The following is a 71638-nucleotide window of genomic DNA, read 5'->3' as shown; positions in this document are numbered from 1 at the left end:
CAGCAATGTACTGGGCCTCGGTTGTGGAATCTGCACTAAACCCCTGTTTACTACTCTTCCAGTTAACTGCACAAGACCCCATCATAAATATGTAACCAGATGTAGACTTTTTATCATCGGGATCTAACTAAAAATCGGCATCGGTATACCCTAGGATCTGTAGTGAACTACCACCGAATACTAGACAAAACTCTTTTGTCCTTTGAAGGTATATGAGTATGTTCTTTACATCAGTCTAGTGCTCTTGTCTTGGGTTAGACTGGTATCTTCTTACCACACTCACGGCCTGAGCAATGTCTAGCCGAGTGCACAACATGGCATACATGATGCTCCCTACGGCTGAGGCATAGGGAACCTCTTTCATGCTCTCAATCTCCTCGGGAGTTTTGAGAAACATACCCTTGGAGAGAGTGACTCCGTGCCTGAAAAGAACATTTCCTTTCTTTGAGTACTCCATGCTGTATCTTTTGACAATCTTATCAACGTAAAAAAATTGGGATAATCCTATTATTCTCTTTGATCTATCTCTATAGAGTCGAAGTCCCAAGATGTGAAAGGCTTTTACAAGATCTTTCATGCAGAATTGCTGTGAAAGCCATACTTTCACCGTAGCTAACATTCCTACATCATTCCCAATGAGTAGAATGTCATCTACATACAGAACCAAGAAAATAACCTTATCTCCCACTGTCTTCCTGTAAACACATGGCTCATCTAGATTCTGCTCAAAGTCAAACTATTTGACGGTAAAGTGAAATCGGATGTTCTAGCTCCTAGAAGCTTGCTTAAGTCCATATATGGATCGATTAAGTTTACACACTGATGGAGGAAAATTTGACCCGACCCCTTGGCTGTACGACACGTGGAAGCAACCAAGAGTGACCTGGCAGAAGCGCCAGCTCGGCATGATAGCGGGCCCATAGCCCGAGCTCCGAGAGGAGAAGTCCCGAGCTCCCCCAAAGGGGGAACCTACAACCCGAGCTCCGAGTTGAAGATTCCCGAGCTCCCCAAGGAGGAACCTGAGCTCTCCCTTCGAGGTCCTGAGCCTTGCAAAAAGCACAAAAGGCAAAGACCCGAACTGCCAGCCCAGAGGAAGTTTGGGCCACACTTCTATCCGAGCTCAAGACTTCACCTCGCATGCCACTTCGGCTCCAAGTGTCCTGACTGAACAACCGTACCTGATGCCCAGGAGACCCGTACACAGAGGCAGCGCACCTGACTGATTAGGGGTCCGACACATGACAACCGCCATCCAACGGCCACCTACCACCGCCATCTCAGATGGACAGAGGCGGCCCTGGCAGCTGGCAGTGGAGGTTATGACACCCGAACTGGTAATTGGCAGAAGAAATAACACCCGATCTGGCAGAGGAAATGACACCCAATCTAGCAGAGGTAATGATACCCGAACTGGCAGAGGTATGGAAGTAAGTGTACAGGTGATTATAAAAGGCCCCCATCTCACAAAGAAGAGGGTATGTGATTCTCGCGCTTTCTGGTCTTAGAATTCCTCATTTCCCTTGCCTTCTGAAGAGCACTAACTTGAGCTTTGAAGTGTTCTAACTGGGTTCTTCCCCGAAAGTCTCCATTTTCTTCCTTGTTTCAGGCACCTCCAATCTCGTCAGAAGCGAGGTGACCGACAGCTAGGACCGACCAGATTGCGCATCATCATTTGAGCTCTACCTCGGGCCCCGCCTCAGACTCACTAAGGCTGTCGGGGGCAGCAGCTCGGTTTGTACAACCAGCATCGAACCCCCCAGGAGACTACCTAAACTACCCGAGCTAGACATCGAAACAAAGAGGGCTGAGGACTCACCAGGAAAAGCTATCGGACTACGAACAAGTGATGTGAGCTGACAAGCTTGGACGCGAGCTCAAGGAACAAATGTTGAAGGATGACGGAGGAAAGTGACAAGGGGCCCCCCATTATTTATAGCCACTATACCCGCACATCAATGACCAAGATCGAAACCATCCAACAGCTCCCCGCGAAATCAGTTGTGCACTTCCCGCGGAAAAGACACTTTGGCGCGCGTTGTTTACGTTCAAAAATTTGAAATTGTTTACGCGTGTGAGCTATACACAGCCCGGGACTGACCCCTGGTCGAACCAAACCGACCCGGTTGAGCCAAGAACACAAGCAGGTCAGACCAGAGAAGTTGTAGACCGAGGCCAAAGTGTCCCGAGGCAAATCCACCTGTCATCCTGTGAACTCCCCACGCCGGGTCAAGAGCCCGAGCATGGGGAGTGGGGGCAATTGATGGAGGAAGATTTGACCCGACCCCTTGGTCGTACGACACGTGGAAGTAACCAAGAGTGACCTGGAAGAAGCGCCAGCTCAGCACGACAGCGGGCCCACAGCCCGAGCTCCGAGAGGAAAAGTCCCGAGCTCCCCCAAAGGGGGAACCTACAACCCAAGCTCCGAGTTGAAGATTCCCGAGCTCCCTAAGGAGGAACCCAAGCTCTCCCTTCGAGGTCCTGAGCCTTGCAAGAAGCACAAAAGGCAAAGACCTGAACTGCCAACCCAGAGGCAGTTTGGGCCACACTTCTATCCGAGCTCAAGACTTCACCTCGCACGCCACTTTGGCTCCAAGTGTCCTGACTGAACAACCGTACCTAACGCCCAAGAGACCCGTACACGGAGGCGGCGCACCTAACTGATTAGGGGTCCGACACATGACAGCTGCCATCCAACGGCCACCTGCTACCGCCATCTCAGACGGACAGAGGCAGCCTGGCAGCTAGCAGTGGAGGTTATGACACCCGAACTAGTAATTGGCAGAAGAAATGACACCCGATCTGGCAGAGGAAATGACACACGATCTGGCAGAGGTAATGATACCCGAACTGGCAGAGGTATGGAAGTAAGTGTACAGGTGATTATAAAAGGCCCCCATCTCACAAAGAAGAGGGTATGTGATTCTCGCGCTTTCTGATCTTAGAATTCCTCATTTCCCTTGCCTTCTGAAGAGCACTAACTTGAGCTTCGGAGTGTTCTAACCGGGTTCCTCCCCGGAAGTCTCCATTTTCTTCCTTGTTTCAGGCACCTCCAATCTCGTCAGAAGCGAGGTAACCGGCAGCTAGGACCGACTGGATTGCGCATCATCATTCTATATAAGTCATGGGATCATCCTCACTGGTCGTGGCTTCCACCAAGTAATTTTCTTGGTCATAGCCGTAACAAACTAGAGGCCTGAAAGCCCGGGTAGATATTCTAGATTGGTTATTTTCTAGAGCTGGTGGGACATCTCCCACTACCCCTGGGCTCTCCTCATCAAGAACAACTTCCTAATGATGATTATCCAGGATGTAATCTTCCTCTAGGAAGTGGGCATTATAACTGCAAAACACCTTTTGCTCTTTTGGATCATAGAACAAGTAACCTACAAAGCCTTTGGGGTAACTTACAAATAGGCAATGGCTGGTCTTGGATTCCAATTTGTCAGCACTAGTTCTTTTAACATGTGTTGAACAACCACAAATTTTCAAGTGTCTTACACTTGGTTTCTTACCGGTCCATAGCTCATATGGAGTCTTAAGAACGGATTGGTTGAAACCCAGTTTAGCACATATACCGCAATCTCTAATGCGTACCCCCAAAAGGATGTAGGTAGTTCCGAGTGTACGAGAAGTGATCGGATCATATCCAATGAATTCTGATTCCTCCTCTTGACACACCATTTAATTGTGGTGTAACAGGAGGAGCTAACTATGAAACAATCTCATTGTCCCTTAAGTAGTCCCTAAATTCGTTGGAGAGATATTCTCCTCCTTGATATGATCGAAGGGCTTTGATCTGTCTCCCCAACTGTTTCTCGACCTCTTGTCTGAACTCTTTGAACATTTCAAAGGATTCAGACTTATGTCTCATTAGGTACACGTAACGTGCTGGTTACGTGTCCTAACATTCAGGGGACCACATACATTACTATATATTAGGTCAAGCGTGCCTGTAGATCTTTCAGGCATACCTGTAAATGGCCATTTCATCATCTTACCCTAAAGGCAAGGCTTACAGGTTGGAAGATCTTCTATAGTTAGAAAATCCAAAGGACCATCCTTTACCAATCTTGTGATACGATCTATGTTAATGTGGCAAAGTCAGTAATGACACAAGCACATGGGATTAACTGTTTCACGTGTTCTCTTGGAGATTATTTCTGATGTAGTTTCGGTTAAGTTGTTTCTAGAGAATGATGGAGAATATAGAGACCATTCTCGAGTTCTCCGTAAGTGAGGAATTTGTTATTCCGTTTGATAGAAATCAAATTATTAAATAAAATAGAATAACCATCCAAACACAACTTTGACACAGAAATCAAATTTCTTCTTAAGTTCGGTACATAAAGACAATCATTAAGTAAAATATTCCTTTACTGAAAGTTAATTCTACAGTTCCTTTGGTTGTAGCTGCAACTATTGCAGAAATCCCCAAGTAGAGCGTAGCTTCTCCGTCACTTAGTCTTCTGCTTGTCTTGAACCCCTGCAATGTATTACATGCATGAGTAGAAGCCCCAGAGTCAATATACCAAAAAGCATAAGTGACCAACAAATTGATCTCTATGACAAAATATTCAAAATTACCTTATTTCTTGGTCTCCAGGTACTGAGGACAATTCCTCTTCCAATGGTCGGTCTGTTTGCAAAAGTGACTAGCATCTAATGTCTTGTCCTTTTTTCTGCTTTTTAGACTTGCTAACCTTTTTGTACGGCTTTTTCTTTGTCTTCATCTTCTTCTTGCTCGACTTGCCACCTTTAACAAGCATGGCTATGGGCTTATCTTTCTTTATTAGTTCTTCAGCCCTCTACAACATATTGTTGAATTCCTGAAGGCTAACATTTAACTTATTCATGTTATATAATTCATGATAAACTGATTGAAGGAGAAAGGTAAAGAGTTTAGTATGGCATCTACTTTGGTGACATAATCAAGCCCTGACCCGAGAGCCTCCAGTTCATTGATGTAGCCCATTATCTTTAGACAATGGTTATTAACCATCTGGCTCTCAATCATTTTAGCGGTCATAAACAACTTTAAGACCTTTTACCGAGTAGAACGATTATGTTCTTCATACATAGTTCTCAGACTATCCAAGATATCCTTGGACACTTTGATCTGATCGAATTGTCTCTGTATTGGATTGTCTAAGGAGGCTATGATATAACACCGGGCAAGAGAATTTTTCTCTTCCCATTCTTGATATTCCTTCTTACGGGCCTCAGAAGCCTTGTCACCCAGACGATCCTGAGCAGGGTTTTTAGCAACCTTGTCCAATTTCTCGGATGTTAAAACCAGCATAAGGTTACGGAACCAGTCAGCATAGTTTAGGCCCTTAAGCTTATTATCGTCCAACAATTTGACAAATCGTCCGTTCGTCAATTCTGATAAAGGGCAAAGCAAATCATTAGTCTACAACCTGATTTGATTCATGTTACCTACAAAGATATGGATTTTAATCTATGTTCCATTTCCATTTATTCATCTCTGAGATTTACCTCCCATCTCAGTGATGGAGACTGCAGTTATGTCTCTAGAAATGTGAGAAATCACTTTAGTGCATGGAGCCAACTGTTTCAGCTGCATAACCCCACCACCTTCTGTGAAAGATCATAACCACTCATCTTATGAGCTTTCCCTTTATCCTCTGCCATACAAGGTTCATTGCCATTTTAGGTTAAACCTTTCTGTCCAGTAAGTGCTTACCCATCATATTTTTGAACGCCAAGGTACTGTGAGAGAGTCTTCCATTTTAGGATAGGCCCCTCCCATTTCGGTTTATGACGTCCCTATCATCTTAAAAAACATTCCAACAGACTTAGCAGCAAATGGATTGCCCAATTTTGTGGTGCATCTCCTCATTACTGAATAGTCCATCATCATGCTAATGATGGAAGGCCTTTAGAGAGTTCATCATATAAATCTCCCTATCACATGCACTTATATTTTGCTAGAGGGACGAATAATTATGCCCTAGTTCTTATTTAGATCAAACCAAAGTGGCTCTCACTAGATTTCTCAAAGTCAGATTTAGATGGGCCCTAAATGGGCTAGGGTTCTGCACGATTCCTCTTGTGGAGGAAGCTGATGTGGGGCATATCAGGATGGGAGATCATCCAATGATCTTAAGGACATCATGGCAATGATGTGCGAAAGAGCCACTATCGAATTAACATGGGCCAAGTGCTTATGGCTCATGTACGTAGCACATCACACATCATACATCGCATGTATGAAACAAACACATAATTGATCGAATCAATTAAATCATCTGTAAAATCCTAAATTAATTAAGTTAAATCAATATCAGCCCATTAAAGCCCATAATATTATCATATAAATCTAGGTATATGGGCTGAACTGCAAAAGGCAGTTCGGTCCATATAGAAATTACATTGAAAATGGGCTAGTTCAGTTTTAACTTGTCAAAACTGGGTTTTACAGGGTTGGCCGAATTGCATCTTGTAATGGGCCATCAAACCCTTGGCCCAATTTAGAATTTGGGGCTGAGAACAGACCCCTATTGAACCACAGGTTTGGTCCAACCAGTTTGGACCAATCTTGGGTCAAACTGGCCTAGGGTTTGGTGTCTATTGCAATATCCAATTCAAGATTGTAATCTGAAATTAATTACAGGCAATTAAAAACAACCAAGACTCATCAAGAATACACATCAGAGGGTTGTACCTGTGATTTCACACCTGCAAAAAAAGGGGTTAATCGCAGATAGTGAAATCGTTATCTACAAGTCGCAGATTGCAGTTTCTCAAACTACAAAAGGTCTTCTTCTCCTCCATGCAAACCAACACTTCTTCCAATGTAAAAATAAATAAAAAGCCATAATTTTCTATTTATTATATTAGATCAAATCCTATATAGTTTGTCTAAAAATAAAAATAAAAAATTATTTATAGACCAAAATGATAGAATAGAAAAATGCAGGGTGCGCAAATCTTGGCACCATTAAAGATTTCGATCTCCATCACACATACAACCCACACATCCATGAAATAATCATAGAACCATTCCATAATTAAATCAGAATAATAAAAAAATTAATATTCAGATCATACGCCCCATTACTTAGAACCGATTTCTCAAAAGATGGTAAACTTGCGCAAATCGGGTAGAACAATTTATGCTCATTTGTGCAAGTTCAAATCTGATCCATATTTGGTTCAAGACTTGAAACTAGCTCTAATACCACTAAAGGGATGGGAGATCCATCATATGGATGTTCGAATCATGCAAGGTGGTTGGGCGAAATTTCAAAAATTTCTTTCTCCCATTCGGGAATCCTATTCCCTGATTTATAAGAACTGCATTTTTCAAGGGTCGTTCTTGAAACAAACCAGACAAAATCTGAAATTAAGATTAGGGAAAGGAATACCTGATACGAAATCTACGCAAAAAGCTCCTCCCAACATAGGTGAATAGACACAGCTTAGGGAAAAGAATACCTTATTTTGTATGTATTTATGCTGTACATATTTGCATTTATCTAATGTTTTGAATGGAGAATGGACTTTTAAGTTTTATTTGTATATGTTTTGATTTTTGTATTTAATTTCAATTTGGATTAATGAAGAGAAAATAGGTTATTTGAAGCAAACTAAAACTTTACTTAATAATCAAATATAATTACAGGTTATTTGTAACAAATTTTAGGTTATTTTGGCATGTGGAAAAAGATGATCACGATTATCATCGCTAATTCTCTCTAATCATCTTTAGTGGCAGTCAGTGCATCCCTTTAGCTAAAGATTTAACTAAGTTGTATTTAGCAACAGTTTGTTCGAGTTTTACCAACAAGCACTAGAACTGCCACTAGAAGTTTTAGTGACAATTATTTTAGCAGCAATTTTCTGGTTGCCAGTAAAACTTTTAGCAGTAGTCCTTCTTTTCTATAGTGTCTCTAAACCAAACCAAACTGGACCATAAATACCCCTACCAAGGATTTGAAACTGAATCATACCTAGTAACATATTAGGTAGCGTCAGTTCGAGGTAAGTTTCATTCACTTCTGAGTAAATGTGAGTTCATTATAAATGGATCAGGTTCAATCCAATCCAATGAATATTTTGGATCATTATACACCAATCCAATTCAATGTTTGGACTGTCCAATTTGTTTAAATTTATTTTGATTTAGATTGGTTTCAATCCAAATCTAATCCATTGACACCTATATTCTTATCTTGTATCAGTGGATAAGAAATTGGCTTAATCCAACCCAATCCAATATAAATTTATAACGGATTGACCGGGTCCAATCCAATCTAATAAATATTTTGGACCAAATTGATCCAATCTAATATGTCTTATTGGTCCGTCCAATTCGTCCAAATTGATTTTGGACTGAACAGGGTCCAATCCAAAACTAGTCCATTGACACCCTTATTCCTAATCATCTCGAGATGAGAGAATTGTTTCTCCTTTAACTCCACCATCTCTCTATTCTTTCTTACCCCTCTTCCCAAGGATAGAGGAATCTAGTGGCCTTCCCCTAATTGTCATTTTGCTATTAACCCCGTCTCCCCTACAAAAAAATTTTAGCTTGTTCCACCGAGAGTTTGTTTCTTTGTGTGGGAGATTTCTTGTGGACAGAATTTTAAGAAAAAGGAAGGGACGCTTGTATATCGCTCCTCATGTTTGTACGATGTATTTGAAGGATGGGGAATCCTATAACCATTTTCTTATTAATTGTAAGGTATCTCACGATTCACATCCTTTGGCAATATTTCCTTGATGCCCTCTTTAATAGCAGCTTCTACCCCCTCCCCCCGAATTTAGTGATTGATTTTCTTATCAATGGCTAGGGTGTAAAATGGGTAAATGAAGTTCTCTTTATGGTAAGTAGTCATCCATGCCATGTGGTGGTATATTTGGGAGCAGCATACCAAAATCTTTTTTGAAGACTAGGTCTTTAGAAGATTTAATTAGGAAAACTACTTCTTGAGTCAATTCTTGGATGTTAGCCACAAAGCAATTTTAATTTTGAGACATCTCTTTATGAGATTAAGAAAGAAACTTGGGGCAAGTTCAGAGTTCTTCAATGGCTGCTGCTAACATTGTTAACCCAGCTCAAAGTTCCCATTTGGAGAACATTCTTCAAATTGATGGTACTTGTGTTAGTTTGTCTTCTCACAGGGGTCAAGAAAGTGTTGGACTTTAATCTCTCAATAAGATTAAAATCCAAATGGGGTTTGATTGATAAAATTTATTGAAAACTGGTTTTAAAATTCCCGATAAAATTATACTTTAACTTGTTTTCTCTTCTTTCAAGCCTTGTCCCACATTGAAAGATTACTGAAACTGATTTGAGCTTTTAAGTAGGAGCTTGTATATACTCCTTCAAGTTATAGATACGAGAGTATAGAGGCTTACTACCGCACAACACACACGTGCATATGTGCGGCATTATGAGATGCACTTTGCTCTTACTCTCGCGAGAGTTGACTATATTTTTAGTGCGATGAGAAGGTTTGTGATGACACATTAGTTGTAGACTGTGATTCTGCAAAATCGCAACCTATGAGTTTTGTGAAATCACAAATTGTAGACATTGCGATTTGCAAAATGACAACTCATAGACTTTGAGATTGTAAAATCACAAGTCACGAACTTTGCGATTTGGAAAATCACAAATTGCATATTGAAGAATTTTGTGAAATTTCAAAATCACTTCTGGTTTGAACTGCACATAAGGGAGTGTTTGGTTTGAAGGATCAAACATGAGCATTGATGTTTTAGGTTAATCCAACAGTCACGACTTGATCGGGTGTGATCAAGGGACAATATTTAAACATTAATGGTCATTAACTGTTAACTAACTGAGAAGAGGCACAAAGTTTGAAATCATGATTGTGCAAAGAAACTCTTCAAACCAACACATCCCTCTTCAAGATGACTCTTCAGATTTTATTTAAAGGGTGTAAACCAAGTTGATCCACATGCAAACTTTTTCAATCACTTCTCACTCTCTCTCTCAGTCTTATTTGCTACTATCTCACAAAAAGTTTATTTGGAGATTCTTCAATTTTACTAGTTGTAGTTTCTCACCAAGGTCTTGTTGTATCTTGGGCTGTGTTTGATTGCAATGCAAATTTATTTGCACTAATACAAAATGCATGGGAGTGCAAATGTAAAAAATGAAAATTCTTGTTTAATTTTGTTTTGGATTTTACTTCATTTGGCTTCATGTCTTAATTTACTTCATTTGTACTGCAATCAAACAAAATAAGATAAAATTTGAAATAACAATAAGTTAGAATTTACACTCAAATCATTCACATTGCCATGGTTTTGCATCAGTGCAAACTTATTTATATTACAACCAGACATAGCCTTAGGAACAAATTTGCCTGTAACCCTACAACAAACTTAGTGAAACTGAGTGGGGGCAAATAACTTTCTAAAGATAGTATCTTTTGATATGCCTTAGAACTTCTCCTCCAAGTTTTTGTAACCCTAATTTCCAACAGCAAGTATTGGAGGTAAATTTCTAAAGTTCATTAGTGAGCTTGTTTGGGCCTCCAATGGTCTTCTTGGATAGGTTGGAGTAGTTGAAGCTAAGGTTCAGACTTTGTTGGAGGTTCCAAGGTAAATTGTCACTTTAGGTGGATGGCCCGTGAAGATTCACTCACCTCTCCAATGAGTTCAGGAAAATCTTGTCCCAAGTAAATTATCACTTTAGGTGGATCCCTAGTGAATTGATTAATTTGGCAAATGCTTTAGGCTCAATTTGGAAAGATTACAAATACAAATGTATTTACAATACAAATACATACAAAATAATACAGAAAACAAGGTTTTGCACTCTACATATTTGTATTTGTACTCCTTCCAAACTGAGCCTTCATAAAATCTGGGGTGGGCAGGGACTGAACTTGTATGTTGTCATTTCATATGTGCAATTAGGTAAATGTGGCCAACAATGTATTGTAAGTGAGTCTTCATAAAACAAGGTTTTGCACTCCCATAGTTTTTATTGCAATCATACATTGGGAATATTTCCTTATTTATATATTATCATTCATGGGAAGATGTCTTCAATGCACAATTGGATATGATGTGAGGAGTAGATCTGAATTAAAATTTTTACATATATTATTGGATCCTACAGGATACAACACATCTACACCCCATAAAGGACGCGCCACAAACGCCCCACTTGCACATCCCTGAAGTTGCCGGTGAGAGATGTTCTCGATACACGGTTGGAATATGTAGGCGACCTCCGTGGGGCGCAGACGTGAATTCGGATCCATATCTAATTTGATTTAGACAGATTGGACTGAATTCGAATTTTTGAATTTGAAACTGCATAATATTCGAATTTGGAACTGCATAACGGGATACCATTTATTTCAGTATTTCTATGGTTGTAAACTTGTAAAGAGGTCATTGGGATCCGAAGTCCGGTCCAAAATCCGAACTCATAAAACAGATTCGTATTTGAAGTCTGACTAATTATACCTAAAATTATAAAATACTAAAATGTTTTAAAAAATCATTTAATTTCTTATAAATATACAATAAATTTATATTAATTTAAAATATTCAATTTAATGATTGTGAATTATATATAATACTTTTTTTTTGTTAGAAAATTATATATAATATTTAATGGATCGGATTTTAAACGGATCGGATGTCAATGGATACCGGACTTTCGGAATTCGTTGAGTCGTTGACTGGCCTACCTATTTTCCTCGCTCCCAATATCCAATTTCCCTCTAACTCATAACTCAAACTCAAAACTCAAAACTCAAAACTCAAACTCTACTCTCTCTCTCTCTCTCTCTTGTTCAGAACCCTTTTCCTTGGAGAAACCAAGGAAAATCTACCAGAGATGGAGGAGTATCTCCAGAACCTGAAGATCTTTCGATCTCAAATGAACGGTATATAGTTCTGAAGTTAATTAAAACAATGTGATTTTGGAGATCTCGGCAATTTCTAACTCCAATTAGTTTCGCCGTTTCTATTTCTAAATTCGGCATCTATCTATTCGCAGAGGTGGAGGATCAAGTAACGAAGATCTCTGTTGAAGAGCAAATGCATCTAACAACGATCCGCGCCATGGAGAAAGACCTCGATCTAGGTATCGGCTTCTTTTTAATTTCCTTCTACATTTTTTTCTTCCTTTAAATTTGTTCTTGCCTCTGAAGACCCCTCTGTTTGCGGTCTCTGCATTTTCCGGTGACTTCGCCGGAAATTCTAAACGACAATGAATTTCCTAGGAAGGAATTAATATAATGTGCGCGGTGTACGCTAGCATGAGTGTTCGACGACTCCGCTCGGGGCTGTCGAGGCTCCTACTTTGTTGCTCTTCGATTGGAGATTTCTGTTCTGCTTAGTCTCCCATTCATTTGATTGGAATAGTTTTTATTGTAGGGATTGTTCTTATAGACTGGATGGACTTCACGACCTGGGATTGATTTAGCTCTCTTCAGTAGCCATTAGATTAGAATATTTTTCGTGCGGCATTTGTGCTACAAAAACCTCAGCCTGTGTGTTGAAATCTCGTGAGAACATGTTTCAATCCAACGCTCTAGTGGATCATTTATTTTTGTATAATGATATTATTAAATCATATTCCGTATTGTTACTTCGCGCCATTTTCTTTAGCCGCCAAGACTTTAAACTACTTGCCAAAACTGTGCTTCTACTGTTCGTGGATATTTTTGCAGTAAAATCTGACACAAAACGTCTCAAAGAGGAGACTGAACGAATGATTTAGCTCTCTTCAGTAGCCATTAGATTAGAATATTTTTCGTGCGGCATTTGTGCTACAAAAACCTTAGCTTGTGTGTTGAAATCTCGTGAGAACATGTTCGAATCCAACGCTCTAGTGGATCATTTATTTTTGTATAATGATATTATTAAATCATGTTCCGTATTGTTACTTCGCGCCATTTTCTTTAGCCGCCAAGACTTTAAACTACTTGCCAAAACTGTGCTTCTACTGTTCCGTGGATATTTTTGCAGTAAAATCTGACACAAAACGTCTCAAAGAGGAGACTGAACGAATGATGAAGGCAAAGGACCAAACATGCTCAAAAATTTTTGATAAGCAGAAGAAGATTGCCTCCCTACACAATGATTCCTCCACTCTTTCTCAGGTTTGCTATTAATTTCCAAATCACCCATTTGAATTAAGACGGTAGGGAGGTTAGAGCTTCTGCATTTGAAATGAATCCACATTGTATTTTTTTCTCTTTAATTTTTTCTGTATCTGTTTCTGATCACAAGGCTGGTATCCTTGCTCAAAGGGTTGCATAGAAAATAAGAATGTTGTAATTTTTTCAAGTTCTACTTTAAAGAAGCATGATTAGTGTGTGAAATTTGTAGTTTGCATGGTAACTGGTTCCAAATCGATCTTCATACTCTAACCTAATTATGTAAGTAGATATAAGAGATGCTTTGAATGTTTGGGATTGTACAGGAGGAATTTGTTGTGCACGGTATGCAAATAATTGGAGGATTTTCTTGCTTCCGATTTCCGAAGGAATGCAAGTCGGGAATAAAGTAAAATATATAAGTGGGGAATAAAAAAATATCACTTAAATTTTATTAAGTGAAACACTTCAATACTCTACAATATTTCATTTCATTTCATTTCATTTCTTTTCTTTTCTTTTCTTTTCTTCTTCTGTTTATCTTCTTCCTTTTTTTTTTGACAATGTCCTTTTCTGTTACAGACCCTGGAACTTATTATACAAGAAAGGGTCAATACCTCTGCCAAACTGCAAAAGAAGAAGTAATATCAACCTGTGAACCTTAAAGATGGACGTCAATTTAGATTATGTTTTAGAGAGCCAAATAAATTTGCTCTGCTGTATTGGTGCAGAACTTATTATGCCAAGATCATGGAGGACATGAATGCAAAGTTACAAGAACAGCAGGTTAATTAAAAAATATGTAATTTCATAGTGGCTCTGCCGATCATTTTCCTCCTTCCAATGACTTGACTAAAAGTGCATCTTTTCTATTTTGAGCAGGATTGGATCAATTCTCACAAACTCAACACTAATGCTGGAAAGCTAGGACTGGTATATCTGTAATTGATACCTTCTTTTATCTTTCTATTGCCTGGGATTTTGGTTGCTAGTGATAGGCCATCATAATTAACAAAGGCTCAGTAGTATCTGCATTTCGTTAGTCTGATTCTGTAAATAACCTGGCTTGACTCTTTCTACACAAATTTAAGCCCAATTTATTCAATTTAAAAAGCAATAAGGACAAAATGAAGGGCTCCAGAGAAATCTTTTACAGATGGTGAAACAGTCAATTATAGACCTAGTCTGACATGTGATCTGAGTCTCTTTTATTTGCAGTAGATGTTTATTGCCTAACAATTTGATCATGTTAGTCTCTTTAAACCCATTATCTTACATGTATCTGATTTTAAGCTTAGGGGATTGTACCTTCACAATACGCTGCTCATACTTCCATTTTTGTAGCTTTATGGAAATTTGCAGTGATCCTAATTGTTACAACTTTTACAGGTTGAGACAAAAACCGGTGCCCATGAAGAAGGAGATATAAGAGGTATGACCTATTAAAACATGTTTCAGTGTTTCCCGTTCTCTTTTGATGTATTTTATGCAACATGATTAAGTCTTTTTTTCTGGTCCAAATGCTTAAATATACATGTCACCTAAAATTAAAGATTAGATTCTGAATTCTGAAAGATTCAGATGTGTTTTTCAAACATGTTGCAAGGAAGGAAAGTGAAATTGCTCACATAACAACAGTTACAGGGTTTAAATATCAAGACAATTATTTTTTGTCTCCTCACACCTAGTTACAGGAGTGGATTAATAAAATGTCTTTACAATCTTTAGTTTGTGTCTGCTAGTAATCCTGTTTCCTAGATGCTTTTTCCTGCTACGATTTCTTTAATGAAAGATCTTTTATTTGGAAATAAGAAACAGTACCAGAAGCTATACAATTTGCATAGGAAAATTATATTTCACTCCTAACTAGGAAGCATGTAGAGGCTGAACTGTTGTCAAAGATTAAGCACCAAGTATGTTGTGTATGTTGAGTTATGACTATTGATATCTTCTGACCAGATTAACATATCTTAGATTGAGGAACTCATACATTGTGTGGCCCTAGGGAAGGCTTATTATTGATAAATTATGTGTAGTACAATGAGTAGGACCAGTCATCTGCAATACCAGATCTCTAAGATTCTTTGATATATATGTTTTATCAAATAAAGATCTGGCACAGATTGTCTTAACCATTCATTCTATTATACCAATTTCAGGAAACAAGTCCATACACCACTCCATTACATTCATTTCATTATAGACTTATAATTGGCATTGGTAAAACTCATTAAGGTTAGGGTTGAAAAATATGAACACAACTTCACTTCTAGTTGTGTTACCCGAACTCAAATTGTCTTTGTATTTGAATGTATAAATATCATATAAATATGTTTGCATATAATGTAAATATACATTATAATGTATACAACTATGCGTTTCATGAATATATGCATATATCATCAATTTTAAGTTAAAAAAAAAATTCTGATATCACATAAGTATAATACTTCTAATGCACCATAATTATGTTCTTGTACATGTGTTTTTTTTTTTTTTTTCTTTTTTTGAGCAAAGGTAAAGTATCATAAGTATAATACTTCTAATTATGTTCTTGTACATGTGGTAATGCCAAACTGAGTTGCTAATCCTTAGGAAATAGAAGGGTTTTAGCAACAATAACTGAAATTATTGGGCCAACCCAAACCAAAACCAACCCAAAGTCATTTTGTTGGATTTGGGTTGGGGGTTCAACAACTTGGGTCAGGTTAAGGTTGGTTCTCAACTCAACCTAACCTGGCCCGAATTGCACCCATACCCCTAAAGTGATAATCTGCATGCTGAACTGATGTGTAAGCATTAGTAGCTTAAATTTGCATTTGAAACATTTATTCTCTCCTCATATATTTACATTTTATTTGCAGTCAAAACTAGCATTGCAATGGATCCCAAAACACACAGGATGGTATAAACATTTTCAGCAATGAGCAAAGTTATTTGGTTTTCATAATTATTTTTTTGATTACCTTCAGAATGGCAGGGTCAAGAAACAAATGAGAAATACAATGACATAATGACCAAGTTGGATGGTTCAAAAGCTAAGCTTGAGGAGATAATGACAAATAAATCCAAGCTTGTTTTGGAGAATTGCAAGGTACAAGTATTATATAAAAAGCATCTGGCAGTGTTAGTAACTGTAAATTAGGGTTTTTATGTTCCTGTATATGATAGAGGAAATTGGAGTTGAATTCCTCATGAAAATGGGAAGTGCAAAGATTTTGCAGTGGACAATCCAATACTCCAAAGTCAATCATTTTGAATAGGAATAGAATACCCGCTGAAGTGAGCTTTTCCCAATGCTGAAGCTACCTTCTAGATGTCCATTGCAACTCTTGGGTTGGTTTTAAATTAAGTTAATCAACAAGAGATGGGGTCTTTTATTCTGGTCATTTAGGTGGTGTTCTGTTCATTGTTCTAAAAAAGAGCTTCACATCTGGTTTTTCTGAATCAAGATCAAAGTATTTGAGTTCATTTATTAGAGAAATTTTATATTCTACTTTGTATGGTCTTATTGTACTGTAATTACTCTCTTCATACAACTTGTGCTTCTTTTCACCAATTATTTATTTCTTTTATTTTAAAGTTTGTTTCATGAAGCCTACTTGTGTTACAGATAAAGAAATCTATTGAGCAATTGAAATGTAGGACTGCTAGCTTTCCGGTTAGTTAACCTTTCAGTTCACACTGATTGTTTTAATATTTTATCTTGTAGTTTTGAGATTATCAATATTAATGTAAGACGATACTCCTCTGAAAGCACAATTTAGAAATGTACAGCACAAATCGCACTGCCACTTCCAACCATTTATGGGGGAAAACAAGTACGTTCTAAGTTAGACATAGGCACAATACTTCTAGTATGATGACCTACTTCTCTGTGCCTTGTACTCTTCTTACAATCCAGTGAAATAATTCAGAAGATGGGGCCTAATCCTTGCAAAACCTGCCATCCATCCTTGCATCCTGGCAGTGTTCTTTCAAAAGGATTATACTAAAATTTACTGCTTTATGCTATTTTATTTTATTTAATTATAGCTTTGTTTGGATGGTTGGCACCAGCCGGCGTTGATAACAATGGACATGAAGGCATTGGAAGAGGAGCACAAGGCTTTGCTGTCTGATAATGCTGCAGAAGTAGAGTATTTTCAGTGTCTGCAGCACCGAATTGAACAAATAAAGGTGAGAATGCGTAATAGCTTCATTATTGAATTTGCGACCCTATTTTTCAGCCTAAAAGATCCTCATACAAAAGGGTTTGACTATGATACATGAAAAACTTGTAACCAAATCAACCGGTATCATAAAATTGGTAACCAATCAGGTGGTTTTTTATCAAATTCACAGGAAGGTTTTGATTGGTCAAAGCCCTTCTGCTATCATGTCTTTCTGGCAGCAATAGATTTTTTAAGCATTTTGCTTAATACAGTGGTTGTCAGTGCTAAATTCCTGATCAGATGACTGTAAAAATGTCTACTGCAGTACCATTTTGTTGATGTTTTTTCCATTTAAATCCATAGAAAATATCAATAGCTAAGAGATTCAGATGCCTTCAATTTCTTACAGGGAATTTCTCATGTGATTAAATGCCCTTGTGGAGTGGAATACAAGGTGGAGTTGGAGAATAGTGGTTAACAAACCCAAGGCTATACAAGACATAATCTTGTATTCAAAATGGGAGCAGAGATCTTGCACAAGCATGGATATTATAAATGAAACTACAGAACATGCAGATATGCAAAGAGATGAACATCCGTTAAATCCAGCGAGGTGACACATAGACAGAAGATAATGGGTGAACATCTAGAAAGTAGAAACGTATGGACGACATTTTTTTTGGTAAAAGTAAAACATAGGAAGAGCACTAACAGAATCTGGGGATAGTGCATCCCACAAATCTTCTAAACTGATCTTTTCTATGAGAAATCCTCACATTCAACATGTCCACTTGGCCATCCTGTCCCAGCTTCGCAAGGAAGTCAGCTGGCACATTAGCTTCTCTTAAGATGTGGTTGAAAGTATGGTCTTAAAAACCAACCCAAAAATGGAACTGTCTTGACCACCGGTTCCCGGGTCAAATGGTCCGATCATCTTGTTTGAAGCCCAGTCAGATGGTTTTGCACCGACCCCGTAGCCATGACTGGAGGGGGGATCACTCCATTTGTTGCATCTCCAAAGCAATTTATGGTGTTAGAACCTATAAATTTTGAAGAAACATTTAAGATCCTACCGTAAGTCCCTTGTCACCCATCTTATGGCCACAACACGCTCTTGATTAACCGAAGCATCAGATAATCTCTAAAATCTAAAGCTGCATTTTCCACCACAAATTCCAAATGATTTTAGCAACTTTCTCCTACTAAGTTACTTTGGCAAGTCATGACACTCTTTAACTGGTCAATAACATTCTCATTTATTCTAGGAATGAATTAATCGATGCAATGAAAATGGATGCAAGTACTGAGGTTCTACAATCCTCCATACCTGATTTGCTAAAGGGCGATGAATTAATAGATGGAATAGAGATTCTTCCTCTTCATCACAGATTGGACAATATGTTACGTCGAAAGTTCCTTTAGCCTTGTTTTGATTGGTAACTTGTCCAGGAAAATAAGCCACATAAGTATATTTATTTTAGGTGGGACCGGTAGAATTTTGAAGTAATTCTTTAGCGCTATACAAGGTTTGAAATATTGATTTGAACCTAAATCACCTAGCCCAAGAGCATAGTAGCACTAAGCCCAAGCCCTAAAACCACTAAGCTATCTAGCTTCTTGTGAGTGAAATAAAATAATTTTAATTAACTTTAGTATTTAAATGCAATCTAAATATATAATATATATTTATCTTTAGCAACACCGATTAAAAGTTAAAAAGAATGACATTCAAAATTAATGGAATAAATAATCTACCAAACCCACATTTATATCATAACACTATTTGAATCTCAAGAAATTTATACAAATAAAACATTAATAATAGAATAATTATTTTAGTACATAAAATTTTAAATTTTCACATGATATGTATCTTAAAATTTTTATATATTTATTAAATTATTAATTAGTATTTTAATTTGCATTAAATAACAATATATTTATTATTTATAAAAATAAAAATTGTTTACAAAATATTCAAGAATTTAATATTAAATTGAATCAATCAAATTTAATAATCTATGTTTATATATATATATATATATATATATTTAATTTTAGAATATATTCTAGAATTAAAATATTATTTTAGTAATTAAAAATTCTGAAATTGCATATGATATGTGTCTTAGAAATTTTAATATATTTGATATATTTTAAGTTTAGATTATATATTTTATAAATTATTAATTGATATTATAAACTTAAAAATTTAATATTCGGTGCCTTTTTGTTAATATAAAAATTAAAAATATTAAAATAGAAAATAATTGATATATACTTAAAATATTAGGTAAATATGTTTTGTGTCTTGGACTCTTGTTTGATGCATCATCAATAAAATTGTATGATATCTATGCATCCTACTATATTAATTGTAATATTTTTTTAGTATACACCATTAAAATATACATTTCCTTTGTATTTATACATTATTTGTGGCTCTTTGATCTTAAATTTAGTATTTTTGATGTTTTTATAGAATTTGTTTGTATTTCCCTAGTGTATCCAAGCGTATCCATATTTTTCATCCATGTCCATATTTTTCTAAAGCATATTTGTATCTGTATCTATATCTGTATTTGATTTTGCATCTTCATTATTAGTTTGCATATTTTTCATACATTATACCTGATAGCGATACTTTGATCCTTGGCATTATAATTTCTTTGTCCTCATCTTCATTATTAGTTTGCATCTAAGTTGATGAGCCAATGGTGAACTCAGTTATTTCTTGGGCCCTACAAATCTCTATCGTCTACATCTATGTCAAGAATGTAAATACTTATAACTAGGGGTGGATTTGAGCCAAGCCAAGTTGAATACTTGGCTCTTCAAGATTGGCTCGTAGAAATAGTGTTAGGCTCGAGCTCGGCTCGGTTTGGCTCGGATCAAGCTTGACTACAAGTCAAGCTTTTTCTAAAAACATAAAAATTATATTTAAAAGGAATTTTTTATTTTACATACAGAAAATTAAGAATTATAAAAAAATATTTATTTTGTACATATAAAAATAATTATAAAAATTATTTACTATTATTCATAAAAAATAAAAATATTATATAGAAAAATTATTGTTATATATAATAAAAATTATTTATTATATATATATTTATATGTATGTATGTATTATTTATTTATTATACTAGGATCGATTAGGCTCGCGAGCCTCATGAATTTAACTTCATTGGGCTTGAGCTTGGCTCGATTAGCAAACAAGCCTATATATCGGCCTCAAGCTTGGTTTGAAACTTGGTTTAAATCGAGCCAAGCCAAACTCGAATAGCTTGTGAGAAGCTTGGCTCGTTGCAACCCCTACTTCTAACATTCCATAATCCTTGGATTAAAAGAGGATAGTTTGTCAAGATCCCTCCTTTTCTTTCCTCATATGAAAACTCTTGAACATTATTGTTTAAATTTATTCTATTCAGATCCCTTTCTCCTAACACTTCATAAAGAGAAGCCTTGTTGTAGGTGTGGTGGTAAGGCGATGGGGGTTGGTCAAGTATCCGAAGGTCCGAAAAGGATGCCAGGAAAGAGAGCGTGTGAGAGGAAGTTCTGGTTGTAGAGGACAATGGGAGAAGAGCATAGAAGGGAGTGTGTGAGAGAGTGAGAGAGATGCTCTAACAGGCCTCCAAAGTTAGGGTTATGTGTTTGTGTCCCCCATGGGGGAGAGTTGATCTCCTTATATAAACAAGATAATGAGGCTATTAGAAGAAAATCCCAAAAGAGACCTTTCTGTATTAGGAAAGGGGATCTTTATCCTCATGTCAGCTATCAAGTGAACTCCACTAAGGTTTCGCCATGTGTCTAACGAGCCTCTTTAATGATAAAGTTTCCTTTTCCTAAGGATTCTTATATAGCATGTGTTGGCTACACCCCTTCATGGGTTGACGTATTCAAATGTCTCTATAAGACATCTTTGGGGCATTTCATCGCAGCTTGCTGTGACTGTGTAGAGCATGAGTTTCCTGTGAACATATATTGCCAACTTCGGCTTTGTTTATCATTCATCACGACATAAGCTGCCATTCTATGCTCATCGCAGGATGTTGGTAGTGTATTGAGTTCGCCACATAGTTGCGATGTCATTCTGAACCCATCACTGGTCTCGGATAGCACATTGTGCTCATCATAGGTCCGAGAAGGCGTTTCATGCTCATCGCAAGTGTAGGATGGCCTTCTGTGCTCATCGCAAGTGCATGAGCCTTACATCACTTTGATAAAGTGTCATTGTGCCATTACAAAGGTGTCCTGGTTGAGATTTCTCCGTGTAGCTTTCTTTTAACATCTTCGTCGTAGTCATGGTGATGGTAAATTACATGTAATTACACTTGTATATCCAGTTATCTACTCAGAAGAGAGTTTTATCACCTTTTCCAATGCTCCATCACATTCCATTTAAAACCAAGGCTTTAAAAACCAATCCAAATACAAAACCACTTTGGCTTCCAATTTTTGAGTTAGTGGTTCAACTATCTAGTTTGAGTGGGTCAAACAAGTAAGATTTAAAATATAGTATAACTTTGCATTTTGAATGTTAGATTAGGGTATAGGTTAAAGTTGACTATATATATACATTCTTATGAGAGGGTGAGTGTGAGACTTTGAGAAGAAGGCAGCTGGGAAAGAAGAAGAAGACGAAGAAGAAGAAGAAGAAGAAAAGTAAGCATCGCTTGCGGTGGTTGTTGCCATGTTCACTGTTATTTGTTACAACAACATTTTTCCCTAAGAAGAAGAAGAAGAAGAAGAAGAAGAAGAAGAAGAAGAAGAAGGAAGGAAGGAAGGAAGGAAGCACCACCGGTGGCTATCACCATGTTCATCACCACCATTGCAGCACGATTTGCCCTCTTCTTACATCTCTCTCATCTTTCTAAATCTCTCTCAAATCGCATATCGTACTTGCTTAATTAGTGTATCTCAGATTTCAAATATCACATCAATGTCTCATCTTTCATATCTTGTATTGAGTTTTCGATCTCTTCATTGGACTTGCAATTTTTTTTTTTTTTTGCTATTACAACCTAGAAAGAATCATAGAAAACTCAAAATCACAATGAAAAACCTAAAAATCCTAACTAATTTTGGCTATTGAGAATAATCAAACAAAATTATGAGATATGAAAGTTTTTGTCATTTTTTTATTTTTTTAGTTTCAATTTTAAAATAAATAAAAAAATTTGTAATTAGTTTTAAAGAAACTCGGGAACCATTAACCAAGTTGAACGATTTAATAGTTAAACCATGACCTAACCAGTTCTTGGGCTAAACGGTTCAACCATCCAATCAGGTCCGATTTTTAAAACTCTATTTAAAACAGTTCTAAGATCCCTTTCCTACTAAGAGACATGTTACTTTTGGCTCTATACATGCCATTTTCCCAAAAGAGTTGTCATCATGATTTGTCAAACTCGAGTTTGTTCTTGCAAGGGGAAGCAAGACATGAAGAAGAAAGGTAAAGCACTTACCACTGATTTAATTAGTGTGACTTTTCCTGTTTTAGAGAGTGTGTTGGTCTAATTGTAGAATCCCTCTATTTCCCTTGAAACTTTAAGAGTTTGTAGTAATACACTACATAACCCAATTTTCGAACGCATTTATCTATAAATTTTCACTCTAGCTTATCATAGGTTTTTCTCCATATCAAGCTTGCATCCCGTTCAAACCTATTTTCCATTTTTCTTTTTCATAGAATTGAAAATTTCATGCATTATTAAGATGTTTTCTACAATTTACACCTTTAAGATGAAAGTGCTTTGAAACGAAGATATGATTTTCTCGAGTAAAGGTCGATCTTACCTTGCCAGCTAGAATCGGAGCAATAATCTTGTAAGGCACATTGCATAAACTGATCAACCTATATATAGTGGTTTGCACAATCGGGATTATCAACCTTTGGTATCAGGGTAATTAGGGTCTGGTTTATTCCTTGCTCATTCTCCCACTATGTAAGAAAGCCTTCACCATCTGAGTTACACTCCCTTTAATTATGTTCTGTAACTGCTTGCAAAAAATTGCTTGTAACCCATCTGGTCCTAGAGCCTTCAGATCTGGGATGTGCTACAGAGCTTCTCTTATCTCTCCATCAATGACATCCCTTGTAAGCATGCCATTGTCTTCTTCATTTAGCCAAGGTTCAAAACCTGGGTATGTTGGGACAGTCTGAGAATTCATCTGAGTGGGTGATCATAGTAACAGGATCAACCCCTTTGTTGGACAAAGGTAATGATTGGGGATGCACTCTCTCTGATGGAAACCAAGACTATCGGCAACCGATTTCAATCGTTGAGATTTGTTTTGCAGAATATATTTTATACGAGATATAAAAGTATATACATATTATGGTTTCCAAATTGTTTGCAAAAGGTTTTAATTCCCGAGATCCATATAAGCAGAGAGTGCAACACTGTTCTTTGCAGCCGAGGGAGAGGTCCTCTCTTGTCGGGCAGTGTTTGATCATTATGGGCTGAGAGGTTGAGTGTAAGACCATTGAGGGTAATACCTGATGGGATAATCTTGCATCTGCCCACAGTCTCTGGGTGTTACAAGGTGGCTTGGCCCAAGGACCCCTTAGGGTAAGTGTTGGGCCCATAGAGCCCATGTGATGGGTTTCAGGGGGTGCACTGTCCATAACAGTGTATTCGGCCAGGCCTTGTAACAATGGCTGGGCTGAACCCATGTGGTTGATGTGTAGATCAATGTTTGGGTCCCACGCCATACAAGGAAGCCTAATTGGGCAGCAGTTAGGAAGGCTATGTGAGCACATAACCTTAATGGACCTAAAGCCCGTTTCGAACTGGGCTAATTTAAGTAGTTAAATTAAAGGGCGAACTCTGAGATTGGATTGATTGATAGGATTGGGTCTTAACCCTATCCACTCAGAGAATCTAGATCTGAATGTGATTCAGATCTGGAAACCTCCTAATGAGATTAGGAGAAGGATGATCCAATCTACAGATACGATAAGGGTTTACCCTTATCACTTAAAGGGAAGTCTGATCTAAATATGATTTGGATCAGCAACTCCTAATGGGATTAGGAGTTGATCCCTTAAAGGCTATAAAAGGAGGAGGGGGCGGCAACCTTTAGACATCACAACAACATCACTGCAAGTCTTCAGAGCTGAAATCACAATTGAGAGAATTCAACATACCTGCGAAAATTCTCTCTTGCCGCCTCCTTCCTGCCGCCGCCTCACCTGCCAGTTCGACCTCCATTTCAGTGGGAAAAATTAAGATTCAATCTTGATATTAATTCCTTGTGAAGGGACTGATAAGAAGCTGTGCTCACGTGCCATCCTACTATTTCTTGCGAAGGATTAGGTTCTAGAACACTGCTGATTCTGCTCCACCCTACACTACGCCATCATCAGTGGAAGCAGTCTTTTGATCCTTCCTTGGGCATGAACACATTCGCTGGGAGATATTAATTTCTCTGTATCAGGTATAATCCTCTTCTACTGCTTTTGTTTAGTTACAGTTCAGTTTATGGTTCAAGATTGATCATTGAAAATATGATTTTCTAAATAGGGAATGCGATTCCCAGTTGAAGGGAGAGAACTTTTTTTTGAAATTCGCCCACCTTATGCTGCTGACAACGTTGGTTTCCATCAGAGAGAGTGCATCCTCAATCATTACATTTGTCCAACAAAGGGGCTGATCCAATCACTATGATCACCCACTTAGATGAATTCTCAGACTGTCCCAACATACCCAGGTTTTGACCCCCTCTAAGGATCTCACTGATTGGCATATCAAAGACAACCCAATCTGACACTTAGTGTAGTATCATAATCGAGTCTAGGGGTCAGGTGTAACATTCCAGTTTTTTCCATCAATCTCCAAGGTCCAGGGCAATACTGAAATTCTGGTCCGGTTCAGGGTTTCAAGAAAATCCACACTACATCTACCTCAAGTCTCACCCTGGTAGCTAAGACAAGCCACCCAAACCGACTTGGCGGCACATCAGTGTCAGCCTTGGTAGGATAAATCTCCCTAGATCTATCCAACGGCTGTGAAAATTATCAACTGACACGAGTCTCATATGTGTCCAGTTTAAGGGTATTACATAGAAACACATCACAATAACATGAATCAAATATGTACCTTATTCATTTATAATAAATGTCGTAAGGTACATCATTCTGATTGGAGATAAGGGCATACACTATCTAACAGCTCCCACTTGCACTTAGGTCCAATCTGGTATAAGCCGGAGTCCCATACTTTTCACGTGTTTCTCAAACGCTTTTTGTGTCAGCGGCTTAGTCAATGGGTCTGCTACATTCTCCGCTGATGCTATCTTCTGAATCAAGACGTCCCCTCTTCCAACTATCTCCTGCAGTACATGGTACTTCCTCTCGATGTGCTTCAACTTTGAGTGGGCTTGTGGCTCCTTAGCATGAGCAATAGCTCCAGTGTTGTCACACAACAGTGGAATGGGTGATGTATTGGATGGAACAACTTCCAATTCATGAATGAACTTCTTCATCCATATGGCTTATTCGGCAGCTTCACTTGTGGCAATGTATTCGGCTTTGGTTGTGGAATCCGCCGTGGACCCCTATTTTTTGCTTTTCCAGCAAACAACACAATCCCATCGTGAAAGCATACCCAGATGTAGACTTTCTATCATCTGCATCTGACTAGAAATCGACATCCATATACCCCTGGATCTGTAGTGAGCTACCATCGAATACCAGACAAACTCTTTTGTCCTTCAAAGGTACTTAAGTATGTTTTTCACAGCAGTCCAGTGCTCCTGCCCGGTTGGCCTAGAATCTGCTTACCACACTCATTGCCTGAGCAATGTCAGGACGAGTGCATAGCATGGCATACAAGATGCTCCCCACGGCTGAGGCATAGGGAACGTCCTTCATGCCCTCAATCTCCTCGGGAGTCTTGGGAGACATGCCCTTGGAGAGTAACTCTATGCCTGAAAGGAACATTTTCTTTTCTCGGAGTTCTCCATGCTGTATCTCTTGACTATTTTGTCAATGTAAGCAGATTGGGATAATCCTATTATTTTCTTCGATCTATCTCTATAGAGTCAAATACCCAGTATATAGGAGGCTTCTCCAAGATCTTTCATGGAGAATTGCTGTGAAAGCCACACTTTCACCACAGTCAACATTCGTACATCATTCCAATGAGTAGAATGTCGTCTACATACAGAACCGGAAACATAATCTTATCACCACTGGATTTCCTATAAATACAGGGCTCATCCGGGTTCTACTCAAAATCAAACTTTTTGACAGTAGAGTCAAATCGGATGTTCCAACTCATAGAAACTTGCTTAAGTCCATATATGGATCTATTCAATTTACATACCTTGTGTTCTTGACCCGCAGCTATGAAACCTTGCGGTTGCTGCATATAGATATCTTCACTAAGATCTCCATTCAGGAATGCAGTTTTGACATCCATTTACCAAATCTCATAATCATGGTATGCTGCTTCAGCTAGCAGGATCCTAATGGATTTAAGCAAGGCCACCGGTGAAAAGGTTTCCTCATAATCGATGCCCTCTTTCTGAGTATACCCTTTCGCTACCAGACGAGCCTTATAGGTCTCAACCTTACCATCGGGGCCCTTCTTTCTCTTATAGATCTATTTGCAGCCAATTGCTTTCACCCCAGGGGGCGGATCTACTAGAGTCCAGACTCCATTGGTCTCCATTGAGTCCATATCAGCTCTCATGGCATCTACCCACTTCAAGGAATCTATGTCGAACATAGCTTCCGTATAAGTCACGAGATCCTCCTCACTGGTCATAGCTTCCACCAGGTAACTATCCTGGTCATAGCCAAAACGAACTGGAGGCCTGGAAACCTGGGTAGATCTTCTAGGTTGGTCATTACCTGGAACTTGTGGGACACCTCCCATTGGCCCTGAGCTCTCCTCATCAAGAACAACTTCTTGATGATGATTGTTCAGGATGTAATCATCCTCCAAGAATTGGGCATTTCGGCTACAGAACACTTTCTGTTCTCCTGGGTCATAGAATAGGTAACCCACAGAGCCTTTGGGGTAGCCTACGAATAGGCAACGACTGGTCTTCGATTCCAATTTGTCTGCACTCGTTCTTTTAATGTGTGCCGGACAACCCCAAATCTTCAATTTTCTCACACTTGGTTTTTTTCCGGTCCAAAGCTCATAGGGAGTCTTCGGAACTGATTTGGTTGGAACCCGGTTCAGCACGTATATCGTAGTCTCCAATGCGTAACCCCAAAAGGATGTGGGTAACTCTGAGTGTACGAGAAGTGATCGGACCGTATCCAATAAAGTCTGGTTCATCTTTTCTGACACACCGTTTAGCTGTGGTGTAGCAGGAGGAGCTAGCTGTGATACTATCCCGTTGACCTTTAAGTAGTCCTTGAATTCGTTAGAGAGATACTCGCCACCTCGATCCGATCAAAGGGTCTTAATTTCTCTCCCTAACTATTTCTCGACCTCTTGTCTAAACTCTTTGAACATTTCAAATGATTCAGACTTGTGTCTCATTAGGTACACGTAACCATACCGAGAGTAATAATCGGTGAATGTATAAAGTACACGTGCTGGTTACGAGTCCTAACACTCATGGAACCACATACATCAGTTTGTATAAGGTCAAGTGCGCCTGTACATCTTTCAGGCTTACCGTTAAATGGCCGTTTCGTCATTTTACCCTGAAGGCAAGGTTCACAGGTGAGAAGATCTTCTACAGTTAGAAAATCCAAAGGACCATCTTTTACCAACCTTGTGATATGATCTATATTAATATGGCCAAGTTGGTAATGCCACAGGCATGCGGGATTAACTATATCACGGATTCTTTTCTTGGGGATATCAACCGACATAGTTTCGGCTATTTTAGTTTCTTGAGAAGGATGAAGAACATAGAGACCATTCTCAAGTTCTCCGTATGCGATGAATTTGTTTTTTCTTTTAATAGTAATCGTATTACCAAAATGAATAGAATATCCATCCGCACACAATTTTGAGACAGAAATCAAATTTATTCTCAAATTCTGTACATAAAGACTATCTTTTAGTACAATAGATCATTCTCTGAAAAATAACTCTACGGTTCCTATAGCCGTAGCTGCAACACTTGCAGAAGTCCCCAAGTAAAGAGTTACTTCTCCATCATTCAGTCTTTTGCTTATCCTGAACCCCTGCAGTGAGTTACACGCATGAGTTGATGCCCCGGATTCAATACACCAGGAAGCAGAAGTTAGCAACAAATTGGTTTCTATGACACAGGATTCAAAATTACCTTGTTTCTTGGATTCCAGGTACTGAGGACAGTTCCTCTTCTAGTGGCTGGTCTGCTTGCAGAAGTGACAAGCATCTGATGCTCTATTATTCTTCTGCTTCTTGGACTTGGCAGCCTTCTTCTAGGGCTTTCTCTTAGCCTTCCTCTTCTTCTTGCCCGATTTGCCAGTTTCAACAAGCATAGCTATGGGCTCATCCTTCTTAATCAGTTCCTCGGCCCTGTACAACATATTACTGAGTTCCTGGATGCTGACATTCTGCTTGTTCATATTGTAGTTCATGATGAACTGATTGAAGGAAGGAGACAGAGAATTCAGGATGACGTCTACCTTCGTGACATGGTCAAGCCCGAATCCAAAAGCCTCAAGTTCATTAATGTAACCTATCATCCGAAGACAATTGGCGTGTTGTCGTAGGCACCCAAAAATAAAACCTATACTCGTGAGAATAAAAGGTAGTAGTGCGAGTAAGGATCGTTCCCATGAAAACCATATTTGAAAGAAAGAAAATCAGGATTAAAGAGAACAAAATTTAAATGGGAAGCAAGGCAATTTAGTGTACTGTAATTAACCAAAAGAACGAATCTTGGTATAGGATAACATCCACCATCAGAAGTTCACTACTGCTCATCGATGCAAAAATAAATCAATTCAGACTTTGAATATTCATCGTAGGAATTATTTTCCTGCATCTTCCTAATATCAGTTAATCGGAAAACAAGCGATCCTCTTAACCCTTACTACTGAACAACCCCTAAACAAGCATTAAAATTTAATCCAGCAATAGCATTAAGCATTAGAGATCAATGAAGCTAAATAACACAAGCACAAGCGGTTGCATTAATTCAGTCGAGTGTCCTTCCTAGGATCTAACAATTTCTGACACAACAAATCATTAAACCCTAGTTGCTTCGCAGATTAGAGGGACCAAACAATTACGGATTTGATATTTAATCTGGCAATAAATTGTAATGAATAATAAACTAGCAGGCCTTCGTAGCAATCAAACGAAACAATCATAGATATAAACATAGAAGAACATTCGATATCCAAAGCATGAATTAAACAATAAAAACCAAATTAGACCTCACAGTTTGGTGGATTCTGAGGCTTCTGCTTCTTTCGACCAAGTACAAGAGTTTTAGCCACGCATGGTCATGGTGAAAATTCCAAGAAAATCAGAGAATGAAGAAGAGGGGCGAAGAGAAGAGAAGAGAAGAGAAGAGAGGTTCGGCTGCTCCCAATCTGCTTGCCTTCTCTCTAGGTTTTTCTCCCCTTATCTCCTTCCCCCAAGAGAAGCCTACAAAATCTCCTCAAATTCCTCTAGGTCAATCTACAAGTCTGACTTATTCAAAAAAGACTTAGGCCTGCAAACAAGGCTGTGGCTTAAGTGGGAACCACTTTTTAAAGTCCAAAGATGGCCTTAACTCCAGACCTCCAGACCTCTTTTTGTTCCAACAGGTTAAGGGTTTCTAATAGGAGAGATTTCAAACTTACGCGACCAAAAGTTTCCAAAGGGGTGGAGACTTTGAATAAATCTGATGTGTTTAAGAGGAGAATGTGACCTAAGTTTTCTCAAAGTTGAAATATGGTTTAGTGGGGGCAGATCGTACAAATAGGTATAAAAGGATTTTCAAGAGAAGGGGAAGGAAGTCAAAGGTGCTGATACCGGAGGCGAATTGTAGGGTGGATCAAGTCTCATCTGAAGAGAATTGTAGGGCGAATTGTAGGGTTGAGCAAATTTTAACTTGTTCAGCAAACCTGTACAGCCTTGGGCATAGATCACACAGTTTCCAACCCTACGCCACTCATCCTCCCAAAATCTCACTCTAGCTCCATCTCCTACATTGAATCTAACCAAGCCCTTGAATTCCTGATTGAATTTCATAATACCTTTCCAAACACTCATCCCATAAGAGATTGACACCTCTCTCAGTTCCCACCCAAACCTTACCACCCCATATTTCCCAACCACCACTCTCCATAAGGACTCCCTCTTCCTATCCAACCCAAAGCCATTTACCCAGGAGAGCTTTATTAAAAGTTTTTATTCTTTGAAACCGTAGTCCCCTCCCCCCAATCTCCTTCAGCCTACAAACCTTTTCCCACTGTTGTGGGACTTAATAGAATGGGCCTGGCCCATTATATTTCTGTTATGTATTTGTTTCTTATTACTGGGTGTAATGGGCATGGGCTTATTATGTCTTGTGTTTTATATTTGCATCTTGGTGCCACCTAAGCAGGGGCATAGTTGTCAATCCCTATATTTATGTGGTGTTCTCATTTAAATAACACCAAAGGGCTGGAGAGGAGAGACATAAGTTGCTGCCCTTTTTCTCCTCAAGCTTCCTCTTCTCTTTTCTCTTCTTTCCTCTAATCTAGGGTTAAGAATCTTCATGGTATCAGAGCAATAAATCTGTCCTAGATCCTGATCACTTTTTTCTCTTCTTTTCTTCCTTTCCGGTTGTTCCTTTCTTCTTCCTCTTGAAAGCCTAGTTCTGTTCTCAGCTTTCTAGGGTTTCACTTCTCTCTCTAGGTCTCTTCCTTGGAGTTTCAGACCAAGGATGCCCTAAGTTGGTAGGCCATGAACTAGAGCAGCATGGACTGTAAGTAGTCAAGTATGACTACTAGAGAGACCTAGTGGTGCAGGTCTATGTGCTGGACAGTCAAACATAACAGCCCCAGAAGTTTTCTGGGTTATTGACAGTAGAATACCGTGGCTCAAGTAGGAGTTACTACACTTGGACTGTTGCATTTTTTTAGATTGAAGTTGGAAGAGAGTTCTGTGGCCTATTACTTCAAAAGCTGAAGAGTAACAGGTTGCAAGTACTAGAGTTGCAGACCAAGTGTTCGATCAGTGGTGCAGCCCAAGCTCTTCTTTGTTTTTACTTGTTGGTGTTTGGGGGGTGGTTTCCCAACATATAAGCCAAAAGGTTCTGATTGTTTCTGCAATTCCTGGGTAGGTTTCAAGAGAGCTAGAGACCATCATGTCTTCAAATACTAGTGAGGCACCATCGAAGGAAAACAATTCAAGTGAGGGGTTTCTTCAATATGGGGAATCCTAGTTATCCTAGTTTTCAAATTACCATTGTGAAGTTGGATGACCACAACTTCAAGGAATGATCTACTTCAGCAAAACTTCTTATCACAAGTTCTGGATTGTTGGGGTATATCAATGGTTAGAGTAAGGAACCAAAGATGGAGGAAGACTCGCATGGAAAGTGGTGTAGGGAAAATGCTACTGTTTGTCTTGGTTGTCCTCCTCCATGCTACTGTTCGTCTGTCTTTAGGAGTTTTGGCCTCCCTCTTCTTTGGAATCAAGGTGATAAAAGTAGCATTTACTCCTGGTGAAACCTCCCCTTTGGAGAAGAATTCGTTAAAGACTTCCAAGATTTCTGATTTCACCATATCCCAATACTCAATCCTAATTAATGGTGTAGCAAAGGACTTCTTCCCGGCTAGGAGAGGAATTAGGCAAGGTGACCCCTATCCCCATTCTTATTTACCCTAGTGATGCAATAGGGCTGAAATGAACTATCAGAAGACAGAAAAGAGAGAGAGAGAGAGAGAGAAATACCAAGGAATCACTCCAAGGGGTCCTAGAATCACTCTAGGGCTTGTAGGAATCACTCCATACAGAAAAAAGAGCTCTAAAGAAATCTTCAATTCATTCATTAGCTTCAAAACGAAGATAATACATCTACTTATATAGTGACTTGTGTGGCCCGGAATACTATTCACCATAATTACAAAAATGCCACTCCTTGTCTTGTGCATCAAGAAACACAATAGCTTTCTATCTACTAATACAAATAAACTAAAAATTGAAAGACAAGTCTACTAAACTAGAGGAACAAGATGTTATAGCCTAGGCCCACACAGGACTAGTTAAAATGACCTAAATACCCCTGACCAGCTCAGTCCAAGTCCCAAGAGTCTTCCCCATGCCAAATCAGAACTTGTTTGCTGGCCTTCTTGCAATAATGGCTGGACCAATCCACATCACCTAGTGGCAGAAGTGCTAAGCAGAACGGTGGCAAAAGCTGATGGTCTAGGCCTTATCAGGGGTTGGAGGGTAGGTAGAAATCAGGTGATTGTTACCCATCTCCATTTTACAAATGACACCATCTTTTTCTGTGAAGGAAACAATGAGGAAGTGGTGGAAATTTTGAAGGTGTTGTTGAATAGTTTTGTGGGAGCGAGAGGGCTGAAGTTAAATTGGACCAAAAGTGGAATTGTAGGGATTAATTCAGAGGAAAGAGAACTAATAAGATTAGCTGAGATCTCGGGGTGTGAGATCAGAAGCTGGCCATTCAGTTACCTAGGTCTACCCTAAGGAGGAAACCTAGGTCAGTTGAATTTTGGAAACTAGTCTTAGAAAGGTTTGATAGTTAGCCCTATGGAAGAGGAATTATATTTCGTTGGGTGGAAGAATAACCTTGATTAGAGCCACACTGGCAAACCTCCCCACCTATTTCCTTTTCAACCTTTAGAATCCCTTCAAGGGTAGCAAAGTGTTTAGAGAAGTACATGAGAGATTTCTTTTCAGATCCAGGAGAGGAAAGGAAGGACCATTTGATCAAGTAGGAGCAAGTTAGCAAACCTAAGGAACAAGGGGGCTTAGGAATTAGGAACATCCTAATAAAGAACACAACTCTACAAGGTAAGTGGCTTTGGAGGTTTCCTTTTGAGAGTAATAGACTATGGCACAGTGTGATTGAGAGCATTCATGGGGTGGATGGAAATGGTTGAGATGCAAAAGTTTCCCCTCATAAATCTTCAGCTTCTCCTTGGAAAGCAATTCATGAAATTTATCCTACTTTCTCAATTCCATCTAGTTCGATGTGGGACAAAGGTAATAAAATTATGTTCTGGGAAGATTAGGTAGGGGAAACCCCACTTAAGACTAATTTCTTGATATCTTTATGCTATCAAACCCCAAGGAGGAAGCTATATCCATTTTGGGAACACCATGTCCAAATGGTGTGAACTGGAACTTGGGCTTCAAAAGGGGACTTTGGGAAAATGAGTGTGAGTCTTTAATCTATTGTTAGACCTTCTAGGTCCAATCCACTTGGACCTATCGCTGGGAGATTCTAAAATCTGGGTAGGCTCTCTAGACGATATCTTTTCTTGCTCTTCTTTCTTCAAAGTACTTGCTTCCCCCAACCCCCTAGGTGGGGATTTCCCTGTGAAAGAAATTTGGTGCAAGCCTATTCCCCCAAAGATTCTAGCCTTCTATTGGGAAATATTCCTTGGTAAGGTAAACACTTGTGATATGTTGCAGAGAAGAAGGCCATACATTTGCCTTTCTCCTCATATGTGCTCTTTGTGTAAGGAAAGTGGTGAGACCCTATCTCATTTAATGATATTTTTTTCTTTCGTGCTTCGAATTTGGGATTTCTTTTGTACTCTCTTTGGCTGCAGGTGGGTTCCCCCTCAATATATGGCAGGACTCTTCAATCGTGACTTCTTAAGACAATGAAAGAAAAGAGAGATGGTAATGTGGAAAGCAATAAAGGAAGCAATTTGTTGGATAGTGTGGGAAGAAAGGAATAACAGGATTTTCTCGGAAAAAAGAAGAATGATAGAGGAAGTGATTGATAGCATCAAGGTGAAAGTAGTACATTGGGTAAAATCCTTGGACAATTTTCAAGTCTTTTTAGTCACAAACATTCTAAGAACCTAGTCTGAAGTAGCACATTCATCAAAAGTAAGAGATAAAGTAAGGCTGGAGTGGAAACCACCAAGAGGCAATAAAGTGAAACTGAATTTTGATGGGAGCTCCGTTGGAAATCCAGGTCTTATAAGAATAGGCATTCGGAAATTCTGAAGGCTGAACTTTTGGTTATGCTCTCAAGACCGGTTGGCACCAAAAATTCATTGAAGGCTGAACTTTTGGCATTACTACAAGGTTTAAAGCTAGCCAAACAGTTAGGATACATGCATGTTGAGGTGGAAGGGGACTAAAAAGTAGTCACATCCTGGGCAGCAAACAGTAGTCATACCCCGTGGACGTTTAAACATGTGATTAGGGAAGTGTAGATGAATGCAAAGGAGGTTGAGGCTGAATTTAAATGGGTCCAAAGGAGTGCAAATGGGCTAGCTGATTGTTTAGCAAAACAAGGGGCACAAAGACAACAATTATTTTGGGATGCACTGTAATGAGGGATAGAAAAGAGGGATTAAAGGGATCACCAATCCCATCACCAATTTGTATGAACAATGGTGTACAGGTTAACCCAAGACATTGCAACATTTTTTTTTTGATAAGTAAAGAGTCATATTCCATTGCAACATTGATTCAAGGATATTTGTCTGCTGCCACTTATTTTGCTACACTTGGGGGACTATAGGAGGAGCTTGACCACCATCTTATCATTGATTGGAAGGATTCAAAGGACAAGGAGATTAATGTAAAACAAGTTGAAGAAGGGTGTTCAAGTTTCTTGTTGGATTTGAATCTTTATATAAAAGCATTAAATCTTAGATTTTAGGGAGGGAGGAACTACCTAGCCTGCAACATGTCTTTTGTATGATTAGAAATGAAGAGACTAGGAGGAATGAAATGAAGATGGATGCTACACAGCAGGTGAAACTTTCAACTCTTGCTACAGCCACCCAAATGGGGGGTAAGGGGGGAGAGATACACCAATGATACTTGTTGGATTGTGTATCCCCATCTGAAACCAACATATCTCAAAAAGGAAAAGAAACTGATGCAGCATGGTCCAGGCACTCCTAGCTGCATGCTGAATGGCTCCTTGTTGGCAACGGACGGCACTTGAGAAGATGAAGAAGAAGGATTCCCGGGGACTTGCCCGGTAGGAATACTCCGAAGCTTAAGTTAGAACGCTGGGGAGGAATAAGAGAGAGGATAAAGGGCTAAGAGTGTAGATCGCGCTAGATCACTATGTCTCGAGATTAGCTCGTGAGCAAGTAAGAGTGCAAGTTCAGATCTAATTCGAGAGAGAGTTTGTCTCTCCGCTTTAAGGGCTTTTATAGGGGCATTCTTGTCAAATCAGGCGTAACCGCCATTGGGCTTCTATCGCAGTCGTTACCTGCAAGGGCTGCGCAGGTGATCATTACAACGTACTGCCTGCTTGGCTGAGTGACACGTCTCCGAAGGGACAGGCACGCCACCATCTGTAGAGAGACGTGGGGCAGACTGTCAATTGGGCAGGGACTGCGCCGTCAGTCAAGAAACGTGGCACAGTTTGACGAGTACGGTCTTGTCAGATGGAAGCTTCCTGAGACGTCGCATCACAGTCGCAAGTTACTTCGTAGCGGGCTATCCTTGCCGCAAGCTACTTTGTAGCAAGCTCAGGGGTACTTCGAGGTGACCCTCATCAAGGTTGGTCTTTGGGGCAGTTCTTCTGCCCAGGTGCTAGAGCAAGCTGGTTTTCCTAGCTCGCAAGCTGAAATAATCTTGGAGTATTCCCTTCTCAGTAGCGCAGGGGATCTGGAGTTCGCGTTGTAGCGAGCTCTCCCTATAGAGATCTATGACGTAGCGAGCTGTTCTACAGACTCGTTACTCTGTCGCGGTCAAGCCAGGCTGCTGAGTTGTTGCTCGTGCTGAGTCAGGTCCACGTGTCATCATCTCAGTAGGTCGGGTCAAATCGTCCTCCATCAATTGCCCCCCACTCTTCAAGCTAAGAGTGTTCCCTTAGCACGAGGAGTTCATGGAGTGTGACGGATTGATTTGATCGAAATCCAAACTTGACTGACTGCTCATATTAAATGCCTACACGAGAATTAGGGGATTTTCAGACTTTTCGAATACCAAAAACATGTTGAAGCGGCTCTTAACTCCAGATGCCATGCAACCGTCATTACCCCAATCGTGGGATACGTGCAGCCAGTCATATTTCGGTTTCAGAAGGCGTGCGGTCAGTTTGACTATGAGCAGTCAGATCTGCTTCGATCTGGGCCGTTGATTCGGGGGTACAGTGGCTATAAATATGAGGACCCCCTGGGCCTCATTTCCTTTCATGTCATCTTGCTGCCTTCGGATTCTGAGGTCGTGCATTCGTCTAGTCTACCCGAGTTTCTCAGTTTACTCCATTTCGTCTTTTCTGGTGAGTCCCGATCACTGCCAACCATGTCTGGGTACCCATACCACACCTACCATCGGGGCGATAACCTGGACGACGATGCTCCCTCGAGCTCGGGGGGAGGTTGGGAGCAGGTCCTAGAGGCTCGGGAGACCTCTGGTGATGTAGCATCTAATCCGCTATTTTCACCTCCCTGGGGACCTGGTCTACAACCTCCCCACTAGCAACTTCCCTTGGGAGCATGGTCCCAATGACATAGTTATCTTCCAAGAACAGCTTGAGGCTGGCCTGCGTCTCCCTTTGCACCCCTTAATAGTTGAGGTGCTAAACCATTTTAACATCACCATCGATCAGCTTCATCCCAATGCTATTCGGAACATGGTTGGGACTATATCTTTGTGTTATGAGTACTGTCTTCCTTTGAACCTTGACATCTTTGCCTCTATTCTTTGTATAAAAAATGCCACTCCGGGGGTTCCATCGGAGAGGCGCTTTTACTACCTCTCTCCCCGCCGCAGCTATAAGCTCTTGTACGAGCTACCGAATAAGATTCCCGCCTGGAAGCGGGATTATTTCGTGGTCCGTAACCCCGAGGGGTGGCCCTTCCCCACTTCTTGGAGGGTCGCCATCCAAGACCTCGGGGCCGAGCTGGACCCCGAAACTTAGAAAATGATGTTGTCCTGGGCATCGGTAGGCTTCCTCTGTTCGGACTACTTGACAGAGGAGAAGCTCGTGCAGGCTGGCCTAAGTCCAGGTAGGTTGTCCTTTTAGGTCGCGTAGTGTCTTGTAGTAATATTGCGTGTATACATGCTCTATTCTTTATCGAACTGATATCTTGTGGTTTCTTTTTTGGCAGCCATCATGTCTGGTGTTGATTCGCGCCGCCTCCTTTCGAGCAACCAGAAGCGCAAAGTGAAGAGGTCGCGCCCTGATCGGACTCCCCCCTCTGGGGGTACCGAGTTCGGGTCTACTGAGCCAGACTTCACCTCTCCACCACCTCCATCCAAAGGAGGTGCTGGCGGGGCCAGCCTTGAGGAGGGCAAGCTTCCGCAACAAGGGGTGGTCCCGCCAAGTCCTTCTCAGCCGTTTCCCTACCTGCGGTTCCCAGTGGGGAACTGGAAGGGCGTAAATGACTTCGTTGTGGCTCGTCGGAGGAGACGAAGAGGTCGCTAAGTGGGCGGCTATGGAGCCTTGGGATCTTGCCGCGCTCGCCGCCTCTCACTGTATGGTGGTAAGTGGTCCTTCTCTTCTCCTTCGTCTTTCGCTTCCTTTTCCTATCCTTTGACTTTGGTCTCTTGTTGGCAGGTGAACACCGCCATACACGCCATGGCCCTCCAGACGCACATCCACTCCTGCGACTTTCATAACCAGAAGGTCAACGTTCAGAAGCTCCAGGGCGAGCTCCTTCACACTCGCAAGGGGAGCGAGTCCCAGGAGCTGCTCGTCCGAGATCAGGAGGCACAGATTGTCAGGCTTTCTAAAGAGAGCGCACTCTACTGGGAGGAGTCGTCGAGGGTGGCAGCGGAGAGGGAGCTCCTTCGCCAACAGGTTCGGGACTTGGAGTCCACTCTTCTGGACCGAACTCGGAACTTCGACAACATGGTGGAGGCCGAGCGGGAGAGAGCGGTTTGGGACTTCAAGGACTCTCAGGAGTATCACAACCTCCAGGTGGAGTATGGCTTGAGCTTGTACCGCTCCGGATTCAAGCTTTGCCGTTGGTTGGTCCGAAAGAAATTTTTCGGGCTCAACCTTGACAGCATCACTATGAAGGGCCTGTCTCCCGAGACGGCGGACCAGGCGGAGGAGGAATAGCCTGACTCCCCGGAGGACGAGGACGAGGTGGAGGAGGTGGACCTCTAAGGCTGGCGGCATCAATTTTCTGCTTTGATTTCTGGTGGCTCCCGGGTGCCATAAACCCGGTCTTGAAAAGATCATTGTTGGGCGGTTGTGCCCTTTTTTCCTGCTACTGAACTTTCTCGAGCTGCTTTGCTCGGTTTTTTTTTTGAAACAGTAATGAAATTTCTTTTCTTCTTCTAAGTATGGTGTGCTCTTTTTATTTTTTCTAAAGCGATCTCATCATTTCGAGCTATTAGGGCTACATACCCGAAATAGGACCTTACGGCAGTTACGTTTAGGGCATCCCTATAGTATACTGTGGAGTGGTTACCATGTATGCCCGAACTATACGCTTGTTGCTTATACCTTAGTTCAATCAATGTGCCAAGACGAGCCATGCTTCGTGGGGTTTAAACCCGAGCTGCCAACGCCTCTGATATTTCATACTTTGCCTTCACCACTGAAGCGGCTAAGTCTTTCCTGTTGCCGAGGTCTTTGTTAGCTTGGTGTTTTAGCCCTTAGGCTGAGGGGGTGACATAGTCTGCCCTTGAAGTTTGCCCATGCCAGGGAGGCGACTGGGTCTTGTAGCGTCGAGGTCGTGTTACCTCAGCATTCTGGCCCTTAGGCTCCGGGAGTAACCCATGGTCTACTCAGTAGTTCGCCCATGCCATAGAGGCGACTGGGTCTTATTGCGCCGAGGTCGTGTTAGCTCGGCATTTTGGCCCTTAGGCTTTGGGAGTGACTCATGGTCTACTCAGTGGTTATAGGTAATATTGCCTTAAGTTGACAATATTCCATGCACGAGGTACTTATTTCCCTTCAAGGGTTTCGAGCTCGTACATTCCTTCCCTGAGAACTCGTTTCACTCGGTAAGGTCCTTCCCAATTCGGTCTGAGCTTACCAACGCCGGGCTCAGGTACCATAATTTTTCGAAGGACCAGATTGCCAATGTGGATGTTCTACTTCTTAAGCCTGGCATTATAGTATCGAGCTACTCTTTGTTGATAAGCCGCGGTCCTGATATATGCAAGGTCCTTTACTTCGTCGAGTAGGTCGAGGTTGGTATGTAGCTCGTCTTCGTTTGCCTTGTCGTCGTACGCTTCCAGTTGTAGCGAGGGTACCTCAATCTCAGCTAGGATGATTGCTTCGGTGCTGTATGTGAGGTTGAAGGGAGTTTCTCGTATGGCGGTCTTCTCTGTGGTTCGGTAAGCCCATAGAACGCTGGGTAGCTCATCTGCCCACAGTCCTTTAGCTCGGTCTAGGTGTGCTTTGAGTCCGCGAAGAATAGCTCTATTCGTGACCTCTGCTTGACCGTTTGCTTGAGGATGTGCGACCGAAGTGAAGTTCTATCGGATCCCCATGTCTTGGCACCAGTTCTGGAATTTGATGTCCTCGAACTGATTGCCGTTATCAGAAATTAACACCCGAGGTAGCCCGAAGCGGCATACGATGTTCTTCCAAAAGAAGTTCTGGACGTTTTGGGCTATGATTGTTACGAGAGGTTTGGCTTCTACCCACTTGGTGAAATAATCCACTGCTACCACTAAGAACTTCCTCTGGCTTGTCGCTGGTGGAAATGGCCCAAGTATGTCGATACCCCATTGTGCAAAAGGTAACGAGCTGGTGAGGTACTTGAGGTCGGCAGCGGGCTGATGGTGGATGTTGGCATGCTTCTGGCATTTGTCACACTTTCTGACGAGCTCAATGGCGTCTGCTTTCATTGTCGGCCAGTAGTATCCCTGTCGTAGTGCTTTTTGGGTGAGGGCCCTACCCCCTAAGTGTCCACCGCACAGACCCTCATGAGTGTCACGGAGTACGAGGTCGGCTTCAGTAGGTCGCAAGTAGCGCAAGTAGGGGAGTGTGTAGGATCTTCGATACATCCGTTCGTCTATCATGACATATTTGGCCGCCTAACGCTCTACCCTTCTAGCGGCGTTGCGATCTACAGGGAGGGTCCCATGTAGCAGGAAGCTCACAAGCGGGTCGATCTAGCTCGACTATGCTTGAACGATAGGAGTGACCTCCTCTGCCCCCCCGAGAATGCTAGGCCGAGGCAAGTTCTCTATGTACACGGTTCTCATGGTATTATCACTGGCACTGGCTAACCGAGACAAGGCGTCGGCCTCAACATTCTCTGACCTTGGGATTTGCCTAATGAAGTATGATTGGAAGTTGAGCAGGGCCTCCTGCACTTTGGCTAAGTAAGCAATCATAGTCAGTTCATGAGCTTCGTACTCTCCTATGACCTGACTAACCACGAGCTGGGAGTCGCTGCAGATGATGATGTGCTTGGCTTTCATTTTCTTTGGCTAGGGCTAGCCCGACTATCAACGCTTCGTACTCCACTTCATTGTTGGATGCCGCGAACTCGAAGCGCGGTGCATACTCCAACTTTGTGCCACTTAGGCCATGCAAGACTATTCCGGCTCCACTGCCCTACTGGTTCGAGGAGCCATCTACGTGAAGGATCCAGGGTTCCTCATCCCAATTCGCGCTTGGCCTAACTAGGAGAGATGCCGCACTGGCTGCAACATCACGGTGCTCAGACTCGACCGGCCTGGGAGCTTCGGGCTCGCCCCAACTGGGGGCCTCGTGCTCAACCGGCCAGGGGACTTCGGAGCCGAAAGTGCATTCTGCAATGAAATCTACTAAGGCTTGGGCTTTAATAGCAGTCTGCGGGTTATATTGGACATCGTACTTGCTGAGCTCAACGGACCACTTCGTCAGTCGACCAGAGACCTCGGGCTTGAGTAAGACTTGCCTCAGAGGTTTGTCGGTGAGGACGATAACAATGTGAGCTTAGAAGTACGGGCGGAGCTTTCGGCTGCGATAACCAGTGCGTAGTTCAGTTTTTCAATCTCCGGGTATCTTGCCTTTGCTCCCTGCATCACTTTACTGACATAGTGGATAGATCGTTGGACCCGATCTACTTCTTTTATTAGTACCGAGCTGACCACTTTGTCGTTGGCCGAGAGGTACAGCTCTAAAACATTGCCCTTTTCGGGCCGGGTTGAGACCGGTATACTAGCGAGGTATTTTTTGAGCTCATCGAACACGAGCTGACAGTCTTGGGTCCATTCGAACCCTTTGCTTTTAATTGCCTTAAAGAAAGGCAGGCAACGATCTGCCAAATTGGACATGAAGCGGCTCAGGGCGGCTCTTCGGCCATTCAACCTCTGAACCTCCTTCATTTTCTGGGGTGGTTGCATGTCTAAGATGGCCTTTATTTTGTCCGGGTTGGCCTCAATGCCGTGCCGGTTCACGATGTACCCCAGCAATTTACCCGAGGTGACTCCAAAGGCACACTTATTCGGGTTCAGCTTCATATTGAATTTACGCAGAACTTCAAAAACTAAATTCAAGTCTTGTATTAAGTCACAAGAAAGCTGGGTTTTGACGACCATGTCGTCTACATAACATTCCACCTTTTGGCCAATCAATGGCTCAAACAATTTATTTACAAGTCTTTGTAACGTCGCCCCGACATTTTTTAATCCGAAGGGCATGACCTTGTAACAGTACAGGCCGAGCTCGGTTATGAAAGCAATTTTCCCTTCATCGGCTGGGTCCATCCTGATCTGATTGTAGCCCGAGTAGGCGTCTAGAAAGCTTAGCAACTCATGCCCCGAGGTCGCGTCCACTAGGCGGTCAATCATGGGGATTGGGAAGCAGTCCTTTGGGCAAGCTCAGTTCAAATCAGTGTAATCGACGCACATGCGCCATTTACCGTTAGCCTTTTTCACCAGAACAGGATTGGCCACCTAGCTCAAGTAATGGACTTCCTTGATAAAATTGGCTGCAAGGAGTTTCCCGACCTCCTCGTCGACTGCCCTCCACCGCTCTGGGGCTAGGTTACGTTTCTTCTGTCTAACGGGCCTAACTACAGGATCAGTATTAAGCTTATGAGTTACGATGCTGGGGTCTATGCCGGGCATTTCTGCCGCAGACCAAGCAAAAACATCTAAATTCTTAAGTAGAAAGCGTACCAGTTCGGATCGTCGGGGCTCCTCGATGGAAGCACCGATCTAAACTATTCGGGCAGGGTCCTCTACCGAGGTTGGAATAGAAACAGTCTCCTCTGTCTGCTCCGTAAGTCGCTCCAACTCGAGGTTTTCGGCCACCTTGGCTTTTCCCTTGAGGGCAGCGACATACAATTTGCGAAACTCAAGCTGGTCACCTCGCGCTACCCCGATGCCAAAGTCCGTGGGGAACTTCATGGCCAAGTAGTAGGTGGACACCACAGCCCGTAAAGCATGAGTAATCGGCCGACCTACTATGGCGTTGTACGGGGAGGGGGTTGCGACCACCAAGAAGTCGTGGTTGAGCCTCACAATGCTAGGCCAAGTCGCGACTTCCACAGGTACTGTTACCCTTCCTAGGGGCCGAACTTCCTCTCCACTGAAGCCCACCAAGGGAGTGTTCGTAGGCTTTAAGTCGCTCTCCTAAAGCTGAAGTTTGTCGAAGGCCGCTTTGAAGAGGATGTCTGCCGAGTTGCCTGAATCGACGAGGACTCGCTTAACTTCCAAGTCATTGATCTTCACCTTTATGACGAGCGCGTCGTCAAGGGGGTAGTGGACCCCATGTGCATCATCCTCTGTGAAGAAAATGGGGTCTTCTGTCCTTGGTTGCTTCGGAGGGTTCTGCCCTTCCCTGCCGATCTCGCGAGCTGATGCGCGAGCTGCTACTGAGGTGCAGCCTACCACGATCGAGCCTCCGACTATAACATGGATGATCCCCCGGACTGGTCTCTCCTTGGGGGGCTGCTTTTGCGATTGTTCCGCTTGCCTGCTGGACTCGAGAGCGTCTCTACTTCGCTCCCCTTGTCGACCTGCTTTATTATTATTATTATTATTTTGTACAAAATTTCGTAAATATCCGCAATGGATGAGCTGTTTTATCTCATCGTGGATGTTTTACAACTCTCGGTACTATGACCGTGATCTTTATGAAAACTACAATACAAATTTTTATTCCGGGTGCTAGGGTCGGCTTTCAGCCGAGGTGGCCACTTCACATATGGAGCGTTCTTGATCGCCATGAGGATCTTAGCCCGTTTTGTGTTGAGGGGCGTGTAGTCCCTTTCTGCTGCTGAAGCTCGGGAGGGCTGAATTGGCCTCGCCCCCCGAGCTATGTCCTTCTTCTTCCTGTTGTCGCCCTGAGACGGGGGTTCTGGCTCCCTCTTTCTTTTTTCTAGGGTCTGCTCACCCTTCTGGTTGATCTCCTCCTCAATCCCAATGAACCGATCTGCGAGCTTAAGGAACTCGGTTACGGTTTTGGGTTGGTTCACAACTATGTGCCACTTGAACTCCTAATGGGTGATACCTCGCTTGGCTACTGTGAGGCAAACTGCGGGATCCAGGTCGGGTATCTACAAACAAGTGTCATTGAACCGCTTGATGTAGCTCTAGATGGACTCCCCTTCCTTTTGCACTATGCCGAGGAGGCTCTCCTGAGTTCGCGGGCATCTCTTGCTAGTGACGAAGTGGGAGGTGAAAACCTGTATGAACTGCGCCCAACTTCTTACCGAGCCGAGCGCGAGGTTTCGGTCATAGGTGCGGGCCACTCCTTTGAAGGTAGTGGAAAATGCCACGCACATGCAGGACTCGCTGGCCCGTGCCAGGTGCATCTAGGACTGGAAGGCGCCCACATGGTCATTTGGATCGAAAGACCCATCACACTTGTCTAGAGGAGGGAGCTTGAAATCCTTTGGCATGGGGACAGCAAGGAGTCCTGGAGATAACGGGGAAAAAACCGAGAGGAGGGGGGTAGATTTCACTTCAGCTGAGCATACCTCCTCTTTTCCTTTGAGCTCGGGAGAGGCTCTAGAAGTAGTTTGGCGAGCTCGCCAGCGTCTTCACTACTGCTTTACTGGTTCGGCATTAGTGCTCGACGCCTCAGTGTTGCTGAGCTCGATAGGCTCGGACTGCTGGTAACGACTCTGGACCGAAGGGCCCTGTCTGTAGCCCTCTGCCAGGACATCGAACGGGTTGTCCGCTAACGGGAGCTCGAACTGTGAAGGTTGTGGTGACATAGGCTTTGTTGGGTGAGAGGCCCCTGACCCGCCTACAGGCTGCGAGGCAGGTGCCGAGGGGGCAGCCGACCTCTCCTTCTTGCTACGGGAAGAGGCGTGGCTCTTGGCTAGATCCTGGACCTAGGAGGCTTCTCCCCGACGAGGCCGCATTGCTGGAAGAAGCCATGAAGAATGCTAAGTTTTTGGAAGAAGGTGTTGTAAAAGCTTGGAGGAAGGCTTTTAGAAGCGTATCCCACAGACGGCGCCAAATGATGCGGCACGATCCGGGCACTCCTAGCTGGCTGCTGACTGGCTCCTTGTTGGCAACGGACGACACCTGAGAAGATGAAGAAGAAGAATTCCCGGGGATTTGCCCGGCGGGAATACTCCGAAGCTTAAGTTAGAACGCTAGGGAGGAAGAAGAGAGAGGATAAAGGGCTAAGAGTGTAGATCGCGCTAGATCACTATGTCTCGAGATTAGCTCGTGAGCAAGTAAGAGTGCAAATTCAGATCTAATTCGAGAGAGAGTCTATCTCTTCCCTTTAAGGGCTTTTATAGGGGCGTTCTTGTCAAATCAGGCATAACCACCACTGGGCTCCTGTCGCAGTCGTTACCTGCCAGGGCTGCGTAGGTGATCATTACAACGTACTACCTACTTGGCTGAGTGACACGTCTTCAAAGGGACAGGCACGCCACCATCTGTCGAGAGATGTGGGGCAGACTATCAATCGGGCAGGGACTGCGCCATCAATCGAGTGACGTGGCACAATCTGATGAGTACAGTCTTGTCAGATGGAAGCTTCCTGAGAGCGTCGCATAACAGTCGCAAGTTACTTCGTAGCGGGCTATCCTTGCCGCGTGCTACTTTGTAGCAAGCTCTTAGGGGTATTTCGAGGTGACCCTCATCAAGGTTGGTCTCTGGGGCAGTTCTTCTGCCCAGGTGCTAGAGCGAGTTGGTTTCCCTAACTCGCGAGCTGAAATAATCTTGGAGTATTCCCTTCTCAATAGCTTGGGGGATCTAGTGTTCGCGTTGTAGCGAGCTCCCCCTATAGAGAGCTATGATGTAGCGAGCTGTTCTACAGACTGTTACTCGGTCACGGTCAAACCAGGCTGCTGTGCTGTTGCTCGTTCTGAGTCAGGTCCACGTGTCATCATCTCAGTAGGTCGGGTCAAATCATCCTCCATCAGAAACCAAATAAGGGTTAAGGATCCCATGGGCATGTAGCAAGTTCCAATATGGTTAATGGTGTGAATAAATTTGCTACTTCTTGTGCTTCTCCTCATATGGAACAGACCACCAATGCTCCTAATAGCTTCCCTAACTTCACAACTAAAGAGGTAGACAACCTTAATCAAGCTATGGCCCAACTGAAACAATCCTATGTTTCTTCCTCATCTTTTGCCAAGGCAAGTATTTTGTCTGCCCTGAGTGCTATACAGTCTTGTTCCTCCAACTCATGGGTTTTTGACTCAAGAGCTTCTAAGAACATGATCAACGACCCCTCTTTTTTCATCATACCATCTTGATTCTAGCCAAGATAAAGTGAAAATAGTCAATGGCACTATCTCTACCATTATGGAAGGGAGACATTCAACTTGGGAAGGATTTGTCTCTTAACTCTACCTTACATGTGCCTAATTTTACTGCCCACATACTTTTAGTTTCTAAAATAACCAAAACCTTGGATTGTATGATTGTATTGTAACTCTCTTTCCTTCTCATTGTGTTTTTTAGGATCAACTAGCAATCACAATGTCACAAATGAGCCTAGTGCCACTATTTATCTATGGCATGCCAGATTGGGTCATCCTTCTCTTTGTTAAGAGTCTTGTTCCCAAATCTTTTTGAATAGTAACTCTTGAGAGTCTTTTTTGTGATGTTTTTCAGTTGTCCAAGCATTCTAAAGAAAACTCTCCAAGTTCTAGTAATGAAGTAAAAGATCATTTTGATTTAACTCACTTTGATCTGTGGGTCCTTTACTCATTACTTATGTGGATGGCTATCGTTACTTTACTAGTTTTATTGATAATTTCATAAGGTGCACTTGGATTTATTTTATGAAAGAGCAAGAAGAAGTACCTAGAATTACTATGGTATTTTGCAAGATGATTGAAACTCAGTTTGGGAAGGAGAAACAGTTCCAATCAAGCAATGCCGCTGAAGTTCCAAGAATTCCCTAAATCTGTTCTTTGAGGATGAAGGGACTTTACATTAGTCATCTTGTTCTACACTCCACAATAGAACAAAGTTGCTGAGAGAAAGAATAGACATTTAATGGAAACTAGTCATGCTTTACTGTTTTAGAATAAGGTTCCAAAGAGTTTATGGTCCCATGTAGTGCTCACAACATCCTACTTAATCAACAAAATGCCATCCAAGGTATTGGGCATGAAAACCCCTTTCTCTATTCTCCATCTAGATCAACCTTTGTTTTCTTTGCATCCAAAGATCTTTGGTTGTGTATTTTATACATCTTAAGGATCCCAAAAAGAACAAAGTTGGATGCTAAAGCTATCCGTAGTGTGTTTTTTAGGTGACTCACCCACACAAAAGGGGTATAAGTGTCTTTATCCTATTTTTCGGAAGAAAGTTGATCACCAAAAATGTCACCTTTTGTGAGTCCCAATCCTTTTTAAACCCTCTTGAAATCTCTTTAGGGAGAGACTTGCGGGGTGGAAGAGACTTCCTCTAAAGCTTCCCCTTCTATTGAGTCCTCTTATCGAAAAGAGAATCTTGTTGATGTGACACCAACTGATACTACTCTTAGCACGAAAGCTATTGCCCCTAATATTAATGATGAGAGAGAGCTAATTCTTTATCGCAAAAAGAGAAAGAGGAATAGGCTCGCTGAACACCACAACCAATTGGGTGCTACTAATGTTGATCAAGGTATTATTCCTCAGACTGATTCTACTTGCTATTATTCTGATTTGGCTATTTGCCTTGACGAATGTCCAATAATGCACCCTTCATCCTACAAATAGATTTGTTTCTTACTCTCATTTGTCTCATGGCTATCACTTTTTTATTTCTGTTTTGTCTTCTGTTCCCACTCCTTCCAAGTACTCTAGGACTGTTTGCAATCCCAAATGGAGGGAAACTATGAATGAGAAAATGAAATCCTTATTGAGGGCAAATACTTGGGAGTTAGTGGATCTACCAGAGAGGAAGAGCATTGTGGGGTGCAAGTGGATCTATAATGTTAAACACAAGGTCGATGGCTCCACTTAGAGGTATGAGGCTAGGCTAGTTGCAAAAGGATTCACCTAAAAGGAGGGCATTGACTATAAGGAAACCTTTGCTCTAGTTGCTGAATTAAATACCATACGGGTGTTACTCTGTCTAGCAGCTAATCTCTCTTGTGAATTGCATCAATTGGATATCAAGAATGCCTTCTTGAATGGAAACTTACAAGAGGAAGTTTACATGGATCTTCCTCCAAGGTATGACATGGGAGGAAAAGTGTGCAAACTAAAGAGGAACCTTTATGGACTTAAGCAATCCCCATGGTCTTGGTTCGAGATATTATGCAAAGCAATGAAGATAGTTGGATACCAACATAGCAGTGTTAATTACACATTGTTCTATAGAATAAATGGAGAAAACCTAACAACATTGATTATGTAAGTTGATGATAATGGTGGTCACCAGAAATGACCCAAGGGAGATTCAAAAGTTGAAATGCTTCCTAGCCATAGGATTTAATATCAAACATATTGGATCTTTGATGTATTTTCTATGAATTTAAGTTGCTAGATCTAATGACGGAATCTATCTCTGTCAAAGGAGATAGGAAAGCTAGGAGCAAGACCTGCAGACACTCCTATTGAGCGGAATCATGGCCTACAAGAAGGTGATGGAGAGTTATGTCCTGATAGAGAGGGATACCAGAGAATTGTTGGAAAACTACTTTATTTATTCCTCACCAGACTTGACATTGCCTATTTAATTTATGTTGTTAATCAATTCATGCATTCTCCTTGAGTCTCACATATGAAGGCAGTGGAAAGGATATTGAGATACCTCAAGACCTGTCCTAGAAAGGGACTATTGTTAAAGAAGCATGATAAAATTGATGTGGAGGCTTACACTGATGCTGACTAGGCTAGTTCCCTTGGAGATAGGATAACAACATTAGGATATTGCACCCTTGTAGGTGGGACTCGAGTCACTTGGAGAAGTAAGAAGAAAACTGTAGTAGTGATGAGACTAAAAAGTACCCTATTTTTATCCCCTAATATTCACTCTTTTACATTTATTTAGCACTTAAATGGACTCATTACCCTTGTATTTCGATATAGGGCAAGAAAGATGGCAATTGGAAGAAAACAAGGCAATTCGGATGATTTTGCATAGTTTCGGCAATAGTCAGTAATCTGGGCATAACTCTCAATTACGGACTCCGAATTAGACAATTCAAGAGGCATCAGAAAGATAAAAGAAAGGCCCACAACTTTTATGTTTTGGGTTTTGACAGGATTTGTCCACATCGAATATGAAACCGGGACCGAAGTCGGAGCAATTTCGTAGACAGACCCATTTCACAACTGAAGCCCAACACGCAGAAGAGCCTTGTAGCAGTCCAAGTTTTTAAAGCAGCCCAACTCGAATTCAAGAGACAAGAGTCCCAATTTTGAATGTAATCTCCTGAGTGAGAGTCTTATCAGATCTAAAGTTTTGAATGTAATCCTAGAGAGATAAGAAGATTGAGACTAGATCATTAGATAAGAGATAGGATAGGATTAGTTCAAAACAGATCAGGGCCATCTAGCTAAGGTTAATCTCCTAGAAGGAGTTGGAAAACAGCCCTCTCCCTCAGCTCTATAAAGAGGGGGACAGACCAGCTCTAGGCATCACTCAAGCATCCACGAAATCATCAAGCAACTCAATCTACCAAGAAGAGCAGTTCGGCCTACTGAGAAGCAGAGCATGGAGGGATTGAAATTCATGAGCAGCTAAACTTTTCTTTTCTGGTTCAAGGGGGGAGGTTCTATTGTGAGGTTCTGTATTTAATTCAAGTTCTTGCATTTTAATTCAAATATTCATTGGTTCTTGTGCATATTCTCATTGGATGTTAATGTTAATTAGTCTGACAAATTAATTAATATTGATTTTCCTACTGCTATCTATGGTTCAGTGATCCGTAATTGTCATTAACAGTGGTACAAAGTAACAATTAGGTTAATATCTTTCTGGGTCAATTGTTCGTGACAGCCTTTGACCAATGTATTGACATGTTTTAACCTAAAGGGAATCGATGGAACAAGATTCGATAATTGTAGCTATCTCAATTATTGTTATTTTGGTTTAACTGTTTTCACAAAGCTTAATGCTATCACTAATTGATATGGAACGCTATCGTACCCAGTTGATTAGTGATAAGTGTTGATCGAATGTTGGGTTTGGTCAGCTAATTTAGGAAAACACAAGGTTTATAATGGCTATCCTAATAAATCTAAGGTTAAATGCTTGAATTGCAAGACTATCGAATTCTACCTATGATCGATGATCAATTGATTAATCCGAACCCTTGAATCAGAATTCGGTAAGACTGATTTCTCTTGTTTGTTCGTTGCTATTTGCTTTCTTGTTCTTTTAAAATTTTTAATTATTTAATTTTCCCACTCCATTATATTATTCATTCGGCTGAGAGATTATTGTTTAGCTCCCTGTGAGATTCGACCTAGTACCACTTTTACTGCAAAAAATTTATTGTGGGACTAGCACTAATTTTGAGAGCTTCGACAACCCATCAAAATTTTGGCGCCGTTGCCGGGGAGCTACTTTAATTTCTTAGCTTGTTACTTTCTATTTGTGTTAACCTTCTTGTTTTATGACTCGTGCTTCTCAAAGAGGTGAACTAGAATACAACCCCGAAATTGAGAAGACTACACGTCATTTAAGGAAGGAGGCGAAGCAAAGGAAGGACCTTCACCTAAAAGTGTAGAAGAGGAAGAAAGGATGGCTGATAGAGAGAGAACGCTAAGGGAGTTGGCTGCACCAATCATGAACCAACAGCCCCTGTGCATAACATATCCCACTCTCGAGATAGCCTTTGATCTAAAATCTGGTTTGATTCAATTAATTCCTATTTTTCATGGTTTTCCAGGTGAGGACACTCACAAACATCTCAAGGAATTCCATGTTGTCTGTTCAAGCATGAAACCACAGGGTATGACCAAGGACCAGGTAAAATTAATAGCTCTTCCATTTACTTTACGAGATAAAGCAAAGGATTGGTTATATATTATTCCTCCCGGTTCGATACGTACATGGGATAAGATGAACAGAATATTTTTAGATAAATATTTTCCTACATCTTGAGCTGCAAACATTAGGAAAGAAATCTGTGGAGTTCGACAGTTTGGTGGTGAGACACTATACGAATATTGGGAAAGATTTAGACAACTTGTTGCTAGCTGTCCACGCCACCAAATACCCGAACAACTCTTGATCCAATACTTCTATGAAGGACTCCAACCTATGGATAGAAGTATGGTAGATTCAGCTAGTGGAGGAGCCTTGGTAAATAAAACACCCGAAGCAGCCAAGGAATTAATTTCCAACATGGCCAAAAATTCACAACAGTTCGGAGCAAGAACAGATGGCACTACTAGGCATGTTAATGAGGTAAGTCATATTAATTTAGAAAAACAAAATTCAGATTTAACTGCTTTGGTAAGACAATTGGCTGCAGGGTATGTGGTGTCTGTTCGATCCCTGGGCATCCTACGGATATGTGTCCATCACTACAGGATGGATCGATGCAGCAAGTTAGTACCGTAGGAGGATTTCCGGGTCAGCCTCAATGCAAGTATGACCCCTACTCCAATTACTACAATCCGGGATTGAGTGACCATCCAAATCTGAGCTACGGAAACCAAGGAGGACCACAGAGGTATCAGCCCCATATTTTCAATAGACAGCCCCAATTTTCAGCACCTATCACAACGCAAGGCCAACCCTCAAGTTCAGGTATGTCATTAGATGAAATAGTTAAGGCCCTAGCTACTAACACTCAGCAATTTCAGCAGGAAACAAGAGCCAGCATCCAGAACTTGGGGAACCAAATCAACCAACTTGCTACTTCCATTAGCAAATTGGAGGCGCAGAACTCCGGGAAACTACCATCATAGACGATAGTCAACCCCAAGGAAAATGCAAGTGCAGTGGTGCTAAGAAGCGGGAAGGTGTTGCAGCCCCAACCTACCTCACCAACGAAGGCAGATAAAGGAGATAAGGAAGAGGAGAGACAAGGTTCAAACGAGGACCCCATTGAGGTAATATCCGATCCCCCTCTCCCTAAGATTACTAATGCCATTGTACCACCTTTTCCTAGTAGGTTGGAAAAGTCCAAGAAGGAGGAATATGAGCAGGAAGTCTTAGAAACCTTCAGGAAGGTGGAAATCAACATCCCCTTGTTAGATGCTATAAAACATATCCCGAAGTATGCAAAGTTTCTAAAAGAATTGTTCACTAACAAGAGGAGGCTGCGAATCAATGAGAAGGTAAGGGTTGGGGAAAACGTTTCAGCTGTCATCAAGAGGACTTTGCCAGAAAAACGTGTTGATCCAGGTATGTTCACCTTACCTTGTGTGATTGGAAATAAACGAATCGAGTGTGCCATGCTAGACTTAGGTGCATCCATCAACGTCATGCCATACTCGATTTACTGTGCTTTGAGATTAGGTCCCTTGAAGGAAATTAGGGTTGTTATTCAGCTAGCTGATCGTTTTAATGCCTACCCGGAAGGGATTGTTGAGGATGTGTTGGTGCAGGTTAATGATTTAATTTTTCTAGCCGATTTTTACATCCTGAAGATGGAGGAGGACACAATCACAAGTTCAGCCCCACTTCTATTAGGTAGGCCATTTATGAAAATGGCCAAGACCAAAATAGACGTGGACGAGCGTACCCTCTCCGTCGAGTTCGACGGAGAGATTGTTAAATTTAATATATTTGATGCTATGAAATATCCAAGTGAATGTCATTCGATCTACTCTATTGATACCATTGATTCGATTGTGTGGGAAGTTTTTGGAGAGGAGGACATGGATGAGGAACTTGAATTCAGTGCACAATTGGACAGGGAGGAGGAATTCGATACACCCTATGACACTCCAAAACTGATGCCGGAACAAAAGGTAATCAACTCTGATCTTCTATCGTCATTTTCTCATAAGAAATTGTTGCCTTCTATTTTGCAGGCTCTGTAGTTGGAACTAAAGACCTTACATAATCACCTTAAGTATGCGTACTTGGGCGAAAAAGAGACACTACCCATGATCATTGCGAAAGGGTTGACTGAAGAACAAGAGGAGTGGCTCATCAACGTCCTAAAGGAACATAAGGCGGCGATTGGTTGGACCTTAGCCGACATAAAGCAGATCAACCCCTTGATTTGCATGCATAGGATCCTTTTGGAAGATGGTGCCAAACCAGTTAGAGAACCACAAAGAAAACTCAACCCGATAATGAAAGAAGTAGTGATGAAAGAAGTACTTAAATTGTTAGATGAAGGGATAATCTACTCAATTTCAGATAGTAAATGGGTAAGTCCTATACATGTTGTACCCAAGAAAACTGGGGTAACCATGGTAAAAAATCAAAATAATGAACTAATCCCAATGAGGGTACAAAGTGGCTGGTGTATGGTAATTGATTTTCGAAAACTTAATTTGGCCACTCGAAAGGACCACTTTCCCTTACCCTTCATCGATCAGATGTTAGAAAGATTAGCAGGTAAAGCCTTCTTCTATTTTCTCGATGGATTCTCAGGATATTATCAGATAGTTATTGCCCAGGAGGACCAAGAGAAAACAACTTTCACTTGCCCATTCGGTACCTTTGCTTATAGACGGATGCCTTTCGGTCTGTGTAACGCTCTAGGCACTTTTCAAAGATGCATGATAAGTATATTCTCTGATTTTATTGAGAAGTGCATTGAAGTGTTCATGGACGATTTTACTGTTTATGGTGATTCATTTGATGATTGCTTAAATAATTTAAGAAAAATTCTGAATCGATGTGTAGAGACAAATCTTGTTTTGATTTATGAAAAATGCCACTTTATGGTAAAGGAAGTTATTGTGTTGGGATATGTTATTTCGGCTAGAGGAATAGAGGTCGACAAGGCCAAGATTGATTTAATTATGAGCTTACCTTACCCGACAAATGTTAGAGAAGTTCGTTCCTTTCTTGGACATGCAGGTTACTATCGTAGGTTCATCAGAGACTTTTCAAAAATCGCCCTGCCATTGTCCAACTTGCTTCAGAAAGATGTGCCTTTCGATTTCGGTGATGAGAGCAAGGAAGCATTTGACAAGCTCAAGATACTATTAACAATTGCACCCATTATTCAACCACTTGATTGGAACTTGCCCTTTGAGATCATGAGCGATGCAAGCAACTATGCGGTAGGGGCTGTTTTAGGTCAACGAGTTGATGGGAAGAGCCACGTCATCTACTATGCTTCAAAAACATTGAATGCTGCACAGTGCAACTACACAACTACTGAAAAGGAGCTATTAGCAATTGTGTTTGCTTTAGATAAATTTCGATCATATTTTCTTGGCTCTAAAGTAATTGTATTTTCTGATCATGCAACTTTGAAATACCTGCTAGCGAAGAAGGAGTCAAAACCGAGGCTGATAAGGTGGATACTCTTGCTCCAAGAGTTTGATTTAGAGATTAAGGATCGAAGGGGAGCTGAAACTCGGTGGTGGATCATCTAAGTAGGTTGGTGAAAGATGAGAACTCCTCACCCATCTCTGAGTTGTTTCCTGATGAGCAATTGTTTCACATAAAAGGTATGGTCCCTTGGTATGCTGATATTGTGAACTACTTGGTTACCGGAATTTTGCCAAATTACCTTAGCAAGTCCATGAAGAATAAAATCAGGTATGAGGCAAAATATTATGTCTGGGATGAACTCTGATCAAGTAATTAGGAGGTGTGTCCCTGAGAATGAGCATATGTCGATTTTAAGAATTTGTCATAATTATGCTTGTGGTGGTCATTTTGGGCCAAAGAGAACTGCTCGAAAGGTTTTAGATAGTGGGTTATATTGGGCAACCCTATTTAGAGATGCATACTTGTTTTGTAAAAATTGTGAAAGATGTCAACAAACAGGTGCATTATCCTGCATGAATGAGATGCCCCAAACCCCCATTCTTGTCTGCGAAATCTTTGATGTTTGGGGTATTGATTTCATGGGACCCTTTCCTCCCTCTTGTGGTTTTGCTTATATACTTTTGGCAGTCGATTATGTCTCAAAATGGGTGGAAGCAAAGGCCACCAGGACTGATGATTCTAAGTGTGTTGTAGGGTTTATCAAATCTAACATTTTCAGTAGGTTTGGCATTCCTTAAGCCATCATAAGTGATCAAGGGACCCACTTTTGCAATAGAGTCGTCGAAGTCTTGCTGAGGAAGTATGGGGTGCATCACCGAATCGCCACTACTTATCACCCCCAAACGAATGGACAAGCTGAAATTTCCAATAGAGAGGTAAAGTCCATTCTAGAGAAGACAGTGAATCCAGGAAGAAAGGATTGAAGCCTATGTCTAGATGACGCACTTTTGAAATTTCTGCTCCCTGGAAACTTATCCTTGAATGATTTCGACTTCTCAGGAATCATGTGCTTAGGCTGAATAGATAGGATAGGATGCAAGCATGACTAACTGAATTTTTTTTGGCTACATATGGTACCTCATTATTTTAATCGATCAATAGGCAAGATGCATATAAATTTTCCACATAAGGGCCTGATTGATTTTCACATAAATATCTGTCAAACATGGTTTGATTATTTTAGAACTTGCTGTGTTAGGCATGTTGAGACCACGATCGATGAGTTCATGGATCAGATGGTGATGCCTTGTGATTCATTCTTGTGCATATTCTAAAAAAAATAGAATAAAATTGTGACTAATGTGAGATGGAGCATAAAATGCACTCACATCTAGAAATGAAAGCAAGGGTGAGATGGAGCATAAAATGCACTCACCCTAGAACCCCAACCCCATTCTCACCTTCAGACCCTTGGAATTCATACTAAATGGTGGAGATGTGATACATAGCAAGCTTACGGTAATAACACACCTTGTTTTGACCTAAGAAACAAAGAAAGATAATTGAATCTGGCTGAATTGGTATGTTAAAGCAATGGGTACTTGTTGAGTCTAGGAAGGTTCAGCCGGTGGAAGGCTTGTTTCCTTGACTGTCGATTTAACTTGGGACAATGAGGAATGGTGATTTGTGATCACTCTTGGACGAGAAAAAGGGGAGAAAGAGATGGAAGGGGAAGGTTACCAAGTCTGGACTGAAGCATGCAATGGATTAGGCTTATTGTTGAGAAAAAGAGAGATCAAAAATCAGTAGGGAATTAAGTTTCTTTTGTTTTGCTTGAATTTTGCCTTGCCCGAGGACGGGCAAAGTTTAAGTGTGGGGAGATTTGATGAGACTAAAAAGTACCCTATTTTTATCCCCTAATATTCACTCTTTTACATTTATTTAGCACTTAAATGGACTCATTACCCTTGTATTTCGATATAGGGCAAGAAAGATGGCAATTGGAAGAAAACAAGGCAATTCGGATGATTTTGCATAGTTTCGGCAATAGTCAGTAATCTGGGCATAACTCTCAATTACGGACTCCGAATTAGACAATTCATGAGGCATTAGAAAGATAAAAGAAAGGCCCACAACTTTTGTGTTTTGGGTTTTGACAGGATTTGTCCGCATCGAATATGAAACCGGGACCGAAGTCGGAGCAATTTCGTAGCCAGGCCATTTCACAACTGAAGCCCAACATGCAGAAGAGCCTTGTAGCAGTCCAAGTTTTTAAAGCAGCCCAACTCGAATTCAAGAGCCAAGAATCCCAATTTCGAATGTAATCTCCTAAGTGAGAGTCTTATCAGATCTAATGTTTTGAATGTAATCTCCTAAGTGAGAGTCTTATCAGATCTAAAGTTTTGAATGTAATCCTAGAGAGATAAGAAGATTGAGACTAGATCATTAGATAAGAGATAGGATAGGATTAGTTCAAAACAGATCAGGGCTATCTAGCTAAGGTTAATCTCCTAGAAGGAGTTGGAAAACAGCCCTCTCCCTCAGCTCTATAAAGAGGGGGACAGGCCAGCTCTAGGCATCACTCAAGCATCCACGAAATCATCAAGCAACTCAATCTACCAAGAAGAGCAGTTTGGCCTACTGAGAAGCAGAGCATGGAGGGATTGAAATTCATAAGCAGCTAAACTTTTCTTTTCGGGTTCAAGGGGGGAGGTTCGATTGTGTCATTGTGAGGTTCTGTATTTAATTCAAGTTCTTGCATTTTAATTCAAGTATTCATTGGTTCTTGTGCATATTCTCATTGGACGTTAATGTTAATTAGTCTGACAAATTAATTAATATTGATTTTCCTACCACATCCATGGTTCAATGATCCGTAATTGTCATTAACAGTGGTACAAAGTAACAATTAGGTTAATATCTTTCTGGGTCAATTGTTCGTGACAGCCTTTGACCAATGTATTGACATGTTTTAACCTAAAGGGAATCGATGGAACAAGATTCGATAATTGTAGCTATCTCAATTATTGTTATTTTGGTTTAACTGTTTTCACAAAGCTTAATGCTATCACTAATTGATATGGAATGCTATCGTACCTAGTTAATTAGTGATAAGTGTTGATCGAATGCTGGGTTTGGTCAACTAATTTAGGAAAACACAAGGTTTATTATGGCTATCCTAATAAATCTAAGGTTAAATGCTTGAATTGCAAGACTGCCGAAGTCTACCTATGATCGATGACCAATTGAATCAGAATTCGGTAAGACTGATTTCTCTTGTTTGTTCGTTGCTATTTGCTTTCTTGTTCTTTTAAAATTTTTAATTATTTAATTTTCCCACTCCATTATATTATTCATTCGGCTGAGAGATTATTGTTTAGCTCCCTGTGGGATTCAACCTAGTACCACTTTTACTGCAAAAAATTTATTGTGGGACTAGCACTAATTTTGAGGGCTTTGACAACCCGTCAAGTAGCTAGATCAAACGTTGAAGCTGAGTATAAGGCTATAGCTCATGGAGTTGCTGGCACGAGCTACTAAAATACTTTGGCTCAAAATTCTCGTAAGTGAATTGGGGATAAGGAGGCTTTCAAAAAGTATTGGGTCTAAGGATGACTAGACCTTTGAAGTTATATTGTAACAATCAGGCTACAATTAACATTGCAAATAATCCAGTTCAACATGATAGAACAAAGCACATTGAAATTGATGAACACTTACAAGCCTTCTACAAGACACCTAGTGGATGTGTTCACCAAGGGTATTACTAGATCAAGATTTTTGGAGCTTCTATGCAAGCTGGCCATGTTAGATATCTATGCTCAGCTTGAGAGGGAGTGTTGTGGACTTAACAAAATGGGCTTGGCCCCATTATATTTCTATTATGTATTTGTTTCTTATTACTAGGTTTAATGGGCATGGGCTTATTATGCCACCTAAGCAAGGGCACACTTGTCAATCCTTGTATTTGTGTAGTGTTTTTTTTTTATCAATAACAATTTCATTAATTCACCAAAGAGATCACATAAGGAAGACAAACACACTTATCTTCCAAGTACAATAAAGAAAACCAAAGAATAGGTGGAGACAAAAAATAACAACTTAGCCCAAAACATTGAATCCCTTTCTACCCCTTATTTAGCTAAACCATCAGCTAGAGAATTGGTTGATCTTTTGACCCAGCACATTTTAACTTCCAAGGATGACCCCATTCTCATCCCTAAAGACACCCCCAATCCCTGATTGTCCAGGGTTTCCCATACTACTCCCATCAAAATTTAATTTCATGAACCCAGCAGGTGAAGGTGTCCAAGACACACTCATCACTGACTTGGTCTGTGTGCTCTTTGCTATTTCACCCCACTTCCTCAACATGCCATCCATTGTGTAACCTGTGAATAGTTCCGTAGATATTAGCCACTGTACAACCCTAAAATGAATGATAGCCTTTAGTTCTTCCACCCCTCTCTCAGCCGCTGAGAATATCCGAAAGTTTCTTTCTTCCCATATTGTCCAAGATACTGCATCCCTCAAACCTCTCAACATAGTCCTTCCCCTTTTCCTACACCACCTGAAGCCAGAAGGGGAAAAAAGGCCCTGCGGATCTGATGGAGGGTTCCATCTACACCCAAAGAGGGTAAAGGCCATTCCCAAATTGACCTCGCAAAATGATAAGACACCAGTAGGGAAAAGCCCATTCCCAAATTGACCTCGCAAAATGATAGAGGGGACCTCATGAGGAGGACTGATGGGGTTTTATCGGAATTGAAAGTAAAGTTGGTAGAGCTGCTTAGTTTGTTAGCTCCCTGCATAGTCTTTGGTTTCATAAAAAATGGAAAGTATAAGGCGAAAGCTTTTGTTTCTAAGAAATGAGGACTTAGCTTTCTAGAAGAAGAGGACTTAACTTTTTAGAGGAGGAGAACTTAGCTTTTTGTAGCAATTCCCATAGATGGCGCCAATTGATGAATCAATTTTTATTGATGTATCGATTTTTTGGATAAGTACCTCATCAGTGACGTATGCTCCCAAGTGGCTTGTGACTCAGAGGCTGAAGTGGAGCTCCCTAATAGCGAGTTGTCTGGTGGCGAGCTACCTAGTGGCAAACTGCCTAGTGGTGAGCTCCCTGGTGGTGAAATGCCTGGTGGCGAACTACCTTGTCTAGCTGCTTGGTGGTGAGCTGCCTAGGGGCGAGTTGCCTGGTGGCGAGCTGCCTAGTGGCGAGTTGCATGGTGTTGAGCTGCCTAGTGCCGAGCTACCTTGATGAGGTGTCGGGCTGACCAGGTGCCAAGCTGACCAGGTGCTGAGCTACCGGGTGACGAGCTAGATTGATGAGCTTCCTTGCTCTTTAGAGACCTGCAAGGAACCAAATGTCAGAGGATCCGGGGTGGCTAACCCGGCGAGGTCGCTCCGATGCTTAATTCAGTACTCTCATAGTAGACTGTGAGCTAAAAAATCATAAAGTATGAGAACTATGATATGCCTACTTGCTTACTTGCTCGCTTCCCTCTTGCCATTGGGGTTGGTGCCTTTATATAGGCATTGTTTGGCGTGGGCTTCACACACCACATTCGAGATTTCTATAGGGTCGTTTATGTGGTTCGAGATTCCTAGAGGTAACCACCATGCACATTGACCACCCTCTGGGTCGTTCGACTCATGGGCCAACTTCCAAGGAACGTGGGAGTGTTAGGATATGCATGCCGAATTTGTCGGTGATCATGTCTTGCAGGTCACCAGGTCGGCGCCTGTGCCAGGCCGCCAGGTCGCGCCAGGGCCAGGTCGTGCTAGGGCTAGGGCGCCAGCTCGTGCCTGTGCTAGGCTGCCAGCTCGTGCCAGGGCCAGGTCGCGCCAGGGCCAGGCCGTGCCTGTTTCAGGCTGCCAGGTGGGACACCATCAACTTGGCTAAGGCAAGTTGTTGCCAGAGTGGTTATGGGTGTCTCCTAGTTGTTCTGAGGTGCCATGTGTCACAATATCATTGGAGGGCCAAATCTGCCCTCATCAATAATCATAGGGGGCGTTTTACAACATGAATACTTTTGTTTTAATTTGTTTTTGAAATCGTTACATTAACAAAAAAATACAAATTAAAAAAATGTTTTTGAATTCTGCTCTTGTTTTGGAAAAGAAATACAAATCCGCCCTCATCATTTGCCCCCCACTCCCAAGCCGAAAGTAACTCAGTGAAGGGAGTAGATTTCTCCTTTTGGTCCGGAATGAATAATTCGATGAGCTCGTAAGCGTCGATTCAATGCCTTAGGCTCTGGGAGCGACTCACAGTCCGCTCCTTGATTTTGCCCATGCTGAAGAGGCGATTGGGTCTTATGTGGTGAAGAGGTCTTCGCTAGTTCGGTATTTTGTCCCTTAGGCTCTGGGAGCAACTCGTAATCCACTCTCCTTGGTATTTGATTTTGCCCATGACGAAGAGGCGACTGTGTCTTATGTGATATTTTAGCCCATAGGCTCTAGGAGCGACTCATAGTCCACTCTCCTTGACTTTTCCCATGCCGAAGAGGCGACTGGGTCTTATGTGATATTTCAGCCCATAGGCTCTGGGAGTGACTCGTAGTCCACTCTCCTTGACTTTTCCCAAGCCGAAGAGGCGACTAGGTCTTGTGACGAGGAAGCCTCTTATCAGTTCGTCAATTCGCGCCTGGCCAAGCCGCTAGGTCGGCGTCTGCCCCATGTCGCGCTAGGTTGGCGCATGTGCTAGGCTGCCAGACCGCCAGGCCGCGCGCTGGCCGCCTGGTGGGTGCCTTAGAGCTATGATTGTGCTGCATCAGCCTCATAATGTCGGTCACCACTCCTACAAGAAACTACTAGGAGCTCGACCTTTGGGGGCAGCACTACTAACTTTGGATCGCCAGCTCACACGGGAGCCTTGGAAGGCTGGACCAACAAGGGTGCTCATGTAGTCTGCGGGCCGCCAACTCCACGGAAGCCACAAAGAGCTCATCTTTGTAGAGGGGACCTCATGAGGAGGACTGATGGGGTTTTATCTGAATTGAAAGTAAAGTTGGTAGAGCTGCTTAGTCTATTAGCTCCCTGCATATTCTTTGATTTCATAAAAAATGAAAAGTATAAAGCGAGAGCTTTTGTTTCTAAGAAATGATGACTTAGCTTTCTGTAAGAAGAAGAGGACTTAGCTTTTTAGAGGAGGAGAACTTAGCTTTTTGTAGCGATTCCCACAGACGGCACCAATTGATGAATCAATTTTTATTGATGTATCGATTTTTTGGCTAAGTACCTCGTCAGTGGTGTATGCTCCCAAGTGGCCTGTGACTGAGAGGCTGAAGTGGAGCTCCCTAGTAGCGAGCTGTCTGGTGGCGAGCTACCTAGTGGCGAACTGCCTGGTGATGAGCTCCCTGGTGGTGAACTGCCTGGTGGCGAACTACCTTGATGAGCTTCTTGGTGGTGAGCTGCCTAGGGGCGAGCTGCCTAGTGCCGAGCTGCCTGGTGGCGAGTTGCCTAGTGCCGAGGTACCTTGATGAGGTGTCGGGCTGACCAGGTGCCGAGCTGACTAGGTGCTGAGCTGCCTGGTGACGAGTTAGATTGACGAGCTTCCTTGCTCTTTAGAGACCTGCAAGGAACCAAATGTCAGAAGACCCGGGGTGGCAAACCCGGCGAGGTCGCTCTGATGCTTAAGTTAGTACTCTCATAGTAGACTGCGAGCTAAAAAATCATAAAGTATGAGAGCTACGATATGCCTATTTGCTTACTTGCTCGTTTCCCTCTTGCCATTGGGGTTGGTGCCTTTATATAGGCATTGTTTAACATGGGTTTCACGCACCACATCCGAGATTTCTGCGAGGTTGTTTATGTGGTTCGAGATTCCTGGAGGTAATCGCCATGCATGTTAACCACCCTCTGGATCGTTCGGCTCGTGGGCCAACTTCCAAGGATCGTGGGAGTGTTAGGATATGCATGCCAAATTTGTTAGTGGGCACGTATTGCAGGTCGCCAGGTCGGCGCCTGTGCCAGGCCACCAGGTCGCGCTAGGGCCAGGCTTCCAGCTCATGCCAGGGTCAGGCTGCCAGCTCGTGCCTGTGCCAGGCTGCCAGCTCGTGCCAGGGCCAAGTCGTGCTAGGGTCAGGCCGCCAGGTCGCGCCTGTGCCAGGCTACCAGGTCGTGCCAGGGCCAGGCTGTCAGCTCGCACCTGGGCCAAGCCGCTAGGTCGCACCAGTGCCAGGCTGCCAGCTCGTGCCAGGGCCAGGTCGTGCCAGGGCCAGGCCGCCAGGTGGGACACCATCAACTTGGCTAAGGCAAGTTGTTGCCAGAGTGGTTCTGGGTGTCACCTACTTGTTCTGAGGTGCCATGTGTCACAATATCACTGGAGGGCCAAATCCGCCCTCATCAATAATCATAGGGGGCATTTTACAACATGAATACTTTTGTTTTAATTTGTTTTTGAGATCGTTACATTAACAAAAAAAAAATACAAATTAAAAAAATGTTTTTGAATTCTGCTCTTGTTTTGGAAAAGAAAAACAAGTTGATTTTGTTTAAAAAAAAAGACATGTTTTTGGAACCAACAAGATATTAGCTTTTAAAACAAAATCAACTTTTTTAGTTATTGATGTAGGCATACATGGCAGGCCCAATGGCGTGGATGCACATGGTAGACTCAGGATGGCGATGCATGGCACAATGCAGATCGCATCCTGGCCATTCGCTCATAACTAATTCCAGGCAAGTTCAGCTATAAATAGGTGGCGTCACTATGAGGTAAGGCATCTTGGCATTTATTTCTCTAAGCTCTCTAACTTTCTGGTGACTTTATTTGAGCTATTCTACTCAGGCCTTGTCCGACTCCTTTACTATGCCCTTGCTAACTTGATTGCCGGAGCGTCCGCCTTGGGATAACACTCAGGGCCTCTGACATGCTTCTTCCTCCACAGGTGTGACTTACAGGCCCTCAGTTCTATCAGCCCTCAAACACATCAACAAATCGTCATCTCAGAAGCATATTTACATTATTGCCCTTAACCCATCCTTGGCAGCAACAGTTATAGATATTGTATGATTTATTGTATATGAAGTTGAATAATGAGATGAAACCATGTTTCTGAATAATCATTACATGATTTCAGTTTTAAAAATAAAAAACAAACACAGCTAAAAACATGTTTTCTTATGTTTTTATTTTATGAAACAATCTGCAATCTGCTTCAAACCAGATGGTTTTGATTTATTTTTGAAAGTGACAACAATGGAAAGATGACAACCTCTTGAACTGAGGGGAGAGAATTGGGCGGATGCTGAGTTGTGCAAATTGTCACGTTGACGGCAAGATATAAGTGGAGGCCCGAAAACGTGGGTTTTGCGGTGCATTCGCACTGAATTTTCACACGTCCATCTAACCCTTAGGACCACAACATACATATTCGGATGAACCCATTGATTAAACGATTGTGATGGGTTCATGTATATCTTTGTCACGTTGTAGAGTTGACTTGACTGGAGAGAGAAAAAGAAACGAATTTCAGTCTAATCCTAGGGTGGAATTAAGATTTTTAGGGTTGGATTGAATCTTTACCGTTAATTGATGTTAGATCTATGGGCAGGATGAGGTTTATAGGAGGTATTAATTGATCATTTTCATAATGAAATAGATTTCAAATTTGTCTTTGTGAAATATTTCGAACTTGTCAAGTAGCTAAAAGTCATTGCTTGAACGTTTCAAAGGTTCTTATCTATCCCCCTTTTTCTTTGTCTTGATGTCCATTAGTTTCTCATATTCTAAGTTTACATTATTCAATGTATTTACTAACATCAAAGTTGGGTTTCTTATCATGCACAGTGCAATTTGTTCTTTCAAAAGACTTTTCTGTAGAGCTTAGATCTTGCTTCTAGCGGTTTAGGAATCAAATGATAGCACGGTATTTTAATAAATAGTCTTTTTCATATTGCAATATATTTCGAATTTTAATAAATAGTCTTTTTAATAAATATATTTCAAAAAGTCGTCGCTTTAAGCGGTGGGTGTAATATGTGGCCAACTTCATTGAGTCAATCAAAGGCTATGCTTAGTTTGAAGGGAAAGGTAAGAAAAGAAAGAAAAAGACGAAAAAATCAATACAAAGTATGTAAAAGTTTTTCTACCTTTCCCTATATTTTCCTTCAAATCAAACATAGCCTAATGGATTCATCTCTATCTCTAGATATTAAATTCCATCACTTATCTACCTAATTAATATGTTAGCGTATTCTATCAATGATGATTTAAAAATTGATTTTTGATTAAAAGATTAACTGGGTAGATCCTTCACATCACATGATGGGTCCTAATGCTCAAAACATGATAACCCAAAGTCTCCAGATTTAGCTACAATTAGAATAAGATAACCATGTCCAAACATGTTTTAAAATTGCTACATCAGTCAAAAACAAAAACATGTTTTTAACTGAGTTTTTGTTTTGAGAAGTAAAAAACAGTTTTGATTTAAAATGATGTTTAAAAAAGAACAAATTTTAGAGTACAGATGTTGTTTATGACAAGGTCCTAATGCTCAAGCCAACTGATTTTGTTTTGCTTTTAGAACTTATAACAAGAAAATAAGTCGATCTATGTCACATTAGATAACAAGAAAAGAAGCCAACTGATTTCAAGCCAACAGATTTTAAGTAAATCTGTAAAATGGGTGTTCGAGTAAATGACCAAAAAAGTCACATTAGATAACATCCTAATGGTCCATGCACAGTGGAAATTTTCTTAAGTGGACAACTTTGACTTGGACTAGAAAAGCTCAAATGGACAAACACAAAGACTATGTCAAGAGGAATGAAGCGCCACCGGAGAAGATGTTGTCAATCTAGAAGGTGTAGACTAACCATGTTCATTCTATCCCTGTAAATCTAGAGGAAGTAGGATTATTTTCAAGAAAACTGCTTATGAACGCCAACCATATCCCAACTGCTAATTAAGGTTGGACCCTAATTATGAAAATAGAAATTCAGAAAATTTCAAGGTTTTTAAAATCGAATTGGACAATGAATTGGTCAGGGTCCGGTTTTCGGTTCGAACGGTCCGACTGTTTAAACCGAACGGATGGCCCATTCTGACAAAAAAATAAAAAATAAAAATTGACCAAACCGTTGAACGGTTCAAACAGTTCGACCACCCAGATCAGCGGTTTACTGGCCAAATCAACGGTTTTTGGAAAAATAATGATTCTGAGGTAAAACGGAATTGACCGGTTCCCGGGTTTTCCAGTCCGACCGTCTGGTCCGGTCCTGTTTTGAAAACCGTGGAAAATTTAGAAAACAATGCCATAAATGAGTGAAAACGCACTTAGATAATAATAAGTTTGGGGTTTGTTGAGCAGTCAAAATAGTTCATCCTTCTACTCTGGTAGCTAGGATGGGTTTTACTTTCATAGTGGATAAGGTCACGTCTCCATGGTTTTTGAAAAATTGAGAATACTGGATGGGGTGGTAATCAATTTAGGGTTTAAGGTTTCATTAATTAATCTATAAGCAACCCAATTGAATTAAATTTCTGGATGGGCTAATCTCCAAGGAAGTTTTTAGTTAGAACCCTCCAACAGAAGCTTCAGACACTGCTTGGGTCTGGTTCTTATGCAGAACAGATATGAAGATGGATGGTTCTCTCCACTATAAATTCACCAGGCCAATTTCGAATGATAATTCTCACCCCAGAAGCCAGAATCCGATGTTTCTCTCTTATTTAATTTCTATCAAACCAAACACCGTACAGACTAGAAGGACAGATTTTTGTAATGATCAATCAAACAAAACTAATACAGCTTCACATCCAAACAATGTATATGGATTAACCATGAATCAAAATACATCAATTGATAGAATTTCAATAGAAACAAGATATCAAACCGGTTTTGGTAATTGCATTTAATTAAAATGAAGAAGAAACATTAAACTAGAATATAAATTCCTAATATTTCTGGTAGTTCATACTTCACCTCCCCTCAGTTCAGAACAAACCTGAATAGTTGAGAAATATGAACTTTTAGAAAAAAATATTTCCATCCATAGTCAATTTATGTGCAAGCAATTATGATCAGAAAGTCATTCATATTTCCTTCATTTTAAGTATTAAGGATTGATGCAGAAGATCTTCTCTAAAATTCCTCTCCTTCCATCTAATCTGATCATCATTTGTAATTTATTATGATGGAAGCTACATATCTAGACCTCCATTTTATTTTGGATGTGCAGGTAAAGACTAGTAAGGACGCTGCCCTACATAGTTGCCTCGAGGAGCATAGTTGCAAATGACAAAGTCCCAGCCATTGTTGCAGTGAACCTTAGCACACCCAAGACGAACTGAGCTTCTCCAGACCACCTGAGTGTAGTGGCCGCAAACTTTTCCGGCAGCACAAGAGTTGGAGTTGTAGTTGTAGAACTGCTTTTCGTTTACCCACATCTTCACAGCATTGGTCCCCGACAGGCTAGGCATAGCAGCGGCGAGGTTCTCGCCATAGGGTCCATTGGAGTGCTTCATGGCACAGTCGCCAATCCTCTGATTGGCGTATCTCTGAGCGTAGCCCGCCAGCGTATTGTCCCATGTCATAGGGCCAACCCCCACTGCTCGACGAGCTTCGTTGTGGGCATTTATGTAGTCCTGTGGGGAGTCTTGAGCTTCAGAGACATGGAGCAAGGCTAGGCCAACCATCAGAATGAAGAGGGACGATTTAGCCCTACACAACGCCATTTTCAATACTCACAGACTACGGTAGAGATCGTTGATGAGAAAATATAAGCGTAGAGTAGAGTATTTATAGCCCAAAAGAGAGGAATATTCAAAACATGTGCTTCTCGACAGATCTTATCAACTGAGCCACGGGGATATTTTTATTGTGACATAAGCAAGTTGACGTAATCAATGCAGAGTTACATGACGTCATAATACTCATCAAGGTCTTTGAGTCAATGAATTATCTATAAACTCCCTTAAATTTACGAAAAAGTAGGTACAGGTTCAATGCAGATTTCTGATTTCCATTATAGAGCTATAAACAACCAACATTCTATACACTAGGGGTGTCAATTGGACTGCATTTGGTCCAATCTGATCTGGTCCAATGTGAGTCCATTATAAATGGAGCAGGTCCAATCCAATCCAATTAATAAATGTTTTGGACCAATTCGGACCGGTCTAATTCAATGTTTGGACCATCCAATCTGTTCAAATTTATTTTGATTTAGATTGCTTTCAACCCAAACCCGGTCCATTGACACATATATTCTTATCTTGTATCAATGGACCAGATATGGCTTAATCTAACCCAATTCAATATAAATTTGTTACGGATGGACTAGGTCCAATCCAATCTAATAAATATTTTGGATCGAATTAGTCCAATCCAATATGTCTTGTTGGCCCGTCCAATCCGTCCAAATTGATTTTCTTGCCATCCTAGTTTCTTGCCATGGAGTTATAGTTTCTTTTTTTTGCCATGGAGTTATAGGCATTGGGCTGGCTCTCGGAGCCATTGAAGAAGCTCCCTACCGAACCAGCTTCAGTCATATTAAGCCTTATCTTAGCGTAGCCTTATCTTCTCTATGAGTCTTATCTCTTATGTTTTGGTTGGTTTTGGTTTTTGTTTTCATTATTCTTTTAGGAGTTTGTACCTATTGGTTAGCCGAGATCCTCGCAAGAGGGAGTGAACTCAGACTTTGTATATATTCTCTACAATCATTTGCTGAAACAGAATAGAAAGAAAATCTTTTCCTTCAACCTGAAGTTTCTCATGGTATCAGAGCGAGGAACATTTGACTGTCGCACAGCCTTCTGAGTTTGCAAATTTCGATCATTCTGGATCTCTATTCGTGGAGCAGATCTCTGAGGATTTTTGTAGAGCCCTCTTTACTTCCGTTTGTCGAAGCTGGTATCTGTTCTTCGCTGAAACCAAGAAGAAACCTTGCTTTGACTGATCAATCATGGCGGATGGAAGAGAGAAGCGGAATGAAGGTGAGGGCGGAAGCAGAAAGGTAGTCTCACCATACTACTTGACTGCCAACAACAACCCGGGTAATATAATTACCCAAGTTCAATTGAAAGGAGATAACTACGAAGAATGGGCTCGAGCAATGCGGATGGCGCTCCGAGCCAAGAAGAAGATCGGATTTCTCGATGGGACTATATCTCAGCCCACAGATGATTCACCGGAATTAGAAGACTGGTGGACTGTAAACCCGATGCTGGTTTCATGGATCCTCAACACGATAGAACCGAGCCTGCATTCTACGATCACGTATATGGAGGCCGTGAAGGATCTATGGGATGACATCAAAGAACGGTTTTCAGTAGGCAATGGGCCAAGAATTCAGCAACTCAAGGCAGATCTCACGAACAGCAAACAGGTCGGTCTCCCAATCGTGACATATTATGGAAAACTGAAACAAATCTGGGAAGAACTTGCTAATTACGAGCAAATTCCGACATGCGTCTGTGCGGGCTGCAACTGCAACATTGCTGCAAAGCTGGAGAAGAGACGGGAAGAAGAAAGAGTCCATCAGTTTCTGATGGGCTTGGATGACACAGTATATGAAACAATGCGTTCCAATATTCTGGGCACCGATCCGCTGCCAAACTTGAACAAAGCCTATGCCATGGTGATACAAGAGGAGTGGCTGAGAACCGTGACCCGCGGCAAAGAGGAAAAAAGAGAGGCGATGAGCTTTGCTGCGCAAGCACAAGGTGGCACAAAAAGAACGGGACACAACACAAAAGAGAAATCTGGAGTGTGTACAAACTACGGACGAACAGGACATGAGGCTGAGAGCTGCTTTCAACTCATCGGCTACCCGGAATGGTGGAGGGACCGGCCGAGATCTATTGGAAGTGGGAAAGCTCGAGGCCAAGGAACACAAGGCAAAACTGGTCGTGATCGTAGAAGCGTACAGAGAGCAAATGCTGCACAAGCGGTAGGGGAAACCTCTGAACCAATTCACGCGACAGAGGGAGATCATACAGCATTCGGTGGATTGACTAATGAATAGTGGTCCACTTTTCTTAATCTCTTGAATTCTTGCAAACCCAACACAAATGAGAAGTTGCCAGGTATGAATTGGATAAGTGATACAGGAGCTTTACACCATATGACCGGGAACTTGAGTCACTTGCATGATACCGAGACCGTGACTGGTTGTCAGGTTTGATTGCCTGATGGAAAGCATGTCATGGCAATAAAGAAAGGGACCGTCATTTTAAATAAACACATGAAACTTACTAATGTGCTTTATGTTCCTCGTTTGAATTGTAACCTGATATCTGTGTCGCAATTATTAGAGGAGTCAAATTGTAATATCCAATTCACTAATAAGTTTTGTGTTATACATGACCGCACTTCGAGGATGGTGATTGGTGCGGGTGAACTACGCGGAGGGCTCTACTGCTTCAAAGGTGCGTACTCAAGCAATGTTCACAAAGCAGAGGTCGAAGCTTCATACAAGTTATGGCACAAGAGAATGGGTCATCCCTCCGAGAAAGTAATTAAACTTCTTCCTGATTTGAACATTAAATGTGGTAGCGGAAATAGGGCTTGTGGTGTTTGTTCAAAAGCCAAACAGACAAGAGGTACGTTTGATTCTAGTGAAAATAATGCTAAAGGGACTTTTGATTTGATTCATTGTGATTTATGGGGTCCGTACTCTGTACGGGCGTCTTGTGGTGCCTCATATTTTTTGACTATTGTTGATGATTTCTCGCGAGCCGTTTGGATTTTTCTACTTAATGACAAAAGTGAAGTGGGCAAACCGCTGCAGAACCTCTTCACTATGGTTAAACGCCAATATGACAAATTGGTGAAGATAGTTAGAAGCGATAATGGTACTGAATTTACTTGCTTGAAGGAATATTTTTCTGAGCAAGGTATAATACATCAGACCTCATGTGTTGAAACACTGCAACAGAATAGACGTGTCGAGAGAAAGCATAGACATATACTGAATGTTGCCAGAGCCCTTAGATTTCAGGCTAATCTCCCTATTGAGTTTTGGAGAGAGTGTGTTATGACAACTGGTTATCTGATCAACAGGACCCCCTCCACTCTCCTTTTGGGAAAATCACCGTATGAGATGCTGTATGGGCAGAAACCAAGCTACAAACATATACGAACGTTTGGGTGTTTGTGTTATGCACGAAGCCTAAATCGTACCAGGGATAAGTTTGCTAGTAGAGCCAGACGTTGTGTCTTTGTAGGATACCCCTTTGGCAAGAAGGGGTGGAGAGTTTATGACTTAGAAAACAATGAATATTTTGTGTCTAGGGATGTGGTGTTTTTAGAAACTGAGTTTCCTTATGCTATTGAAGAAAAACAAGTTGAACGCGGACACAATGATGGTAATCTTGATTATAACCAGGTGGTGACTGAAGTAAATGACGAGGAAGATAGTGAAAGTAAAAGAGACAGTACTTGTGAGGTCATAAGAGAGGCAGAGCAAAGCGACAAGTGTGAAAATAATGAAGGGGAGCATGATGTAAGGGGGGGGGGGTTCTATAGAAGTAATGAATGCAGGGAATGAGCAGCTTGGACGAGGCCATAGAGTGATGCATCCTTCCACTCGTCTCAAGGACTACATCATACACACCACATGGTGTTCCAACCATAGTCTGAGCCCTTCTGCCAGTTCATCTCGCCAATCTCACTCCTCAGGTACTCCCTATCCTATAACACATTATGTGAATTGTGATAAATTTTCTTTGTGACACCGCTCTTTCTTAGCAGCTGTCGCAGCTAGTCATGAGCCCCAGAGTTATTCAGAGGCTGTCAAGGACTCTCATTGGAGAGAGGCAATGAGAAAGGAAATTGAAGCTTTAGAGAACAATGGAACCTGAACAGTGAAGGACTTTCCACCAGGGAAGAAGGCTCTCGGAAGTAAATGGGTCTACAAAATAAAGTACAACTCAGATGGCATAATAGAGCGGTACAAGGTGCGTTTGGTGATATTCGGAAACAAACATGTTGAAGGGATAGACTACAAGGAAACATTTGCGCCTGTGGCAAAGATGGTTACTGATGAGGGCAGATTTGGCCCTCCAGTGAAATTGTGACACCTGGCACCTCATGCCCACTAAGTGTAGCCTCTTGACAACTAGACAGCTCGCCATAGGCAGCTCGCCATAGGCAACTCGCCATAAGCAGCTTGCCACAGGCAACTCGCCATAAGCAGCTCGCCATAGGCAACTCGCCATAGGCAACTTGCCATAGGCAGCTCACCATAGGCAGCTCGCCATAAGCAGCTCGCCATAGGCAACTCGCCATAAGCAGCTTGCCACTCGCCATAGGCAGCTCGCCCTAGGCAGCTCGCCACTAAGCAGCTCGCCATAGGTAGCTCGCCACAGGTAGCTCCCCACAGGCAGCTCGCCACGTGCAGCTAACCACAGGCAGCTCACCATAGGCAGCTCGCCACAGGCAGCTCACCCTCAGCCTGGCAACTTAGACAACTCGGCATTGCATAGGCAGCTCGCCACTAAGCAGTTCATCCCCAAGTATCGCAGGAAGATCTCCTGCATGACAACCTGGCCCAGACACCGACCCGCCGGCTGACACAGGCGCCGACCTGACAACCTGGCCCAGACACCGACCCGCCGACTGATGCAGGCGCCGCCCTGACAACCAGGCCCAGGCGCCGACCTGGCCGCCTGACACAA

General features: G+C 41.7%; 4 protein-coding genes across 5 annotated transcripts; 3 read left to right on the top strand and 1 right to left on the bottom strand.

Annotated features, from left to right (window-relative positions):
• Positions 1 to 11752: 11752 nt before the first annotated feature.
• Positions 11753 to 18056, top strand: LOC104593970 (uncharacterized). 2 transcript variants are annotated; one of them, XM_088887308.1, is made up of 12 exons: positions 11753 to 11900; positions 12014 to 12100; positions 12988 to 13121; positions 13701 to 13759; positions 13850 to 13904; positions 14001 to 14051; positions 14508 to 14550; positions 15983 to 16023; positions 16099 to 16212; positions 16732 to 16779; positions 17178 to 17297; positions 17682 to 18056. In XM_088887308.1, the coding sequence occupies exons 1-12, from the start codon at positions 11852 to 11854 to the stop codon at positions 17748 to 17750; spliced, it is 870 nt and encodes a 289-aa protein (XP_088743434.1). In that variant the 5' UTR covers positions 11753 to 11851; the 3' UTR covers positions 17751 to 18056. The 2 variants fall into 2 exon arrangements, with proteins under 2 accessions (XP_088743434.1, XP_088743435.1); XM_088887309.1 differs by lacking the exon at positions 16732 to 16779 and having other exon boundaries at positions 17682 to 17884.
• Positions 18057 to 31707: 13651 nt separating this feature from the next.
• Positions 31708 to 54167, top strand: LOC104594034 (uncharacterized). Its single transcript, XM_088888322.1, has 7 exons — positions 31708 to 32011; positions 50543 to 50622; positions 51570 to 52008; positions 52123 to 52201; positions 52415 to 52577; positions 52683 to 52985; positions 53514 to 54167. Exons 1-7 carry the CDS (start codon positions 31708 to 31710, stop codon positions 54165 to 54167), a joined length of 2022 nt encoding a protein of 673 aa, XP_088744448.1.
• An 11867-nt stretch (positions 54168 to 66034) lies between these two features.
• LOC104593971 (basic form of pathogenesis-related protein 1-like) lies at positions 66035 to 66745 on the bottom strand. Its single transcript, XM_010254096.3, has one exon. It carries the CDS (start codon positions 66692 to 66694, stop codon positions 66206 to 66208), a length of 489 nt encoding a protein of 162 aa, XP_010252398.2. The 5' UTR covers positions 66695 to 66745; the 3' UTR covers positions 66035 to 66205.
• Positions 66746 to 67923: 1178 nt separating this feature from the next.
• LOC148791899 (uncharacterized) lies at positions 67924 to 68985 on the top strand. The gene has a single exon (XM_088888321.1). The coding sequence runs from the start codon at positions 67924 to 67926 to the stop codon at positions 68983 to 68985; it is 1062 nt and encodes a 353-aa protein (XP_088744447.1).
• The last annotated feature ends 2653 nt before the right edge of the window (positions 68986 to 71638 follow it).

Source organism: Nelumbo nucifera, chromosome 5, assembly GCF_055504915.1.
Source record: "Nelumbo nucifera cultivar China Antique chromosome 5, China Antique-T2T, whole genome shotgun sequence".
Taxonomy (NCBI): Eukaryota; Viridiplantae; Streptophyta; class Magnoliopsida; order Proteales; family Nelumbonaceae; genus Nelumbo; species Nelumbo nucifera.
The sequence above is the reverse complement of the archived record's forward strand: the minus strand, read 5'-3'. Positions and strand labels throughout refer to the sequence as shown.

What these genes read in the sequence shown, in the direction of transcription:
- LOC104593970 (XM_088887308.1), top strand. Translation starts at nt 11,852, where the DNA reads ATGGAGGAGTATCTCCAGAACCTGAAGATCTTTCGATCTCAAATGAAC. An exon ending in TGAAGAAGGAGATATAAGAG is followed by an intron (nt 14,551 to 15,982) that starts GTATGACCTATT and finishes TTTTATTTGCAG; the next exon opens with TCAAAACTAGCATTGCAATG. An exon ending in GTAGGACTGCTAGCTTTCCG is followed by an intron (nt 16,780 to 17,177) that starts GTTAGTTAACCT and finishes GGTTGGCACCAG; the next exon opens with CCGGCGTTGATAACAATGGA.
- LOC104594034 (XM_088888322.1), top strand. Translation starts at nt 31,708, where the DNA reads ATGGTTAGAGTAAGGAACCAAAGATGGAGGAAGACTCGCATGGAAAGT. An exon ending in TAGGAGAGGAATTAGGCAAG is followed by an intron (nt 32,012 to 50,542) that starts GTGACCCCTATC and finishes ATGGTTTTCCAG; the next exon opens with GTGAGGACACTCACAAACAT. An exon ending in GAAGGGATTGTTGAGGATGT is followed by an intron (nt 52,202 to 52,414) that starts GTTGGTGCAGGT and finishes GAAATATCCAAG; the next exon opens with TGAATGTCATTCGATCTACT.
- LOC104593971 (XM_010254096.3), bottom strand. Translation starts at nt 66,694, where the DNA reads ATGGCGTTGTGTAGGGCTAAATCGTCCCTCTTCATTCTGATGGTTGGC.
- LOC148791899 (XM_088888321.1), top strand. Translation starts at nt 67,924, where the DNA reads ATGGCGGATGGAAGAGAGAAGCGGAATGAAGGTGAGGGCGGAAGCAGA.